General features: G+C 38.7%; 2 protein-coding genes, 2 long non-coding RNA genes and 2 other non-coding genes across 8 annotated transcripts; 5 read left to right on the top strand and 1 right to left on the bottom strand.

The window, feature by feature from the left end:
• Positions 1 to 8,911: 8,911 nt before the first annotated feature.
• LOC145137740 (ubiquitin-activating enzyme E1 1-like) lies at positions 8,912 to 13,296 on the bottom strand. 2 transcript variants are annotated; one of them, XM_079071881.1, is made up of 6 exons: positions 13,094 to 13,296; positions 12,453 to 12,712; positions 12,140 to 12,357; positions 10,372 to 12,035; positions 9,862 to 10,294; positions 8,912 to 9,732 (listed from the first exon to the last, which is right to left on the bottom strand). In XM_079071881.1, the coding sequence occupies exons 2-6, from the start codon at positions 12,595 to 12,597 to the stop codon at positions 9,136 to 9,138; spliced, it is 3,057 nt and encodes a 1,018-aa protein (XP_078928007.1). In that variant the 5' UTR covers positions 12,598 to 12,712; positions 13,094 to 13,296; the 3' UTR covers positions 8,912 to 9,135. The 2 variants fall into 2 exon arrangements, with proteins under 2 accessions (XP_078928007.1, XP_078928006.1); XM_079071880.1 differs by lacking the exon at positions 13,094 to 13,296 and having other exon boundaries at positions 12,453 to 13,029.
• Positions 13,297 to 15,522: 2,226 nt separating this feature from the next.
• LOC145140785 (uncharacterized) lies at positions 15,523 to 16,949 on the top strand. The gene is made up of 3 exons (XR_013722284.1): positions 15,523 to 15,715; positions 16,038 to 16,602; positions 16,678 to 16,949. It is a non-coding gene; the product is annotated as an uncharacterized LOC145140785 (long non-coding RNA).
• Positions 16,950 to 57,500: 40,551 nt separating this feature from the next.
• Positions 57,501 to 57,582, top strand: TRNAS-AGA (transfer RNA serine (anticodon AGA)). The gene has a single exon. It is a non-coding gene; the product is annotated as a tRNA-Ser (tRNA).
• A 14-nt stretch (positions 57,583 to 57,596) lies between these two features.
• LOC145137904 (Rab3 GTPase-activating protein catalytic protein) lies at positions 57,597 to 63,177 on the top strand. Of its 2 annotated transcripts, none has more exons than XM_079072045.1 (22): positions 57,597 to 57,764; positions 57,968 to 58,048; positions 58,550 to 58,593; positions 58,686 to 58,749; positions 58,903 to 59,017; positions 59,114 to 59,181; positions 59,266 to 59,363; positions 59,467 to 59,638; positions 59,704 to 59,926; positions 60,005 to 60,131; positions 60,216 to 60,325; positions 60,408 to 60,500; positions 60,584 to 60,715; positions 60,837 to 60,970; positions 61,048 to 61,122; positions 61,206 to 61,270; positions 61,419 to 61,524; positions 61,637 to 61,708; positions 61,785 to 61,824; positions 61,907 to 62,154; positions 62,241 to 62,418; positions 62,501 to 63,177. In XM_079072045.1, exons 2-22 carry the CDS (start codon positions 57,989 to 57,991, stop codon positions 63,016 to 63,018), a joined length of 2,742 nt encoding a protein of 913 aa, XP_078928171.1. In that variant the 5' UTR covers positions 57,597 to 57,764; positions 57,968 to 57,988; the 3' UTR covers positions 63,019 to 63,177. The 2 variants fall into 2 exon arrangements, with proteins under 2 accessions (XP_078928171.1, XP_078928170.1); XM_079072044.1 differs by having other exon boundaries at positions 57,597 to 57,838.
• A 288-nt stretch (positions 63,178 to 63,465) lies between these two features.
• On the top strand, positions 63,466 to 63,547 carry TRNAS-AGA (transfer RNA serine (anticodon AGA)). Its single transcript has one exon. It is a non-coding gene; the product is annotated as a tRNA-Ser (tRNA).
• A 579-nt stretch (positions 63,548 to 64,126) lies between these two features.
• LOC145138847 (uncharacterized) lies at positions 64,127 to 65,498 on the top strand. The gene is made up of 2 exons (XR_013721763.1): positions 64,127 to 64,648; positions 64,949 to 65,498. It is a non-coding gene; the product is annotated as an uncharacterized LOC145138847 (long non-coding RNA).
• The last annotated feature ends 6,591 nt before the right edge of the window (positions 65,499 to 72,089 follow it).

Below are 72,089 nucleotides of genomic sequence, written 5' to 3'. Positions count from 1 at the left end.
CTCGTAGTGTCCATATCTCGTTCTGAACGCAGTCTTCTCAATATCTTGATCTCTCACCTGCAGTTGATGATATCCTGACCTAAGATCGATCTTTGAGAAATAACTTGAACCTTGCAGTTGATCGAACAGGTCATCAATCCTTGGCAACGGATATCTATTCTTTATTGTTGCCTTGTTCAGCTCTCTGTAATCAATACACATTCTCATACTTCCATCTTTCTTTTTCACGAATAACACCGGAGCTCCCCAGGGTGATGAACTAGGTCTAATGAAACCTTTGTCCAATAACTCTTGAAGTTGCATCATCAGTTCCTTCATCTCTGTCGGTGCTAATCGGTAAGGTGCTTTTGCTATTGGTGTCGTTCCTGGTAACAAGTCAATACGGAATTCTACTTGTCGATCAGGCGGTAATCCGGGAAGATCTTCGGGAAATACTTCCGGATAATCACACACGACAGGAATGCTCTGTATCACCTTCTTTTCCTTCTTAGCATCGATCACGAATGCTAAATATGATGTACATCCCTTGGTCAAACATTTTCTGGCTTTCATTAGAGAAATGATTCCAGAATTTACCCTGCGTTTGTCCCCATACACCATAAACGACTCTTTCCCAGGCGGGTTTACTTTTACAATCTTCTTTTTGCACAGTATTTCCGCATCATTGGTGCTAAGCCAATCCATTCCCAACACGATGTCGAAATCGTTAAGTTCGATAGGCAATAATTCCTCGTGAAACTTATTCCCGTTCAAATCAATTAAGATGTTTTTCATATGATGGTTAACAGGTACAAACTTGCCACTAGCAACTTCGACTAATAAGGCATTATCTAGTCTATCGACAGGCAAAGCTAGCTTTCTACCAAATTCATGCGAAATAAAGGAGTAGTTGGCTCCAGAATCAAATAAAATTTGGGCAAGCAATTTGTTTACGAGAAAGGTACCTGAAGCGACATCAGCTTCTTCCTTAGCAGCTTCCAGTGTCATCTGGAAGGCTCTAGCCTTCGGCTTTGGTGGAATGTTGGGTCTTCCTGCTTCCTTCTTCTTTGGGCAGTTCCTCGAAATGTGCCCCTCCTCGTTGCACTCATAACAGACCTTCTTAGTGAATGTGCATTCATTGGCATAGTGCCCAGGCTTCCCACATTTGAAACAAGTGACCCCTCCGTCGCACTTCCCAGAGTGCTTCTTCTTGCACTTGTCACACCACTTCACTTCGCCTCCTCCACCTCCTTTCGAACTAGACTTTGAGAATTTACCCTTTTTGCTGGACCCCGAGGGTCTGTCAAACTTCCTCTTCTCACCAACCTCTGACCTTTCCAGACCTTCTCCCTGATCTGGGTCTCAACATTTCTGGCAGCCCAGATGGCGGCTTTCAACGTGGTTGCTTGCTTAACCATTGGACCATAGTCCGCTGGTAGTCCAAAGGCAAACTTATTGACCTTTGAGAGTTCTGTTGGAACTAGGTATGGGATAAGCTTCATTTTCTCCATGAAACTTGCAGCGTATTCAGCAACGCTCATCTTTCCCTTCTTCAAATTCTGAAACTCGTTATTGATTTCCAGTAGGTCCTGCTCTGAGCAGTATTGCAGTTTCAGTTGTTCCACAAAATCTTCCCAAGACATTTTACTCGCTTCTCCCTTGGGCATAGAGTCAGCTAACAGCTTCCACCAACTCAACACGCCAGATTTCAACAACGGGATAGCAAGAGCGGTCTTCTGCCTGTTGCTGCATTCGCAACTTTCAAACATTGTCTCCATTTCGGAGATCCAATCCATAATTTGCACCGGCGTCGGGCTTCCGGATAGACACGGTGGCTTAGACGCCATAAAATCCTTGTATTTACATCCTCTTCCATCATTTCCTCCATTACGATTGCCTTGTCTAACAATTTGTGGGTTGTCTTGACCAACGGTACCACTGAAGTTTCCACCTTCCGATGGCCCTCCATTCACTTCGGGCTCTTCAACTTGGATTGAAAGTTCTTCACGATTTTGTCGAAGCAGACGTCTAGTTTCTTCCATCTGATTATCCAACATCGCCTGAATCATCAATTGTACACCAGCCATCGTTACTGGCTCAGGTGCTGCAGCTACAACGGGTATTTGCTCAATTACAGGTGGTCGATTCCTGTTTTCGTTTGCGTTTCCAGCTCCACTGCGGGTTCTTGCCATTTTGATATATACCCCGAATAAGGTGAATTTAGATCTTTATTCAGGATAGACGTTTAAATCATCCTTATCTCTCCGAAACATTTACATGTTAGTTCTAATATCGTAGTCGTACGTTTAGAATCCTAAACACATAAGGTTTCCAGATCCGGTCGGCAACAGACCATAGATCCGAACAAATAACAGCATATAAGGCATAAATCATTTAGCACATAAAAGCATTTTAGGCACAATTCCTAAAATAAGCTAGTGCTCACACCTCACAATCATCGCTTAGCATTCTACGTTTAAGTCTAGAAATCCTACAAATTCCTAGTTCGCTTAAACTAATGCTCTGATACCAACTGTCACATCCCCAAAATCTCGGCCAGAAAAGACCGGTTTTATTTATGCTTTTAAAAATATTTTCAGAGTAAATCTTTTTCTTTTATTCAAAAGAGTTGCGGAATTTGTCCCAAAACAAAATATGATAAAATAAAGTTTTTCAAAGCATTTTATCAAAGATGCATAATCATTTTATAACAATATTCGGGATGTCATGTTCCGATAAACAGACCAAAAGCATAAACAAATATTACAAGCAATACAACAGTTGAATTCATATAAAGGCTCATAAACAAAACAACTTGATGATTTATCCATCTTATGCCCTTGCGCCACTTCCTGTAATACAAATAAACTGAGTGGGTCAGGCTTGGGAGCCTGGTGAGCATATAGGGTTTTCAACCCGCAATAAATAATTATATTTAATTTTTACCGACTAACAATAACCCGATTACCCATTCCCGTTATCCTCACTTTACGTCCCTAAAATAACATCTATCTAAAGGGACCTAATCTAGGAAAGTTCATCGGGACGGACATTACTGCTAAGGGGTTTCCTCAACAATAGATGTCCTAAAGGCAACCATGTGGGGGAGTAGAGTACACCGGTGAACACGTCGTTCACAACACCTACAGGTTATGAGCCTGCTAGTGTTCCACTGGACTGCCTAGAAGAGTCCGTGGTCGTCATCCATACTCCGCTAGATGACTAGATCAACAACAACATCGAGGCCTCTCATCTGTTTATCACACATCAACTATCTACCCATGTTCTACCCAACATATTAGTAGATAAAAATATATATTTTTATGCATAGTTTTAAAACCTGTAAAGCATGTTCATTTAATATATATTCCACATAACAGATAAGGCACACACATATAACACATATTTCATAGATAATATATCATATATATGAGATAGAAGAAAGTGAATATACATTCACACATATAACAACCAAATATACACATCACACATATTTTATAATAAATACTTCATAATATGCGTTAGAAGAAAGTAACTACACACTCACTTGTTCAGAAGATAACCGGACAGCACTACGACTTGTAGAAGTAGTATTCCTCGGTAGTCCTGGAAGATCTTCACAAAAAAACGAGCTTCTCGCGAGCAGAGCTTTGGCTCGAGAGTTGCACTCCTCGGGATCCTCGGGGCTTCAAAACTTGCTTCGGGGCTCGGGAATAATATCGGGGCTTCGGGATATTATTGGCACGCAAACCAAGGCAAAATTTAGAGAGAATGAATGAATATTGGTAAGGAAAATGGCTGAACTTCGGTTTCTATTTATAGTCGCTGGAACCTCGGTTTACGCAGGGCGTACTCCATGACTACGCTGGGCGTAGTCCGTACGCGGGGCGTACTCGCGAATTACGCTGGGCGTAAGCGCGCAGTACTCGAATAGTTGCCGGCTCCTTTTCCTTTTCTCCGGTGTAAAGTAGATTCCTCCGGTCGGTTGTAAAGAACGAATAATAAATAAATAGATAATTAAAAATAAATATTATTTATTTTAAAAACTTTGGAAATTCATATCTTCTTCATATGAACTCCGTTTTCGACGTTCTTTATATCCACGCGTATGCGGGAACGTAATCTACAACTTTTGTTTAGACTCCGTCGGCTAATTTTGATTTTATTTTAATTGTTTATTTTTAGTAGGTCGGGACAGGAAAACTCCGTTACAAAATTTATAACTTCTTCATCCGACGTCCGTTTTCGTCTGTCTTTTTACCGTTGCATTACTATTAACGAGATCTTCAATTCTCGTTTAGGTTGTGTCTGCTAAAAACCGCTCGATCTCAAATCGAGTATTTGGGTTGTATACCGCTAAGCTGAAACTTAGAAAAATCATAACTTCCTCATATGAAGTCAGATTTGGGCATTCTTTTTATGCACGCTTTCGGTTTAACGAACTCTACGACTTTCGTTTAGATCGCTAAGGCTAAAACTCGCTTTATCGTAAATTCACTATTTACGCTTCCCGGTATCGTGTCGGTTCCGTCGTGAAACTTCGTCGGGTCATAACTTCTTCGTTATAACTCGGATTTTGGCATTCTTTATATATTCAGAAACCTCGTCACGACCACTACCACATCCTTCATAGATATCGGGTTTATCTAACATTTCATTTTGACGCTTATTTTTATTCTTTATTAATTATACATTTATAATTAAATAATAAGCACATAAATTCACATAATTCACAAAATACTCAAATATTTCATTTTTATTACATCAAAAGAGTTACAATAGTTGACCTAGACTATTACATCGTCTAAAAATGCTTAGCCCCGAAACCCGGACGTTACAATTATGGTCTGCATTGGTGATTTAAAGTACTCCCACTGGGCGCATCCTATGTTTCCTTTTGCCACATATAGATGTGATCTATTCGCCCTTTAAGTGGTTCGAGAATGTGATTTACGACTCTAAAGTGGGGAGCATTTGGAAGATTTGTAGGGTCCATGCAAGACTGATTCTGACCATGTTGGCTGATGTTGACCAGGTATCTTTCTTTTTCCTTTTTTAGCTTAGCTCATCCCGAGTTCATTTTAGTCTTGTTCTAACATGAGGACAAGTTATTTTATTATCTTCTTTTTTTTATCTTGTTCTAAGATTGGGGTGATTCGATAGTTTATTTTATTATCTTCTTTTTTATAGTTTATTTTAGAATTTTTAGAATTTTTAGCCCTTTTTATTAGTATTGCATTGTATATTCTTTATCATTGATCGTGTCGAGTCTTTTCTATTTTACATGAGGTATTTTGCAAGGTTTTGGAGCTCGTTACGGTTGCGGATTAGCTTGGAGACGGGCTCTGTGGGCTTTAGAGGTGTCATTAGGCTCTACGGATCCATCAAAGAAGATTTGGGCTTAAAATGTTAAAGACTTGGATGAAGTGGGCTTATGAAGATGGATCTTGGATTCTTATTTTGGGCTTGGACTATCCACATTTGAAGCTTGAAGATGATTAGCCAAATTTGAATCATGTGAGGTGTTGAGGGGACCAATGGAACCTTGAGTACTGGGGTGGTGTAGTGGAGAAAAAGAGCCAATAGCATTCCAACATTTGCGAGGGTGGAGTTTCAGTCGCGCAAATCTGCGAGGGTACCCACGCAACTGCACACTTTAGGGAATTTTGGTCATTTTGCTCACAATTTTACCTTGGGGTTAGGTTTGGCATCCACACTTCGATTTTTCCACCATTAGAGCACCTTGGAGATGATTGTTGAGCGCTTGATCTACATTCTTCTCATCCTTCTGGCAATTGTTAGTTTCTTGATGCAAAAACACATTTATGATTGTTATCTTGTTGCCATGAGTGGCTAGTTTCTTTATTTTGGTTAACTTTGGCTAAAACCCTTGAATATTTGTGGGGTTTGAAGGATTCATGCTTGACTGTCATTTATCTAATGTTTATGATTCTAGTTCATATTTCTTATGCTTGTTTAATACTTTGATCATGAGCTTGGTACTTGAATGAGCAATTGTTGGTTTACTTCCTTGGTTTAGCATTGAATCATTGAATTTACTTAGAACAAGGGCTTTATGATGGTAGAAATCATATCTAGCTTATGGATCATGACTCCTTTATGGATGTGTAAGCATTGACATCCTCTAGGAATTGGGGATTCCTCTATTTTTAAGGCTAATCAACTTTCTTGGGTTCAATTGCTTCAATTGAATCCTTGATTTTGATTAAGAAGGTGGGTTATGGGCTTTCCCAACCTCCATACTACCTATGAGGAGTCTTGGTATTTCATGCTTCATGATTGCTATAACCAATTTGGGATGAATGATAAGCTTCATATTGAATTATAATGATAAACACACAAATGTTGATTGTGTTGAATTGCCTTGGTTGACCAATTATCTCCAATATTTGAGCATCTCACCATCTTGCTTAATTACAAGTTTTTTAGTTATTCAAGTCTTTTAGTTTTCAAGCAATCATAACCCCCCCCCCCTCTTTTAGTTGAATTATAGTTAGTTAGTTTTATTGATCTAATTCTATTGGGTTGCATTGTTGATTGAATACAACCATTTCCCTGATGATCGACAGCCCTTTTTACCATTATATTATGTTTTATTTGCAAACAAATTGTGTAATTTGCTTGGTGGACGTGACATCCCACCAGTTCTTGTCATTCTTGTTAAGCAAATTGTGAAATTCGTATATGTTTTATGATCTGGAATCAGTGACAAACACTTAATTTCAAATGAATCAAAATAAGTGTAATCAAAGATTAGATGGTTTTACATTGTCGAGCATATGAGGAGTATAGAGCATTGTTTGTATTAATTGCATGAACTTAAGGTCAATTAGTGATTTTATTCAAGAACTTATTTAGATTAGATCAACTAAATGAAGTTTTACTTAAAGATCATGTTTTGAGTAAAATACTTTTGTCACTTGGAGATATTAGAGCATATTAATATCTTAATTACCAACCTAGACTAAACATGAATTGATGACATATTACATCTAACAACCTAGTACTTGAATAGAATTTGAAATCGGAAATGTCTTTTAATTTTTGAATTTTATTCTCTAGTTAGTTTATTTATGAAGTTTAAATCAATGTTAACAAAGCTCCCCATTTTTACAACTAATAGAGTGCCGTGTGAAAATATGGTCAAACAATAATTATCGTATTTTAATGGTTCGACCCTACTTACTCTATACTATCTCTTAGTATATTGTAGCAATGACTTGTTATTTTTTTTTTCTCTTTTATTTGTTGGTTTGACACTCAAACACATACAAGTTCAATTAATCGAAGCTAATTTTGGTTCACATTTGCTCCCTCTTACTTGCAAAGAGATCCCTTTTGTTCTAAGTCTTACAAGACTAATATATATATATATATATATATATATATATATATATATATATATATATATATATATATATATATATATAAACTCGTTTTCTTTTCACTATCTTACTTATGTACTTATGTGGGATTGTTTAAAAGTTACTTAACCTCTTATCTAACTCTTTCAACTATCATAGTTTGGTGATTAATATCACATACAACATATATAAGTCTGTTTTAGACATTCAATATACCAACACAAATGTATAATCATTTTCCATTACGATAATGTATAAGGTTCAAGAATTGTCTTCAAAATGGGAAAATCTCATTTTCCAACAACTTTCTCGCAAATCAACCAACCTGTATCTAAAGGAAAATCCTGTATCTAAAGGAAAATCCATGTCATAATCCATCACCTCTAACCAGATGTACACCATAATATAATTGATGTCTCTCACCACTTTGTAGTACGAAGATCTATTCTAAATATTCGTTAGATGAAATCATTTTGATTGAGAAAAATGTGTTTGGAGATTTAAAGATAGCGAGGATAAAGATTATAGCATGTTTGAAGATTAAAGGATACCAAAGAGAGAAATTACATTTGAAAAAACATAGCAACTTTAGCAGCAAAACAAATTTCGTAATATAAGTTGAGATTTTTTTATATGGCCAGTCATTTCACGAAATGAAGTACCATAAAAGTATTTTATGTCAGGAAAATATGTTACATTATAAAAGTATTTCGCAATTACCTTCTTATGAAATCAATGGTCATTTTGTGGTATGAATCAAAGTGACTATGTTAAATAATTCCGTCTTTTTTTATATTTTTATGTTTATCCTTTATTGTATATTTATTGGTAGTTTATAAAAATAAGGCAGACAAGAATAAATACGGATTAAAGTATTAGTCGATGGAAATTAAGCCTTTGGTGGGAGTTGGGGAGGGTGGGTGGACTCACATGCCAAGTATTCTGACATTGACAGTTACATCACATACTTCAATTAAGCTTTGCTTGCAAAACATACTTATGGTATCATGGTCCCTCCCTTTTTCATCTCCTTTATCTATTATTTTCTCCTTTTAATTAATTTCCCAATAAGTATAATATTATATCCATTTAACCTAATTCTAATTATAGTTTCCAAATTATATCCTTTCTGTTTACTTATTTGCATCGTTACAAGTTATTGATGCTATCCATTATGATCGACAGATACATCAGTTTTTTAGTTAAATATATGTGACAATCAGCTTGTATATAAATACTTTAATACAAAAAAAAAAAAAAAAAAAAAAATGAACAAAAAATTACTTGTTTTCTAGTTAATCCACATATGAAAGGAAACAAGCGAGTAATAAAAGCAAAAGGTAAAAAACAGGAAATGTTGGTTTCTGAAAAGCATCATGTGTTCGTAGGAGTAGCTCATAAGATGACATTGGGGACCAATGCTTTCTTTACAGAATAACTCTGAATAAGTGAATAACAATATCAAAGTAACAAAGTGGGGTTGCTTATATTGGGCCGAGGAAGCCCAATTTATGGTAATGGGCCACTTGAACGTAAAACAAGAAATATTGAAAACTACAAAGCGTCGAAGAACTTTATTGCAGAAGCACGATTAACTCTTACATGGCATAGTTGATGAGTATTCGAAACAGATGTCTGTCTATTCAACAATGTCATTTTATCCCAACAAATGTATATATAAAACAACAATCATACAGATGTTACACTTACACAACCATCTTTAAATTATTTCCACAACCAAATGGGTCAACCCTAAATGTTGGTTCAGTGGTCAACGAAAGTATACAGATACCTGAGGGATATCAATGTCATTTTCCTCCTCATCTTCACACGCCACCATCAGATCCAGGTGGCGGCGATACGCCGGAATCTCCATCTTTGCTACATCTCTCGCCAGATCCACCACCTTCTTATCCATCCTGTCTTTATGCCTAGGAAACATACTGTTGTACAACAAGCAACTCCCACACGAAATGCTATAAGCATCAAGTCCCTTGTCAGCAAGCCATTTGATGAGTTCCCTTAGAGTAGGATTGCCCTTGATCGTCCACCTGTCCCACACTGTCCACATCAGGTCTTGGTGCTTCATCACCTTTGGTGGGACCGGCTCTGCCATGGAGAACAACGGGAGTGCCAGGTTGGCAAACGTGTTGCGGTAGTCTTCCACCTTGTGTCCCCCGTCGATGACTTTGTAAAGCTCGAGGCAGACTAAACCGGTCGCCATGGCGGTTGACGTGGCGATTGCTGGGATGATTCTGCCAGCTATGAATTTGGCTCGCAGTTTGTCCACTTCCGGGATGCTGTAGTTTCTTGCTCTCATGTTTGCTAGTCCAGCTATGAAGTCCATGTGGTAATTCGTGTCATCATCCTTCAAAAATTCAATCAAATTGATTAGAGTCAAACAATCAATCCATTATATTATACAAAAAGATTGGATATGGATATACATATATATATATATATATATATATATATATATATATATATATATATATACCTTTTCAAACTGAATAGGTTTCATGGTATAATCGGAAGGAAGAGACTTTCTAGCACGTTCTATATTCTTGATTAACTGATCGATAACTGCAGAATCATCCACAGATGCAGCTGATAAAGTGGTGGCATTTTCATCGGTTTCTATTCTGACACCTTGTTTTGGTTGAAAGTCCGGGACAATAACCTTTTCAACAGCTTCAGCTAATTTCTTGGGATTCTTGGCCCACTCCGGAATCGGAATCCCGAATGTCTCCGCTCGAAGAATGGCACCAGACAACACAAAATGAAGATGACTCGGGTCGGAAACAGAGAATTCCAACGGACGCGGGAATCGCTTCGGGGCGGACCAAAACGGTGCTCCGGTACTGGTTGCAGCATCTTCCGGGAATGTAAAGATCAGTTGTTTCATACGGTTACAGAAGTAATCTTCAAACCTAGAAACAGATTAATAAAGTTAAACATAATAATACAAAAAGAAAGAAATTGAATGGAATATGAGGAAGGGAATTACTTCAAACGAGCCCAAGTGATGCAATCTTGAAACGATTCGCATTTTTCCCTATCGAGACACTCAAGAACACGTTCTAGATTATCCCTAGCCTGGGCATCACCGGCATTCCTCATTCCAGATGTATATTCCCCCGGATTAGAAAGATACGCGTTAACTTCCGATGGTGTTTTCTCAAGTAATCCTTCGAATTCCGACCGAGCCCAAGTCAAACAATGGTCAATGTTATGCGGGAACGAATGCACGGTACACATAGGCGCTTGTTTCTCGGGCGGGTCCCGGGAAGCACCGTAGTTTTCGGTCAAATGAGGGATAACCATCTGCGTGTTGCATTTAGCACCGAGTGTCCCGGACTCAAGAAGCGGCTTCTGGAAATATAAGCATCTTTGATCAACATAAAGCCTAGCATTCACGTTGTCCAACGCGTTCACAACAACATTCAAATTCTCCCAGAAAGTATCATCAAACACATTCTCGGTTTCGGGTCCCACACGATTCTGTAAAGCTTCGATTTGAAGACGAGGGTTGATCAATGAAGCTGCAGAAGCAGCAACCGTTGATTTCGCTTGTCCAATGTTCCAGTCACGAAACAGAAACTGTCTGCTGAGATTGCTTTTCTCAATGACATCATCATCTGTGACTGTTAGTTTCCCTTTTGCACCACATGAAACACCCATCAAGGCTAGATTTTTCAAGAATTCGCAACCTAACGCGCCAGATCCCACAAGGAAAGATCGAGTTTCTTCTAGTTTTTTCTGGAATTTAGCTCCAAATACTGAAATTTGAGCATCGTAACGACTGTTTAAAGGTTTGTAGTCTTCGGGTTCTAAAGGCTCAGTAGGAAGTGACTCGATGGAATCAAAGTAAAAGAATTGATAAAGTGGATGGAACTTTCCGGAACACGCTTTCACAACCTCTTGCCCGACTATCCCACCAAACATGGCAGCCATTGGATTGAGAACTGCCCGGGACCCGTATGCAAAATCCCGCAAAAGTTTTGGATTTATATCTTCTAATTTTCCATCTCCCAAGCTTTCATTCATGTTGCCAGCAATATCAATCAATTTCCTTGCATCATCTTCCGACCCGGAAACCGGGAACCGACCCGATTCAGATACGAATTTATCGAGTGCTTGGAATGCTAAATGCAAAAGAGGAGGGCGATCAAATTTAGAAAAGTCACTCAATAGAAACTCCCCTGGGTTTCCAAGTGCTTCTTTTAAAGGCTTGAAATTGAGAACCTTTGACTGTTTGACTTGAGTCACAATACCACCTTTCACATATGTCCCGAAGTTAGTTGTGTCTTCTTCAAGAAAGAATGAATATGGCCTGCAGCTTTTAACTTTCCTTGGCTTTCCATCGTTAAGTTCTGTCATTCCATGAATTTCAGAGAATATAACAAGATCTCCATCTTGGAACCCGAGTCTTTCATCATCAACACATGTTATTAACGCAGGGTTATCGTTACTGATTGATGCAATGATGCCAGTATGTGGTTCTTCACCATCAACATCAACTACAGTAAACTCGGGGCCAAAATCGCAGAAAATATTACCAAAAAGCCCTCTGACTTCGGTCTTGATGAAAGCAATTGGAGGCTGATGGGTGTGGCAGTAATCATCAAACTCAATAGCTGTCTTTAAATCTATATCGGTAAAGACCACAGCCTGAAGAATCATAAAAATACCAAAATACCCTCGTTATTTTATATATTAGAACTTATGTGATAAACTGATATGTTTGCAAGTGGAATAATATCACAAATGGGTACCTGAAAGTTGGAAAGTTGTTCTTTAGTCAACTTTGTAGGCAAGGTGGAGACGAGTACAGCATTGTTGAGCTCCTGAAGCTTCTGGACAGAAGCTTGAGCTCTATTCTTGCCAACATCGTTTTCTGAAAAAAGAAAATTGCTGGACAGATCCCACAGTTCCACTGCACCTTCATCATGTAAAGTCACAGACTTGACTCCAGCAAGTATAAGATTTTTGGCTGCAATGATTGAATATCAATATGAAGACATTGGTATAGCATATCTCAAATTGAAGAAACATCAAGAAATTACAGTCTAAAACCATCAATTTTACCTATCTCAGCACCAAGTCCTTGCATCCCAGAAATCAGCACATTAGATGCAAAGAGACGCCTCATAGTCTCACGACCATAAACAGCAAGCTGTCTGCTATGGAGATCTTCATCGATCTCCTGCAAATTCCCATCTTCAAATCCCATATTACTCGCACTATTATTATCCTCTACTACCACGCTATTGCTGCTGTTGCTATTAGATTCCCCACCACCGCTGCTTTTCTTCTGATCACAATCCGCCGTCCCGGTGATGGTCGTTCTGGAATTTATTGATGAACAAGAAGAGATCAAACAACCGACCCGTGGCTTTTTATGCAAATTATCAGTTTTATTATCACTACTGCTATCGTCCTCTAGCTTTATTACTTCAGCAGGTCGCTTCTTAGGTAGCATATGAAGTAAAAAGCTGCTGAAAGCGCCACAAAACCCCATGGAAACGAAAATCAACAATACAATTTTCGAAAATACTAGATCGGGAAACAAACAAGCAGCGACTATAGCACAGAACGAACTAAACCCTAACCCTAGGTTTTTCTGGTTATTGGTCAAGTGAATCGCCATTAATTAACAAGGTATGATTCGATCCGATCGTAATTTTGAACTGCAAGCAAAGAAAGAGATATTAGGAAAGTAAACTTACCGATTGAAGGTAACTTGGAGCAGGAGATTCTCTTGTGAAACGGATGCTGTTGTTTGTTCTTTGCTTTGTAGGAGTCGTTGGCAGTCAGTTCTAGAGAATTCTCAACAGTGGAGGAGAGGAGAGAAAGGTTTCATTTTTTAACGGGTGATTGACGATTGTAGAGTTGGAGGAAGGCGGTGGAGGACAGAAGACCTTAGCTTTAGCCGTGGAACGACATAAACTAAACCGGTTTTTGTCGTCGTTTAGTGGGGTTAAGTTAAGGTTAACCCTTGATCAAGTAAAAACCATTTTTAATTTTTATTATTATGATTATTTATAAGTTATAGTATTTTTTTATTTTCTTTTAATTTGTTAACAATAGATTTGTTTTTTAATAACCATCTATAAATTGAAATTTTTGAAAATTTTATTTTATAACAAACTTTTATTTAATGTATATAAAGTTACATTATGATACTATATTTAGTATATTAGCTAATTAAATTTTTTATATTTACATAGACTTTTTGCTCACGGCGATTGCCGTTCCGTACTTCCGTTGACCTGGGCTGCCATAGTGGACCATGGACGTGTGCAATGACTTGATTGCATATGTTTGTATTGTAATCAACTTTGTTAAACGTTTTGGCAATTAAAACTAAACATATCAAATCAAAAACTATTAAGATGACTGGTTCCAAAAACATATTATCAAAAACACACTAAGTTTACGACTTGACTTTAGCCTAGTAATTTTCATATGATTATTATATTGCCTTGGTAAATTACCGATATACATTGAAAAGTTGGTGGGTTATAATGTAATCAACAAGTTCATTTGTTCATAGTAACTATTTTTATATTGAATTAAATAATTGTATTATAGAAAACTAATATATGAAACAAGATCACCAATACCATCTTGCAAAATGTTCTTTCAAACCTATTTTAAATTGCAAGTTGACTACATATGACATATCCAATAGACCGTTATATCAGTATAATGTTGCTAACTTTTCATTTGTGTCGTGTAAAGATTTGCAATTATCTCAACATTAGTGTTGTAACAATTGCTATTTTTAGGTTGAGCTTATTAAACCTTTAATTGTGAGAATGGAATCAAAAGGAACAATTTTATAATTTTAAATCCTAGTAAATGGGGTGTTAGTAGTTGATCGATATTGAGGAGTTTTTAATTATGATAGATTCTTTCCAAGGAAATATCTAAATTTGGAATAGATCGATGAACATCGTTAATTTTAGTTTTCAAGTCGTCCACATCAATAAATGTTATTTATTTTTCAAACATGTCACATCAGCTTTTATAATTACTTCTACGTTAATACAATATCACTAATCTTTCTAAAGGAGTCTCACTGCCACATCAACAATTACTTTATCTACTTTAACATATATATTAAATATTAAATATTAAATAAACATAAATGTAATTATTTATAGTTAAAATAATATTTTTAAATATAAAATAATAAAATAATAATAAATATTAAATTTATTTTACTTTATTAAAGATTTAAATATTCAAACGTTACGAAAACATGAATCACTAAACGAATATTACAATATTAATACTCATTTTCTTCGTCTCCAAATCGGTTTCAAATCTCTTCAACCAAATCCGTTTGTAGTTGATGACTTATGGATCTGTTATGGATTTTTGCATGACTCAAATATACATTTCATATGAGGGAAGACAACTCAAGAAATTTCAGGCCTAAATATATTAAAATTAACATCAATATTTGTATAATCAAATTGATGAATATAAGAATCATGTTCATCTTCTACAATCATATTGTGTGAGTAATGACACATGATTACATTATTTATCCAATTACTTCTTTGCACCTTATACGCGATGATCCACCAATAATAATAAACCTTAATTATAATACGTTGAATGCTCTTTCTACATCTTTCCTGACTGTCTCATGTTTCTCGATATGTTATTAAACGTAAAATGATGTCAGTTTTATGTACGTTATCGATTATGTTTAAATAATTGTATTTTTTTAGTTTAATATGTTTATAATCATAGTATATTTTAAATAAACAATAGTTATTAAAATTTATTAATCAAATAATAATTAAAACTAAAATTAAGGTTGATATGTTAAACATAAACCAAAACCAAAGGAACGCAAACAATTTAATAAAGATTCTATTATATATGTCATGATAATAGAAAAATGGTTAAACAAATAATAAATAAAATAACATTGTTTAATATTAAATGTTACTTTTCAAGATTTTCTTAGCGTAGGTGACATGCATTATAAACTCTAATATTTGTTAGTTTCACTGTTCTTAAGGTCTAATTAAAAAAATAGCGTTTGTACTGTGGGTGCACAGTGGGATAGAACATGGACTTGCTTCTTTCTTACTTAACCCAAATATCTAACTATTGAAAAAGGACGTGCTCTCCGGCTTCTCTCCTCTGTCACTTTACAAGCCGGAAAAGGATACTGAAATTAGAAAAAAAAAAAATCACAAGCACACCACCGGACCACCATTGCATCACCACCTCAATTTCTTGAACCCTTTGCGTCGGTCAATATGTGGCTTCGTCTGTGTTATATCCACCAAAAATAACTCCATTAAAGTCAAAATCGAGACCAAAAGGCAGGTTTTGTCTTCTATTCCTTATAACTCACATTCCTTATAACTCATAGGATTTATGAAATTATCTTCTCATCGTATGGATTTAACCTATGTTGTCCGTTTAAATTCTTGATGATCATGGGATTTGAGGCACAATTTTTTCACTCGAATGGTTTGGTTGTATATTGTGATTTATATTATAGGAAGCTCGAGCTAGGTTTATTTTCCTAGGGTATACAACCGGCAACTACAATGAATTATTTCACATGTTGAACTTCAAGTATTTCTTTCTTCCTCATCATACGTCTCTCGAAGAATCATGGATCTGAACTTGGTTTTATAGGTTTTTTATCGCAGAAATGGATATACACCACCATCGCACCACGGAGGTCTCTCCTTTTCCCTTTAACTACGTATGTGGGTATTTAACAGTGCATGTGTGTATGTGTGTGTTTGTCTTTGTGCTGACAGGTCCAATAATGGGTTGTGGATTTCATCTTCATCGTTACAACGGGTCCGACTTGGTCATTTTGCTCAAAATAATAAAGTAAAAATGGTCAATATGGCTATTTTTAATTTGTTATTTGATCATTTTGAAACTATGATATGGTGTAAATTAGCTCCAATTTATTCAAACATACTTTATGTGGCCAAAACTGGGTATAACTTTCGCATTAGGTGATAAGCAATTGATTTGTTGTAACAAGGTCTAAAACACATGTCTCGAACTCTCGATGCAATTTAATATCTAATATTAATTTTCTTTGTAGATGGATGCACTCCATGATGTTTACAAAAGAAATTGTATTGTATGGCACTATCTAAGAATGATATATAATGATAGTGTTAAGTATGTTGTCATCTCTTCCTTTGCTGAACTTCTTATTACTGACGCAATATTTAAAGAGGTAAACAACTCGACTTTTCATCATCTAAAATCTTTATAGCTTTTGTACTAATATTAAAGCAATAAAATATGGCAGGGGTAGTATTGTATGGGGAAAATGGAGGAGTGGTGTAGGTTGTGGTGTTGGTCGTGAGGGGTTTTACACAGTAAGAGAAGTGAGAGAATAAGGGGTGGTTTGGTGGTTAGATTTTAAGACTCCTAGGAGGGAATAGATTTCTTGAGAGAGGAAAAGGAGAAGTGTGCCGTGTTGTGCCTATTCAAACCCATACCACCACATTGTTCCAACGATTTGACCTTAAGAACAGTAAAATAACTATTATTAATCCCAAGTTGTACGTTTGATGTGCATCGGTGACATCAATCTCTTGAAAATTGAATGAGAATTTGACACTTAAATAGAGGTTTGTATACTATTACTATAAAATCTTAGTCAAACCATGGTCAACTCATGTTATGATTATACATCCCATTGAATACATATCCGCCAATATAGAAACTTTTAGAGAAAGTGGTCAACATATATGGTCTAGGGCTGGATGTTACGAATGTGATTATGATGATCAATGATCGGCTTTCTGAGGTGGGTTTATGTTTTCTTTTACTCGGCTGTTTTGATTTTGGTGGTGGTACTTTGATCTTTTAAGTGATGTCAAACTCCGAGGTTGGATACTTTGTTTCACATTTGAGAGTTAGTTTATTTGCAATATGTTATTACATTAAAATAAATATTTTACAATTGTAAAAATGTGGGGTGGTTCATATAAGTCCACAAAGCGCATAATAGCCTATTTGGAAGATACAGTTCTAGTAAGGAAGTTAAACCGGAGATTCTTGCATTAGTAAAGCACAATGATAATTCTTTTATTATTATCATGCAACAATATCTTATCATATAAGTAAAGAAACAAGGTAAACAGTCATTTTATAATTTTTAAACAACTATTTACCCTTATCTTTTATAAAATACTATTCAATTTCACTATTTATGTTGATGTTGATGATCATTTCTCTTGGATACATTTCATATAGGAAAGTTGTTTTAAGGACGTCCGCAATGTCTTATTACGCCAAAAAAATATTATAATACAAAATTGTTGGTTAAAATTTCGCAGCAAAGTGCGGCTTAAAAACCTTGTTATTGAACATGTGGCATTACAAATAGATTTGAAACGACCGAGGGTTGTCTTAGACCTTTGAGTTATGGGTGGCCAGGTGGGATAAAGTATTATCAATTATGTGACATCTCCATTTTTACGTCCAGAAAATACCGATTTGTTTATCCTTTATTTTGAAAATCATAGTATATTTTAAAGAAATATGTTGTGGAATTTGTTCCCAGAAAAAATGATAAATATGTTATCAAAACATTTCTGTAGAAATGTATTGTATCCTTTTAAAACGTTGGGATGTCATCGTTAATACAAAACATAAGCATAAACAGAGCTTACATTCATTTACACTAGTGATCTACATCTCCTTAATCTCTCAGTGTAATGTAGCTTCATATCGATACATGTGATACAAATAAACTGAGTGGGTCAGGTTGGGAAACCTGGTGAGTACATAGGGATTTCAATCCCACAATGTTATATCATATATATATATTTTTGAACTCACAAGTATACAATTTCACCATGTATAAACAACTCTTACCCCACCCCATCAATCCTCTCAACGACACTGTCCATAGTCTCGGATCTAAAATTTACCTTTTTACATAATCCATACTCCTGGATCTAATCCATGCTCTCGGATCAATAATTGTGTCCATTCCATACTCTCGGATTAGGGACAATTGTCTATGTCTAAATCCATACTCCCGGATTAATGACAAATAATTATGTCCTATTCATACTCTCGGACTAAGGACAACTGACTATGTCTTAATCCATGCTCCCGGATTAATGACAAATGACTGTGCCCAATCCATACTCTCGGACTAGAGATGAATGACTATGTCTAATCCATGCTCACGAATCAATGACATAATTTAAAGTTCTATTCTCTGTGTATATCTCAATCATATTCATAAGAAGATACTACCCAATATTCCTCATAATTAATTTAGGTTTACTCTTTATCCTAATTCATCATATATTATCAGGTATGCTCTTTAACACGTATTTCAGGCAACATCAAATATTTCACACATAAACATATATTTAATACTTCAATCAATACTTGTATTAAAACAATGTTCATGAAAGGGACTATGCACTCACTTGTTAAAGTGATGATTCCAAACTCGGACAGTGCTTCGCTTCTTAACAATATAATTTTCTTCGACGAAACCTAGTATTATTACCACTAGATTTTAGTCTAATATTTATTGTGACTAATTATTAGTCTTAGCATTATTATTATTATATAAGCGTTTAAACAATATTTTCCAACCACTATGTACAAACAGGGGCCAGACATCAAACACCGGAGGGCAGGACCATTTTGGCATATAACACTTTTGAAATCCAACAACCCTATGCGGTCTTTTAAACCAGATTCCCCGTACCACGAGTAGTTAAAAAGATATTATAATGACACTTATATAAGTCATAATAATAGCCTAAATATTTAGTATAAGTTCATAATAACAATACTAATTTTAAATATAAGCTATATTTAAAATAGGGTAATCATAACTTACTTACAATGGAGTTTTAGCTAGGAGTCGGGCTCTACAGGGGCAGAACTTCGCCGCTGAATCTTTCTAAGAAAGATTCTTGCAGCGCTTCGGCGCTCACCTTACTATACTAAAACTACAGAAAGAGAAGTCGAATCACGAAGGACCGAAATGCTCGGGGGATAAGAAGAGAAAGACTCTTTAATCAAGAGAATGTTGCAAGAAATATGAGAGCCTAGAGGCTCTTATTTATAGTAATTGAATTTTCAAAAATCACCCTGTAACATCCCAAAATTCAAGGCCAAAAATTTCATTGTTAAATAAGTTATTACATAAAACCATTAGTATAAAAGCATTCATAATAATGTCTCATGTCAAAACCAAAGTGATAATAATCAAATATAATATCATTAAACCATATCAGAGTGTAATCCCAAGGATCTCGTGTGCGGAAAACATAGTGTGATGCGCTGCGATCGAGCCGACTCCTTTCCTTTGAAAACAAAGCACCTGAAACCAAAACTGTAAACCGTAAGCACGAAGCTTAGTGAGTTCCCCCATCATACCACATACCACATAATACCATCGGTATCTTTCAACCGGTAACTGCCATCGGTATCTTTCAACCGGTAACTGCCATCGGTATCTTTCAACCGGTATCCGACATCGGTATCTTTCAACCGGTAATCGGGGACTATTTCGCCCCTACCACTATCACATAATAATATACCATAACCATACAGATCACATACTAACATCATAACATACTGACCACATACTAACGTATCATAAACAGACAGATAAGCATTGCATGGGTTCTGTATACCCCTTCGGTATCTTCCAACCGGTAACTGTCATCGGTATCTTTCAACCGGTATCTGCCATCGGTATCTTTCAACCGGTAACCGGGGACTATTTCACCCCATACCACTATCATATAATAACAGGATATAATCATACAGTTAGGCATATCTGGGGTACTGACCTACCCTTCGATCCTAACGACCGAGTCAGGGAAGAACTATTCCCTGCTACTACCACTGACACACATAGCATATCACATAAGCATATCTCATAAGCATATCTCATAAGCATATCACACAAGCATATCTCATAAGCATATCACATACGCATACCAAGATAATTATCACAAAGACAATTATCTACCAACTACCCCTGTTGGTGGGCCGACATTGTGGCCTTAGACCCACCCCTACTGGAAGGTAACTCACCTCGCATTGCTGAAGTCCCGAAGACTCAACCCCACACTGCTGAAGTCCCGCAGACTCAACCCTAGTTGCTGGATGACAGATTTCCGATCTGTCAATATCAAAACATTACCCAATTAATAATTGGGTTCCACTACATAACCATAAGTACATTCTTTGGGTAATTACCACATTACCCTAGCTTGGCTTATTCAAGTCCAAGGCCCAATCCATAGGCCCAAAGTCAATTAGGAATCAAGGCCCAACACATGGCCCAATTTTCCAAATTGGGCCTAGGCCTATACGTGGTCTCATTCTAAGGCCCAACATCATATAATCATTAAGGCCCAAACTATGGCCCATCTATGGCCCAATTTTCCAAATTGGGCCCAAGCCCCTTACATGGGCCTTACCCTAGGCCCATTAAATTATTCTAGTCCAATTGCTTGACTTTGGATGGCCCATTAATAACCCAATCATCAAGGTCCAATAAAGAGGCCCAACAATAAACCCAAGTGAAGTTAGGGTTTCACATAAAATGACGATTAGGGTTAAGTGTTTCTCACTTAACCCATTAAGGACTTAATCCATTAAGGACTTAATCCATTAAGTCCATCATTCTTCTAAATAAGTCATATGGTGTGATTGGGCTTAATCACACAATTCCATTATTCCAATGGCCCAAAAGTGGGTCCCAATAAATCCAAGCCCATGAATCCAATATTAGGGTTTTCTAAACCCTAATTAGGGTTTCCAACCCCATCTTAGCCCTTTAGGCCCAACTGATATGTCTTTTAATCAATTAAGGTCCACTAGACTCATTAAGGTTTCACTAGGCCCATTAGTCACATGTTTGGGCTTTTGGGTCCATTAAGCTTCATTGGGCCCATTAGGGTTCATTAAGCCCATTAAGCCTCATTGGGCCCATTAGGATTTCTTAGTCCCTTGCCCAAACATCCAAGCGAGTCCAAACACCATCGAGTTGTGATATAAGAGTTTTCTGAAGTTGGGAACTCGGCGAGTCGACGGGTTGACTCGGCGAGTAGAGTCAATCAGGAAGGTTGACTTTGGCCAGGACTTTGACTTTGACCTGTTTGACCTTCAAGGGTATTATGTTAATTTGGGTATTCATGTCAATGGATCATTGATGGCTATAGGTGTTGGAGTTTGGGGCAGTGCTTCGGGTTGTGCTTTCGTGGTTCGGTTCGGCAGTTGCAAGGTGAGTTATCCTCACTATACCCAAGGGTCTAAGGCACCAAGGCCGGCCCTTTGATTTGTTATTTGATATAGTTACTGTTGTGATATGTTAGTTGGCATCCTGGTAGATAGGATGGCTATATGATGGTATGCTCTGTTAGATCGGTATTCTGGTAGATTGGATGTGGCTATGCTTAGTGACCTGTAGTTGGTCTGACTGTCTGTATGCTGGTAGGAGATTACCTGTTATATGTGCACGTGTTGAGCAGTAGTGGAGGGTATTCCATCCCGGTAGGATGATAGGGCCCTAGTATGTTGTCTTGTAGACTGTTATATGGTTATTTGATAGGTGCACATGTTTGCTAGTAGGTGGGAAGGCGTCGGCATGATCAGTACACACTATTGGAGTTTTATACATTTTGATCTTGGGATGTGTTTTTATGGATTTGAGATGTGATACATTGAGATTTGAGAATATTTATGAATGAAATTATATTTTTAAAAGTGAAAAATTGTTTTGAAATTTACGTTGTTACAAGTTGGTATCAGAGCCTTGGTTTGAGGGATTCGGATGCACCTTCGAGCGCATTTGAACTCAAACTGAGGATTAGTGGAATTTTTCGAAATAAAACAAAATTTTTCTAAAAGAGTAAAAAGATTTTGAAAAGAGCAGAGCAGAGCAGTGTGTACGATCAGCCGGCGCCCGAACGGTGATTTCCCAAAATACCCTTATATTATGTGTTATGAGATATGAGATAATATGTTATGCATGCTAGAGTAGGCTAGGTATTCTTATTAGGACTAGAGTGGCCTGATTTGTGATGCCTTAGCCTAGGGGTTTTGCTGCTAGGAGATGATTGAGAATGAGTAGATAGAAGCGAGGAGCTTGTGAGAGATCTGCTAGAGAGTAGACTATGCATATTGAGAGTAGAGTACTTAGGATTTGGGATCCTATGAGGAGGACTTGTGGTGAATACTGATGCGGTGTGGACGGTAGTATTGGGCCCGTAATACCGAAGACACCGGATCAGTGCGCATCCCAAGTAAAATCCTTAGGGTACCAGGGATCGAGTAGGAATGGGATATCGAGTGTGTGCACACTCGAGTGAGTCTCTGATATTTTGTGTTGTATTTCAGAGAGACATCATGGTTGGGACACGCCACACACCTGAGAGCAGTGGTGTTAGTGATGAGGAGATCCGCAGGTTGATTCATGAGGAGGTGGTTGCTGCCATCCGAGCCGAGATATCAGAGATGTTTGGGTCTATCAAGACCACCCTGATCGAGACTTTTAACAAGCGTTACGCTGCTCTTACTGATGTTGTTGTTGCTGCAGCCACCGCAGCCGTCGCTGCTGCGAGGCCGCAGGGGGTAACTCGTTGCTGTACCGAGAGTTCAGCAACACGAAGCCACCAGAGTTTGACGGGACGCAGGATCCGATCGCTGCGATGAGATGGATTTCTGATATTGAGGGATGCTTCTATACGTGTTCTTGCCCGGAGCATCTGAGAGTTCGGTTCGCGCTGAACCAGCTTCGCTTGGGAGCGAAGGACTGGTGGAAGTTTGTGACAGCGCACTACTCTTCTGCAGAGCTTGTCGCGGTGACCTGGGAGAGGTTCATCGCTATGTTTTGTGATGAGTACGTTCCCTCGGTGGAAAGGGAACGTTTAGCCCAGGAGTTCTTGACCCTCAAGCAGGGTACCGAGTCTGTTACAGTGATCACCAGGATGTTCCATGAGAGGGCGATGTTCTGCCCTGAGCACGTGTCTTCCGAGCAGACACGCATGAGTCGGTATTTAAGCATTTTGAGGAGAGACATCCGCGAGTTCGTGGCGAACTCGTCGTACCGGACATTTGCCGAGCTTCAGGCAAATGCCCGGAAGAGGGAGATTGAGCTCGAGACTCAAGCCAGGGAGGAGGCGGAGTCTCAAGGGAGGGATCGGCGACCGGCACAGTCCCAGCCGGCAGCCAAGCGGGCCAAGCCTGCCGATTCGAGATCAGGGAACCAGAAGGGCCGCACTTATGGCAAGTGCGGCAAGGGTCATGAGGGGATTTGTAGACCAGGGTCTTGTTACAAGTGTGGCAAGGAGGGGCACATGGCCAAGGATTACCCCAAGGGGTTTGCAGTCTGTTTCCACTGCAACCAGACCGGACACCGGAAGGCCGAGTGTCAGCAGCTGCGGGGGTCAGCACAGGGAGCATCACAGGGATCTGCCCCTGCTATTGTACGAGCTACCGAGAGTCGGCCGATGAAGGTCGAGGCGTCGAAGGCACGAGGAAGAGCCTTCCAGTTGACAGCGGAGGAGGTCTGCGCAGCGCCCGATGTCGTGGCTGGTACGTATTCTTTCATGTATTTATTTGATATTTGAGATATTGTGCTTATATTATGATATGCGTAGGTACTTTTCTTGTGAGTTCTGTACCTGCCTTGGTGTTATTTGACTCGGGTGCGAGTCGATCTTTTGTATCTTTAGCCTTTATTCAGCACATCAGTGTCCGCCGAGAGGCGTTGAGTCGACCTCTGCGAGTTTCCATAGCTGACGAGAGAGCGGTGTATGCCACTGATGTGATTTGAGGATGTGTACTCGAGATCTTCAGAGTTGAGTTTCCGATTGATTTGGTTCCGATTGCGATGGGAGATGTCTGCGTCATCGTGGGCATGGACTGGTTGAGCAGATTTGGAGCGGTTATCAACTGTGAGCGACAGCTGGTGACCATACAAGACTCTAGTGGGGGAGTTCTTACGGTGTACAGAGAGGTTACCCGTTCTGGGTCAGCGTTTTGTTCGGCTGCTAGAGCGAGGCAGAGCCTACAGCAGGGCTGTAGTGGGTTTGTAGCTTATGTGATGGATACGAGGTTTGATGCGGAGAGGCCGAGATCGGTCAATGAGGTTCTGATAGTGCGTGAGTTCCCGGATGTTTTCCCCGAGGAGTTGTCGGGTGTGCCTCCCGAGAGGCAAGTAGAGTTCCGTATCGATTTGGTTCCGGGGGCAGCGCCTATCGCCAAGGCGCCCGATCGCCTTGCGCCACCAGAGATGCAGGAGTTATCCTCACAGCTTCAGGAGCTGTTGGGGAAGGGGTTTATTCGGCCGAGTGGCTCGCCATGGGGAGCGCCGATCCTTTTTGTAAAGAAAAAGGATGGTTCACACCGGATGTACATCGATTACCGGGAGTTGAACAAGTTAACGGTCAAGAACCGTTACCCCTTACCGAGGATCGATGATTTGTTCGATCAGTTGCAGGGAGCGTCTTGGTTCTCCAAGATCGATCTGAGGTCTGGATATCATCAGATGAGAGCGCGTGATGAGGATATCCAGAAGACAACGTTCAGGACTCGTTATGGACATTACGAGTTCGTGGTGATGCCTTTCGGGCTCACCAATGCACCGACGACGTTCATGGATCTCATGAACAGGGTGTGCAGACCGATGTTGGATCGTTCGGTGATAGTGTTCATTGATGATATACTGGTGTATTCGAGATCCAGGGAGCAGCATGAGGAGCATTTGAGAGAGATCCTTGGAGTTCTGAGATCGGAGAGGCTCTATGCCAAATTCTCCAAGTGTGATTTCTGGTTACGAGAGGTCCAGTTCCCGGGACATCTCGTTAACCAGAATGGGATATTTGTCGATCCGGCCAAGATTGAGGCGGTGATGAGTTGGGAGGTGCCGAGATCCCCCACCGATATCAGGAGTTTTCTGGGGTTGGCCGGCTATTATAGGAGATTTATTAAAGATTTCTCCAAGATTTCTGTTCCTCTCACCAGGTTGACCCGGAAGGGCGTGGCTTTTAGTTGGGGTCCAGAGCAGCAGGCCTCCTTTGAGACACTTTGCCAGAGATTATGCGAAACCCCGGTGTTAGCCCTTTCGGAGGGGATGGAGGATTTTGTAGTGTATTGTGACGCGTCGATATCAGGATTGTGTGCGGTGCTAATGCAGAGAGGGCATGTGATAGCATACGCATCGAGGCAGCTGAAGCCTCATGAGGCGAGGTATCCTACTCACGATCTGGAGTTGGGGGCTGTGGTGTTCGCCCTCAAGATCTGGCGTCACTATCTGTATGGGGTCCGGTGTACCATATACACGGATCACAAGAGCCTGAAGTATTTAATGGATCAGCCCAACCTGAATATGTGCCAGAGGAGATGGTTGGATGTGGTAAAGGATTATGAGTGTGAGATCTTGTACCACCCGGGCAAGGCTAACGTTGTAGCCGATGCCCTGAGTCGTAGGATGGAGAGTGCCCCGATACATGATGTTTGTTTGAGGTTGACGATGATGACTCCGGTGTTGGACACCATTCGAGAGGCTCAGGTTGAGGCCATGAAGCCGGAGAACCGCAAGAGAGAGCGGGTGATCGGGCAGGTGTCTGAGTTCGTTGCCAATAGCCGAGGGCTCATGACCTTTCAGGGTCAGATTTGGGTGCCATTTGTGACATCCCCTAATTTCTCTGCCAGAAAAGACCGATTTAATTTATGCTTTTTAAAGTAAAATCAGAGAAATCTTTTTAAAAGATGTTGCAGAATTGGTCTCCAATACAAAATATGATAAAAGCTTGTCAAAACCTTTCTTTAAGAAATATATAATTTCATTTCATATCAAAACCTCGGGATGTCATGTTCGGATACAGATCAAAAGCATAAACAAGACATTATAAGCCTTTTAATAGTTATTTACAACTACTGGCCTACAATCCAAAATCTCTCATCGTCCACCGACTATGCTCGGGGTCCACTACCTGTAACATAAAAAGCTGAGTGGGTCAGACTTGGGAGCCTGGTGAGCATATAGGGTTTTCAACCCACAGTAATAATAAACTTATTAAGTTCACCAATCAACAATAACCCTGATTACCCGTTCCCGTTATCCTCACTTTACGTCCCTAAACACTTATAACAAGGGACCTAACCTAAAGAATATCATCGGGATGGACACTACTGCTAAGGGGTTTCCTCAGCCATACATGTCCTAAAGGCAACCATGAGGGGGATGGAGTACAACGAATGAACACTCTAGTTCATTAACACCTACAGGTTGCGGACCTGCTAATGTTTCCCATTGGACTGTCTAGAAAGTCCGTGGACGTCATCCAAACTCCGCTAGATGACTGAATCACAAATCACATCGAGGCCTCTCATTACTTTTATTTTATCACACATCACTATCTACCCATGTTCTACCCAACATATTTGTAGATAAAAATACTTATACAGTTTAAAACTTGTATAAAACATCAACTCAACAGTCACCTCAAATAAACAATTAATATATTTGCACATAGCACGTATTATAAGGTAAATACTTCATATCTATGTGTAAAATGAAAGTGACTATACACTCACATGATTTGATGATAATCGGGCAGCAATTCGTTTCCTAAAAGGTTCGTTCCTAATAAAACCGGGAGTTTTATTCAGATCCGGGCTCTGCGAGGGTCGGGCTTCGAAACCGAAAAGATAAATTTTCCGAGCTTCTCGGGCTCTTCGTGGCGTATTCCGGGGGTTATAATCGATACCGGGGCTTTGGGGAATGTTAAGATGAAGAAAATATGAAGAAAAGGGCTAAATATGGCAAAATTCCAAATCTACCCGAGAAGGCTCGCATGACCCTTCTATTTATAGGGTCCGAAGTCAGCTTAAGGAGGAGAGGAGTCAGCATGCGAGGACACGCGGCAGCAGGGCGAGGGTGCGCAACACATGGCTCGCATGTGCGAAGTCTCGGTGGCAGCCGCTGATTGGACCGAGGTCTAGTCCGAGACTTCGGACGTGGCCTCCTTCTGCGAGACTCGGACACGAGGAATAGGACACGCGTCGGACTCCTAGTGGACCCCTTCGGATGACTCAGCAGCTCGGATGACTCAGCAGTTCGTACACGTGGCTCGCATGACTCACCAATTTCGGACACGTGGCACGATCTAAGCGAGGGTGACGTGGCAAAAACGTGACTATGTGACTTTTCTCGATTTTTGTGCAAAAACTTCTAAAATCCATAACTTGCGCATACGAGCTCCGTTTTTGACGTTCTTTATATGCACGCGTAGGTAAAATTACGCTCTACAATTTTCGTTTAGACTTCGTCGGCTAATTTTGAATTTAATTTTTAAATTATTATTTTTAACAAACCGGGACAGGAAATTCGTTAAAAATTCATAACTTCTTCATCCGACGTCCGTTTTCGTCAGACTTTTTACCGTTGTGCTACTAATAACGAGACCTTCGATTCTCGTTTAGGTCGTGTCGGCTAAAAATCACTCGATCTAAAATTCGAGTTTTTAGATGTCTACTGCTAAGCTGAAACTTCGAAAAATCATAACTTCCTCATACGAAGTCATATTTGAGCGTTCTTTTTATACCTACTCTCGGTTTAACGAACACTACGAGTTTCGTTTAGATCACTAAGGCCAAAAAGTAGTTTATCGAAAACTCACTTTTTACAACATTCGGCCCCGTGCCGGTTTGTCGCGAAACTTCGACAGGTCATAACTTCTTCGTTATAACTCGGATTTCGGCATTCTTTATATATCCGTAATCCTTGTCACGCCCACTACAAGTTTCTTAATAGATATCGGCTTTATCTAAAATTTAATTTTGACGCTCATTTTTATTCTTAATTAATTAAACCCTAATAATTAAGCATAAAACACATAAAACACATAATATTCACATAATTCCTTTTCATTTCTCCAAAATGAGTCACAAAGGTTAACCTAGACTATAATGTCAATATTAATGCCTAGCCTAGAAACACGGGCATTACACCATTTGAAGGCGGGGCACGTATCATTCTGATGGAGGAGGCGCACATATCGAGGTTCTCGATCCATCCCGGGGCCACTAAGATGTATTTGGACCTGAAGAGGGAGTATTGGTGGCCCTGTATGAAGAGGGATGTCGCGTGGTTTGTAGAGAGGTGCTTGACCTGTCTCAGGGTGAAGGTCGAGCACCAACGTCCGCATGGCAAGTTGCAGCTACTTGAGGTTCCCCAATGGAAGTGGGAACAGATTTCTATGGATTTCATCACCAAATTGCCGAGGACTCGAGGGGTGTCAATGCAATTTGGGTGATCGTCGACCGGCTGACGAAGAGTGCTCACTTTATTGCTATCAGTGAGAGCTCTTCTGCAGAGAGGTTGGCAGAGTTGTATGTGAGGGAGGTGGTATCGCGGCATGGAGTGCCGATCTCGATTGTGTCAGATCGGGATGTACGTTTCACTTCCAGGTTCTGGAAGAAGTTCCACGAGGAGTTGGGCACGAGGCTGCATTTTAGTACCGCTTACCACCCACAGACGGACGGACAGAGTGAGCGGACGATTCAGACGCTCGAGGACATGCTTCGGGCATGTGTGTTGGACTTCAGAGGGAGTTGGGATACGTATTTGCCGTTGGCTGAGTTTTCCTATAACAACAGTCACCATTCGAGCATTGGTATGCCTCCCTTCGAGTTGTTGTATGGGAGGAGGTGTCGGACACCCATCTGTTGGGGAGAGGTAGGGCAGCGAGTGATGGGCAACACTGAGATAGTGCTTCAGACGACAGAGCAGATACAGCAGGTCAGGCAGAGGTTGTTGACAGCTCAGAGTCGCCAGAAGAGTTACGCGGATAGGCGACGATCCGAGCTCGAGTTTCAGGTTGGAGACTTCGTACTGCTGAAAGTATATCCTTGGAAAGGAGTGATTCGATTCAGGAAGAGGGGCAAGCTGGGGCCCCAGTATATTAGGCCGTTCAGGGTGGCCGCAAGGGTGGGCAGGGTAGCATATCGGTTAAAGCTACCTGCGGAGTTGAGTCAGATACATGATACCTTCCACGTGTCTCAGCTGAGGAAGTGTATAGTCGATGAGTCGGCGGTGGTACCATTGGAGGATATTCAAGTGGATGCGAGCCTGAATTATGTTGAGAGGCCAGTCGCGGTGGTGGATCGGAAGATCAAGGTTTTGAGAAACAAGGAAGTGCCACTGGTTCTGGTTCAGTGGCGGCATCGAAAAGGGTCCGAGCTGACCTGGGAGCCGGAGGCGGAGATGCGGAAGCTTCATCCAGAGCTGTTTGTAGAATGAGACTTCGAGGGCGAAGTTTGATTCTAGTGGGGGAGAATTGTAACATCCGGATTCCCACGTATCTTATTTTAAGTATTTATCTTGAGTTTTAGGGAGGGACTCGGCGAGTAGGCGCTCAGACTCGCCGAGTAGGATCGCGAATTCTTGTCTAGATTAATGATCGGACTCGACGAGTCAATGCGTGGACTCGGCGAGTCTGCGCTGTAAAGTGAAACCCTAAATCTCAGGGCCTGAGCCCTATTTAAAGGCCCTTATGGCCGTCATTTGCGGCCACTACTCCGCTGTGAAAACCCTAGAGAGAAAAGAGAGCATTTTGGAGGCTAATTCTTCATCCTTTGGTGTGATCTTGCAAGAAGGAGTGAGAAAATCCAAGCTAGATCGGTTGTGGAGCTTGGATCTGTGTTGTTCACACTGAGATTCACGTTTTGAGGTACAAGTTCCTTCCCATTTCGTGTATTTGATATATTCCTTGAATCTAGGGTTTCCTTTGCACAATTTTGAGTTAGATTGTGAAGCATATGAGGTCCCTTTGGGTATAGATGATAGATCTGGACCTTGAGGGGTCCAAAAGGTCCCAAGCTTCCAGCTTTATGAGGTTTCATGTGAGCCTTGAGAGTAAAACCCCATTTTAAAGGTTATTTCTCCATTTTTGGTCTTATAAGCATTGCATGAACGTAAAGTTTGAACCTTTACGTGACTTTCGAGTGTTAGAAGGTTGGATCTACTAGTTGGTGAAGCAGATCTCACCTCAAAAGATCGTTTGAGTGTTTTCATGGGAGGAACTCGGCGAGCCCATAAGGGACTCGACGAGTCGAGTCGGGTTGCCCCGCGATTCGCGACCTGTGATAACCCGTTGAGTGTAGGGTTGACTCAGCGAGTCGAGTGAGGACCAGGGGCGAAGAGGACATGCATGTACTCGCCGAGTCACACGAGCGCACTCGACGAGTCTGGTCAAAGTTTGACCGTTGACTTTTGTTGACTTTTAGGGTTTGGTCAATGTTAGGGTCTTTGAGCCATGAGAGGGGTAAAATGGTCTTTTACCCTTCTGAGAGTACTAAGAGAGGGATTATTCTATCCTTGAGGGTTGTATTGATTAGAGTGCTTATTCCATGTGATTAGGCGGGGGCTAGACCAGATTTTACCGAGCTCGAGATTTACCGAGTTACCCGAGGTGAGTCTTCTCACTATACTTTACCTTGAGTTGTAATTAGAGTTATGTGACAGAGTATCTTGTATGCTATGTATGTGATGTGTTGCACTGCATTATTTCTATGTGATTTATGCTGTGTGTATTCCAGAGTTTACAGAGTTAGGACCGGAAGGTCCACAGAGTTAGGACCATAGGGTCCACAGAGTTAGGGCCAGTGGGCCCACAAAGTTATAGCCTCGAGTGGCTAATATGTGTTATATGTGGTATTTTGGGGAACTCACTAAGCATTTATGCTTACAGTGTTTTGTGTTATGGGTTTCAGGTACCAGTGAGGATCGCGGGAAGGCGCCGACATGATCAGTACACACTATTGGAGTTTTATACATTTTGATCTTGGGATGTGTTTTTATGGATTTGAGATGTGATACATTGAGATTTGAGAATATTTATGAATGAAATTATATTTTTAAAAGTGAAAAATTGTTTTGAAATTTACGTTGTTACACGATGGTTGTGGGCCGAGAGTATTCCATTGTTAGGTGCTATTTGTGCACCTTTTTGCACACCTTTTAGTCCCATTTCATGCATCTATTTAGCACAATTGTTCTTCCTTTTTCTTGCATTTCATCATATTCATGTTAGTCTCTAGAACAACCTTATTTGCACACTTTTATGTCTTTTTCAGGTAAACCGGAGGTTGGAACGCGCTTTGGGAAGTGCCGGGAAGCATTGGTGAAGATTTCGGGATGATCGGGCGAAGAACGAAAAAGTTGGAAAAATCAAGTTTGGAATTGGAGTCAGAGAGGTACACGGGGCGTGTTGAATTTACACTGAAAAATGGGCACGGGGCGTGTTTGACCAAAATGGGAGCTGTTGACCATGCTGAACACGGGGCGTGTCAGTTTAGTGCAAATCAACACGGGGCGTGTTGGCTGCTGAACACGACCCGTATCAGTTTAGCCTATTTTAACACGGGCCGTGTTCGACCCAAAAAACCAACTTTTGGCAGTTTTTCCTATCTTTCATATTACAGGTTGAGGGCCATTTTTAGAAACACAGAACATACCAGAGCACTTTTGGAGAGGAGAATTCGAAGGTTTTAGCAAGGTTTTGTCCGTTAATCATTTGGAAACATTTTAATTTCTTCTTTGTAAGCACTTTAGCACTTAATTTCATCTTTTAAACTTGTGATCTTGTTCTAGCCATGTGTGGCTAGAACCCTAACTTCTCCAATTTCATGTTTTGACTTTTTGGTTGTGAATCAAATCATATGCCCTGATGTTTGTGTTTAATTTCTATATAGTGAAACTGATTTTATTTCAATCGAATGTTTGATTCTAATAATGATTCTTATTGGCCATTTGAATTAGGGTTAGGTCATTCAAGTTATTCATTTTGCAAAATCCGTAATTGTTTTGTGAATTGAACTAAGTAACAAGCATTAAATTGATTTCTTATGAATGAATTTAGTGTAAATCTTTTCATACATTCTTACGCTCCCAAGCTTGTGAGGAGTATTGGGTGTTGTTGGGAACATTCACAATAAGCTTAATGCAATCTTTTAATCTAATTCTAAGAGCTTGTTTAGATTAGGTTAGCAAGGTTAGGATTAATCAAAGAGCTTGTTTTGATTGATTAATGTGGTGAATGGAAAGTGTTAGAGCTTGTTAACACTTTCAAGTACCAACTTAGATAGAACGAAACAAATGTCTTGTCATCTTTGATTCACATTGATGGATTGTCATACATGAAGTTGGAGTCCTTACAAAAACCTGAACTTAATTTATTCGTTTAGTTGTTTACTCGTGTTTTAAATTTGTTTGTTTAATCATTGCACTCTAACTCCCCTCTCTTTACTATTGGTGACCATAGTACCTTGTGCAAAGAGGTATAGACCAATTGTCCCGTGTCTCTGTGGATCGACCCTGCTTGCCTTGTACTACCTTTTAGTGCAGTATAGTGGGATTCTTTTGGAGTATATCATACCCCTTTATTTGTTGGGTCTGACACGCCTAACATCCATCCTGAGGATGATTGGACTCGTAGTATGTTGGCATTCCAACCCGACGGTTGAGGGCCTGGGGTATTCCAACCTGACGGTTGATTGGACCCATAGTATGCTGTTTATTGCTGTGTTTGTATGGTTATGTGTGTACAGGTATTTTGGGGGAACTCACTAAGCTTTCGAGCTTACGGTTTTCAGTTTATTGTTTCAGGTTCATCAGGTGATCGTTGCAAGGCAAAGGCGTGATCGTACCGCTCCTCATATTTCATGATTTTGTGATTTGGTTCTGGGGATACTCTGATGTTTAAACTATTTTGAAACAAGTTGTAATAACTTAATGGTTTTTTTTAATGGGTTAAAATGTTTTAAATTGGCTTGAATTTTATGGGTGTTACAAGTTGGTATCAGAGCCTTGGTTTGAATGAATTGGAGGAACATTCGTGTGAATCCAGTCTTAAATCAAGGAAAGATTTTCAAATGGTTCAAAATAAGTAAAGGAGGATGCAGAGGGTACGATCAGCCGGAGCCAGTAAGTAGACCCCAAAATACCATACAAGTTAATTGATTATGTGATATGATTAGAACAGCATGCTAGTACTAGGCTAGGGATCTTCAGGAATTGCATGATAGAATTGCCTGATTGCATGATGCCTTCTAGCCTAGGGTTTCCTTTATATGAGATTGACATCATTACTGTAGTTGCTTAGTGTATGCATTACGGTCATACATAATTAAGATCTTATAGCCTGAGAATGTTTGATTTGGCCTTATGTTCTGTTCTTGTTTGATTGGGAGCTTGGGGTAGGATTGGATATTCGAAAGTCTATAGGGTCCAGCGTCATGTATGGCTAGCATACACTAGTGCTGCAAGGTTGGTGGAAGTTTCATGGATGGGTGGTTTGTGTGAGGCCGGGAGGCCAGTTATGTGATATTTAGCATTCCTCTAGGAGTGAGGATTGAGCGCTAGCTATGTTTTGTATATTGTTAGGGTGTTGTGATGATACTTGAGACAAATATGGATAGGTGTGGAAGGTAGTATGGGCCCGTACTACTGAAAGCACATGACCCATACATGTAGCAAGGAAGTCACAACCCCTAGGGTTTAGAAGGGAGTTGGTCCCCGGTTATCTAGGCGGATTGTCCGATATTTTTCCTCTCCTATTTTCAGTATGGTGGTTACGAGGCGTGTCGTGACTGGATCCGGATCGGGATCAGGTCAGGGTGATTAGGGGGCCCCAGTGGCACCTGAGATTATCGGTCAGGAGGGGCCAATGTTGACAGAGGATCGGGTCAGGGAGATCATCCGCGAGGAGGTGGTCGAGATTGTCCGGGGTCAGATTCCGGAGTTGTTTCGGACTATTAAGTCCGCTATGAGGGAGTACTTCGATGATCGTTATGCAGCTCTTACTGAGACAGCTGCCGTGGCAGCTACAGCGGCTGTAACAGCGGCAGGGGGAGGAGCCGGTCGGGGCTTCCAGTATCGGGACTTCGATAATACGAAGCCCCCTACCTTTGACGGAGTTCAGGATCCAATTGTTGCGATGAGATGGTTGTCCGACGTGGAAGGATGTTTCTTCACGTGTTCGTGCCCTGCTGAGCAGAGGGTGAGGTGTGCTCTGAACCTTTTGAGGCTCGGGGCGAAGGATTGGTGGAGGTTGACTACGGGATCATATTCTGACGCGCAACGGGCTGCGGTTACTTTGGATCAGTTCCAAGACATGTTCAGTACCCGTTATGTTCCGCGGGTTGAGCGGGAGAGATTGGCTCAGGAGTTTTTGGAGCTTAGACAGGATTCAGAGTCGGTGACGGAGATCACCAGGATGTTTACGGAGAGGGCAATGTTCTGCCCTGAGTTTGCTTCGGAGCAGGCCCAGATGACCCGGTATCTGAGCATGCTCAAGAGGGACATCAGACAGTTTGTGTCCACACAGAGACGTGATACTTTGTTGGAGTTGCAGGAAGCCGCCAGGCGGCGCGAGCTAGAGATTGAGCTCCAGCTGAGGGAGCAGAGGCAGGCCCCGGTGCAGTCGCAGCCTGTGCCGAAACGGATGAGCGCGCTGATTATCGTCAGGAAAGCCAGAGAAGTCACACTTGTGGGAAGTGCAGTAAGGTACATGATGGAGTTTATCGAAAGGTTCAGAGGGCTCCAGGGCGTGCTTATCAGCTTGTGGCTGAGGAGATTGGGACAGCGCCAGAGGTGACAGTCGGTATGTCTTTTCCTTCTATATCTTGTTCATGTTATTATGAGTTGTTTGTTTCCTGCATAAGTTATTAGAGCATAGTAGTGTTGGATTAATGTCTAAGTCCATAACTATATTTGGTATGTACTTGACCCGACCCGGCATGGTCCATTTGGGTTGCACTTCACCGACACAATTTATATGGATAGTCTTTTGAGAATAGTATATTTATGATTTATATTAATATATTATAAGTTCTAATATATTAATATGGAATCATATTATTTAATTAGTATTGATCAAGAATTAATTTAGAATTAATTAAGTGATCAAAAAGAACTAATTAAATATGGACTCTTATATATATGGAATGGGCCAAGTTCATTTAGGTTGGGCTAAGCTTTCATGGATGGTCCATGGAGCTTTTAACCCATGGATCCTATGTAAATGAAAGGTCATGGGTATTAGGGTTTACATGGATGTAACCCTAATCCTCCATAATATATAAAGGGGTCCTTGGCTCACAAAATTGGAACAAGTGTGTGAAAATAAGAGTGGGCCGATTTTAGTGTGCATACATATTCTCTCAAGTTCTTCCAAGGTGTTTTGGTGATTTGTGATTCCATTTGAGGCTTCCACACTATTGGGGCTAAGCTCTTAAAGCTTGAAGACATCAAGCTACATCAAAAGGTATGTCATCTAACTAGAACTTTGTAGTATAGGTGCTTCATAATATGCTAGTTAGGATGAAACCTTGGAATAGTTAATATTTGCATGTATAATAGAGAAAACATAGATCCAAGGTTTATAGGGTTGCATGTACACCATAGGAGTGTTAGAATGCTCAAAACCCAACAGTGGTATCAGAGCCATGGGTTGTTTTCTGTTATATTGATGCAAATGTTTTATTTTCAAGTTGAAAAAAAAAGGAAAAAAAACATGACGTTTGTCAAATTTTAAGATAATTACTTGTTTTGTGAAAAACGAATTATTTGTAAAATTTGAATCATTTGTTATATGAGTTGAATTAGGTCAAATTTAGTAAAAGATAAAATGATATGATTATTTTATTAGTTTTAAAAGTTTGATCTAAATGTTTTAAGGAGTTACATATTTTGTCATAAAATTTTGGAGCTCAAAAGTTTTTTTTAAAGTTGTGATCTTAAGGGTTTTTGAAACTTCCATAAGTTATGGATATGAAAGTTTTTTTTTTTAAAAAAAAAAAATTGATTCAAAGTTTTTATGGAGTTGCAAAATTTGGTGTTAATGTTTTAAAGAATTCCATAGCTTGTTCTTAAGTTATGGAACATGGAAAGTTTCATCATAAAACACCATTAATTCTATAAGTTATGGAATCCAAAGGTTTTCAAGAATTACAAAACTTGCCCTCAAGTTTTGTAATTTGAGAAAAGTTTTTTATGAAAAAAAGAATTGAATTCTAAAACACTTGGGTTCATAACTTAAACAATTAATTAAATGGTTTTAATTTTGAGTTTAATAATTGGAATTATGATGTTTTGTTGAATAGTTCAAATTAACTCTTATGGACTTTATTAATAGTTAATTAAAGCGTTTAATTAAAAGAGTATTATTAATCCATAAATATATGGTTTGAGTTTAATTAAATTAAAAGTCTAGTTTAATTAATAGATTAAACCACCAAGTATTTTAAATGTCTAAAATACACCCTTATACTATTATAATATTAAAAGTTTAATATATTATATGTATAAGAGCAATTCGTCTTACCATTAGTAGGCCTCATTCACGAAGCCGGTCTATAAGGGGGGTATAAGGTTACTGCCTATAAAATGGCAGTTTAATGGGTGTCCACTCTCACTCAGCGCTTCCTTGACCGGTGGAGGGTCGTTAGCCGAACAGGTAGGACAAGGACTATAATTCTCCCTTCATTATAAGTATAATGATAAATACTAAGTAACTAAACACTTATAAATTCCCAATCTTAGTTACTTAGGAAAATGTGAATAAGGTGCTAATCCATGAAATTACACTTTGCACTTTGTTTAAGCTGTTAGTGGAGCGTGTGTGGTTAACCGGCACACTAACCTGGACTTAACAAGGTAGGCAAAGGGTAACTTAATGTTTATCATAGTATCGTTGGAGTGTGTGTGGTTAACCGGCACATCGATTGAGGGGTAAATATTAAGGGTACCAAGTATATTTGCATGGTTACTTCACACCTTGCTTTGTGATCCTCGGCATCCCAGTCACAAAACCTGAAGGGCACACTCGAGATTGAAACATGCCATTGAAAAGTTCAATGAATCTCAAAAGAATCTAGGAGTTTCAAAACCAATTAAAACCTAATAATATATTTCGTTTATCTTGGTGGAAATTGGTGAATCGTCATTCACCTACCTTCAACTATTTTATAACTCGGATTACGACATCCCTCTTCCAGTTATAAATAGGTTGTTGGATCCTAGCCTTAATATTTCATATTGGGTGTTATATTAAGCACTTTAAATCAACTATCTTGAATATCTCCCAAAAGATGTCGAGTTCAGACATCTATGATCTTCCCAAATCTCTTGGAACTTTACTTCCTCCACCTCCTCCAATTATTCTCCCTAACCCACAAGTTCAAGGTCACTCAAGTCCTAATGGCAAGCAAGGTCTATGTGTGATCACATCTTAGAGATGAAGTCACATATTGACAAGCCGGGAGAGTTGGGTTTTAAAGTCTTGAGAAAGTTGGATGTTCAATCACTTTCTAAGTCACATAGTGAGTTCCTTTGGGACTACTATGATACAGACTATGACATGAACCTTAATGATCATATCTATTTGCTTGGTGCCGCTGAATCAACAATGATTTGGAACGATAGTGAAGCAAATTTGATTAGAAGATCAACTTCCCAAAAACTTTATGGACAGTGACAATGGTGACACTGGAAATCCAGAAAAAGCATTCTCTTCCCAATGGAAAGGGATTGGCCATAGTCAACCCGGTTGACCAAATGGTAAAGAGAAAGGCTAAGTCTGAGATAGTCCCATTACCAAAGGGTCCATATGTTTATTTTGCCAAAGGAAGGGGCATTGATTGCAAAGCTGCCAAATTTACCTAAGGATGTTAAAGTCAATAAGTTTGACTCTACATTAGGTAGAGCCCATTATCTAACTCTGTTAAGTTCTATTCTGAGATCCTCATTACATGATGTGACTGGGTCACATGTTGATGTTTTAAGAATCAAAGAATAGAGAGAAATCTTAAAGGAAGTATATGCTGATTCTGATCGCGAAGGTGGATTTCGATCGCATCAGAATTTTGAGCAGTTGCTTAAGAAGTTATGATATATTGCTAAGGAATAGATAACAACAATTTTCCATGTGGATTGTAAGGATAAGTTTTTCCGCAAAGTTTTAAAATAAAAGAAAATTGTTTAATTTTGTTTATTTGAAGTATCCTTACAATGGCATTTGTGGAAAATTGTTGCTTATATGATTCCACTGACAGCAATATTGGAAAATGGATTTGATTCTTTCATTTGTGGTAGTGTCTAAATTTACCAAATCAGGAAAGTTCCTCATCACCCAAGTTTCAATTGGACCGAAACTTGGAATCATGCAAGTTGAATAGTATGATGAATGAGAACTTTCAAGCATTGGAAAATCAAGACTAATTACTTGTTCACATGGATGTGTGAGTCAATTGAAGGACTAAAGGGATCGAGTATACATTCTTGTGCACTGGTCATGTCCACCACAAAGCTCGTTAGGACTATTTGATTTACTAAAGTTTAGTAAATATGGTTATACTTACAAGTTTAAGTATAATTCTGAAACATTGGAAAAGTCTCAATGTATGGCAGAACGAATGGGAAGAATCAAATTAGGCAGAAAGATAAAAGTTTCTCAAATCTGAAAAGATGGGAGAGTACTTTAGTATCATGTTTGTGATCATCTTAATGATTTAGAAATCATATCACAATTAGTCCTCTAAAGGTCATCTTAGTGCATTCTTATGACTAAGAAGAGGAGTCATGAATTGTTGAAATGGTTAGATCAGGAAGATGAGTCATACTTCGTTCCAAAACAATTCTTAGAGTCATACTCCAAGATTGTAACTTGAGTGACATATCTTAAAGAAAGGTTTAAAACACTTGTCAAATGTAAGAGTAAAAGTGTCCTACTCTTGTACATTTGAAATTGGTAAGTTGTGATGTTTTGGATAAAACAAAGACCAACTAAGGTCAATTGTGTGAAGTGTTTGTCTTGATAAAGAATCCGCACTATCTCTTGAATATTTGGCAAGATAGTCTTATATGTCAAGAGGATAGTGGGAGTCTTAAAGATCCTAAAAAGAATTTCAAGAACTAATCAAGAATAAAACCTGAGGTTCTTCACTAGCACACGACTTGAGGTTTATAACCTATCGTGTTGACATATTCTGTGCCCATTCCAGTTAAAGTTGGCTTTGCATAGGAGTTCTGAAAGTTCTCAATTGGTTGCATAACAACTTGGAAGCAATGGCAGGCCCTGTACTGCCAGGTGGTAAGAAGTTAAGATGGCATAAGTTCAGTCCATATGAGTTTGGATTTGTCATTATCCTTGTCTTGTGACTATGGTTTTGACGATTCACATGGATAAGAACACATACACCATAAAATCTAAGGGTCATAAGGTTTCTCTCCGATTCATGAAAATGATGGTGAGGAAACACTTCCACCAAGTAGATTTGAAGCAGATGGCAAAAGGTCTAAACAATTGAGACTATGATTACGGCATCCCTTTTCATAGTTCTGAAATTGTTTAGACACACATGCATGCTATCTAAGGAAAGGTGTATGATTTTGATAAAGTTTTATCAAAGCATCTCGTATCAGAAATCTGAACTTTGGTAAGAAAGTCAATAAAGTATTGATTTCTAGAAGTCCAGCTGATTTCTGAGTACATGTCAAAGCTAGTGGGAGCATAAGTGTTATGCTAATAATCATCATGTAAGTGGGAGCATGATAATTATTGTTAGTGTTGCAAGTTAGCAATGTTAATTATAGAAAACAAAAGTTTCAATTCGTGAGGCTGCAGGGATTGAAAAAGTTGTTTTGCTATAATTAAGGGAGAGGATATACTTCATTTCAGTTCTAAAGGCTTAGATTGAGACCTTAATCATCTTTAGTCAAGAATATATATATATATGAATTTCATGTTGGATTGGTTCAACTTAAGGAAATTCTATATATTGCGTTCTCAAAATTCGATTATGATTACGACATCCCTGTTCATAGTCAAATCTTGAGAACATGGCAAATAAAAAATATGGTAGGAAAAGACTAGTCTAGAATCATGTCTTTGTGTGAGACATCATGAATCGTGTCCCATTTGCTTTGGGTACAGGAACGATTGCATGTGCTATAATATTCATCCTTTCTAAATTTTCCAAATGCCCGGGGGCATTAAGAGGAAAATATCTAGAATTGGATATGACTAAAGTGATTAAGCAATTGTCGAGGACAATCTAAGGCTTTACCAAAGATTGGTTGTTAAAGGACAGTTGGAAGTATAGTGTTAACTTTGGAAGGACCATATTGACCTAATCTGAAAAGAGGCAACTCTTGTTCAGAAGGGGTAGTCAAAATGGGAATATGGAGTTGTCTCCATAGGTGGAAGTTATCTGTGTAAGATTAGAAAAACTTAATGCAAGAAGCATGTTCAAAGCTATGTACTTTGAATATGAGACTTAATTTCCATGAAGTTGATCTTCATTGGAATGCCCTGTAATGACTGTTGACAAGTTTTGTGACTTTGTACACATTCATTACAAGAGGGTCAGTGCATATAAGTTTAAAATCTAAACATATTTCGATAAATGATAGGAATTTGGAATTCTTACATTTTTTCGATAACGATTTGGGAGTGTGAAAAGAGAATCATTGAAATTATGTTCAATCGATCTAGTTCACAAAGTAAGGATCATAGACAAACATAGAGTGCATACTTGGTGTATGGCAAAGCTATTGTTTAAGAAAAACATAGTGTACATGCTTGGAGCATGGGACAACTAGTGTTTTTAATTCAAGTATAAAGTTGATAAAACCGAAACAATGAATAATGAGTAATCAGTATGGTGATAAATAAAAGTGTTTATTTATATTCATAAGGTTTGATACCATATTTGATTCATTTATTCTTGTGTTTCACTTTGCATGTTTTGACTTCCAGAATAACTAAGTCGCTCTTCCTGAATGATTAAGTTATTCAAACCATCCACAGTCGGTCATATGTTAGAAGTAGATATGAATCAAGACTGTCATGGGTTGGTTTGTAGAGGTCCAAGTTGGTGGACAAAGTGGTGCTACAACACTCATGAGTGCTCATGAGTTCTGAGTATTGGATTCAACCCGCGCTCATTTGAATCACTTCATGGATTTTATCACGAGTGATCATGAGACGATAATATCTTATATTCTTCAAACCTAGAGATATGAGTTGTTACTATGAGTTGGTTATACATTGATTGCACGAAAACGCATTTGGTAACTCGATGTTATAAAACGTGCCTTTGTGTATGATTCAACAAGTAGTAGAACAAGCCATATGAGTCGAAGTTTATCCATTCCTTTTACCTTCGGGATAAAAGCGATATCTGTGGGCCCCTCGATGATTTAGCGATGACACATGTGAGTGCTTGGCCAAGCCATGACTGATTTGATTTGTTCAATCAGTCAGTCATCATAAATCGAAAATCGGGAAACAACAAATGGACAGAGAGAATGATTATAATCCATGTCTCAGTCCATATGATATCTAGAATGGAGGAATATATGATCCCTTATCTAATGGACAAGTCATTGACAAGGTCAGAGTTCGACAGTGGCTTTAAGAGCTACGATTGCCAATTAGGTTTTGAAGTCATACTCAATAATAGTTTTAGACTTATCCAAGTGGGAGACTGTTGGATTAATGTCTAAGTCCATAACTATATTTGGTATGTACTTGACCCGACTCGGCATGGTCCATTTGGGTTGCACTTCACCGACATAATTTATATGGATAGTCTTTTGAGAATAGTATATTTATGATTTATATTAATATATTATAAGTTCTAATATATTAATATGGAATCATATTATTTAATTAGTATTGATCAAGAATTAATTTAGAATTAATTAAGTGATCAAAAAGAACTAATTAAATATGGACTCTTATATATATATATATATATATATATATATATATATATATATATATATATATATATGGAATGGCCCAAGTTCATTTAGGTTGGGCTAAGCTTTCATGGATGGTCCATGGAGCTTTTAACCCATGGATCCTATGTAAATGAAAGGTCATGGGTATTAGGGTTTACATGGATGTAACCCTAATCCTCCATAATATATAAAGGGGTCCTTGGCTCACAAAATTGGAACAAGTGTGTGAAATAAGAGTGGGCCGATTTTAGTGTGCATACATATTCTCTCAAGTTCTTCCAAGGTGTTTTGGTGATTTGTGATTCCATTTGAGGCTTCCACACTATTGGGGCTAAGCTCTTAAAGATTGAAGACATCAAGCTACATCAAAAGGTATGTCATCTAACTAGAACTTTGTAGTATAGGTGCTTCATAATATGCTAGTTAGGATGAAACCTTGGAATAGTTAATATTTGCATGTATAATAGAGAAAACATAGATTCAAGGTTTATAGGGTTGCATGTACACCATAGGAGTGTTAGAATGCTCAAAACCCAACAAGTAGATGATAGTGAGAAGTTACTATTGAGAAATTATAGAGGGGTAGTATGTGGTGATGCATTCAAGAGAGAGGAAGGTCATGATCCAGAGATTCGGGATCATCAGCGGGAACTCGGATCCCTTGAAGTTCGTTGTCTCAGATTGGGACGATTGATTCGTGTACCAGCTTCACCGCTGGTAGACAGTAGTTAGTGCTCTAAGTGGGGGAGAATTGGAAATTCTCGGATGGGGCGTGGTTTGGAAGGATGTCGTCTGACGCAGATTGGATGTCGGTTACGGGAAGTGGTGCGATGAGGCGTTCCAGTTATGGTAAGAACCCTGTATGTATGGTGGATCTTTGAACGAGCAGTGGGGATACTGCTATGCTATAACAATCAGTAGGGTTGTTCCCAAGTGTCGAAAATGTTGAGGGGCATGCGAAAGACTCTTTATGGATGGTGGGTTATGCAATCAGTTTCTGAGTATATATACGTGTTATGGGATAGCGACGTGCTCCACAAGTGGATGATGTAGAGTGAGTTTCCGATATTTCGGCACCGACTGATGATGCGAAGTCATGGTTCAGGTCTCCTTGGAAGAGGAGAAGGTGAGTAACTCCAGATTGGAGATTTGGTCAGAGGAGCTAGAGATAGCGGAGTTGATAGACTCGGGAGCATTCCAGTCATGAGCTGAGGGCCGTGGAGGGCATACCAGACTCATGATGTGGGCTCAGAAGTAATCCAGACTTATGCCGAGGACCACGTAAGGGTATTCCAGTCATAGGTCGTGGGCGTAGAGATCGTGATAGTTATATTCCCCCTGTAGCGGGTTTGAGGTAGACGTATTGTTGAGATTTGGGTAAGTTGCACTCGGTTGTGTCGAATCAGAGTAGATTGAGGGAGCTGCAAGGTTGGATCCTTGGGCTTCAAGTATGGTTGTAGGCATGAGTTATGTGAGTAGTGGTATTCCAATCTAGGGTATTCCATCATGAGGATGACCGGACCCTATGATTGATTGGACCTAGTGTGTTTGGTATTCCAACCCGAGGGTTGATTGGGCCAAACATGCGTGGGAATGTGAGGGTATACCATCCTTGGGATGACGGGACCCGTTATAGGCGTACCTGGTATTCCAGCCCGAGGCTGATTGGGCTAGGTACGAATGGTTATGTGATATAGCTGGCTGATTCATGGGAATTTCTAGAAGCTGAAGGATGCAGTATCCTGTCAGCACGAGGGAGAATGGATTCAAGAAGAGGGTGGATTGGGTTCTCACATTGCGAGTTACTCGGGCTATCACTAGTTGGAAAGGGAAGGGTAGTTTGACACTGTGGGAGGACCCAGTGAGTCATGGTGGTACCTAGTAGTTGCAAGTCACGGAAGTGTGTTCCTGTCAGGAAGGAATAGTATCATCGGGTGATACTTGGTTATTATGTGTTGTCCTCAAGAAGAAAAGGCCGATGGTCGGCTTGGAGTATTGGCAAGGATGCCACGCGAGTAGGAGCTATGTTAAAGGGGGTGTAGTGGTCGGGTCTAGGAGGACATGAGTTAATTGGGAAATCGGAGTCTGCAGTGCGAGTGGGTTGTTCGGAAGCGTATACTGCAGTAGGCTTCGAGGACGAAGCCTAATTTAAGTGGGGGAGAGTTGTAACATCCCAAATTTCAGAAGTATGATTAAGGGTTTAAAGTGTAATTTTGAAGAAGGGACTCGACGTGTAGGTGTGCTTACTCGCCGAGTCGGAGCGGGTTTTGGGTCGCGAATTAAGTGACCAACTCGCCGAGTCGGAAGCTGGACTCGACGAGTTGGTGCTGGAATGATAAAAACCCTAATCTTAGGGTTTGCACCCTATTTAAAGGACTTTATGTCCTTCTCTCAGCCTCATTATTGCCCCTGAGAACTAGAAAACCCTAAGCTCGTGTGTGTGAGGCCTTTGGAGGGAGATTAAAGCTTTGGAAGTTGTCTCCAGTGGAAGAAACTTAAAGATCAAAAGGGCTTGCATCAAGAGAGTGGTGTATATCCAGAATCTACTGCAGTTTGGGCACATCTTGGAGGTAATAAGCTGTTACCTTGCCGTTGTTGCTTCTAGACCTATTCTTGAATGAGATTTGGGGCCATTTTGTTATGATTGAGATCTATTTCGGGCTTGGAGTTTAGATCTGAGGTTGCTACTTCAACTCTAGACTTGTGTTGGTCCAGAAAGTCATAAAGCATCAGTCATTGAGTTGTTGGTGAAGCCCCTTTGTCTTAAACCTTAGCCCTAGAGTGATTTGGGCTTATAACTCCTTGTTTCCACGTAAAGTTTGCAACTTTACGTGAGAGTCATGCCCTAGAAGAGCGGATCTACAGTTTGGAGCCCCTGTATGACTCGGAAAGTCTCTGCATGAATAATGGACTAAAGAGACTCGGCGAGTCTGTTCTTGGACTCGGCGAGTCTATTGAAGATAGGCATGGACTCGACAAGTTGGAGGAACAACTCGGCAAGTCTGTTGAAGATTGTCGTGGACTCGGTGAGTCTGTTCTTGGACCCGGCGAGTCAGAACGCAAAACCCCAACCTCTTCTGGTTAAGACTCAGAACAGTGAGTTGAGTGGACTTAGTGAGTTGGTCATGATAGGACTCAGAGATCGTTAAACTCAACGAGTCATGGGGTGACTCGGCGAGTCGAGTTGTGATATAAGAGTTTTCTGAAGTTGGGAACTCGGCGAGTCGACGGGTTGACTCGGCGAGTAGAGTCAATCAGGAAGGTTGACTTTGGCCAGGACTTTGACTTTGACCTGTTTGACCTTCAAGGGTATTATGTTAATTTGGGTATTCATGTCAATGGATCATTGATGGCTATAGGTGTTGGAGTTTGGGGCAGTGCTTCGGGTTGTGCTTTCGTGGTTCGGTTCGGCAGTTGCAAGGTGAGTTATCCTCACTATACCCAAGGGTCTAAGGCACCAAGGCCGGCCCTTTGATTTGTTATTTGAGATAGTTACTACTGTGATATGTTAGTTGGCATCTTGGTAGATAAGATGGCTATATGATGGTATGCTCTGTTAGATCGGTATTCTGGTAGATTGGATGTGGCTATGCTTAGTGACCTGTAGTTGGTCTGACTGTATGTATGCTGGTAGGAGATTACCTGTTATATGTGCACGTGTTGAGCAGTAGTGGAGGGTATTCCATCCCGGTAGGATGATAGGGCCCTAGTATGTTGTCTTGTAGACTGTTATATGGTTATTTGATAGGTGCACATGTTTGCTAGTAGGTGGGCATTCCAACCCGATGGTTGAGGGCCAGGAGTATTCCATCCCGGTAGGATGATTGGACTCATAGTAGGTGGGCATTCCAACCTGATGGTTGAGGGCCTGGGGTATTCCATCCCGAAGGATGATTGGACCCGTAGTAGTTATTGTATGTATAGTAGGTGGGCATTCCAACCCGATGGTTGAGGGCCAGGAGTATTCCATCCCGGTAGGATGATTGGACTCATAGTAGGTGGGCATTCCAACCTGATGGTTGAGGGCCTGGGGTATTCCATCCCGAGGGATGATTGGACCCATAGTAGTTATTGTATGTATAGGTGTGTGGCCATTCCAACCCGAGGGTTGTGGGCCGAGAGTATTCCATCATGAGGATGATTGGACTCGTAGTATGTTGGCATTCCAACCCGACGGTTGAGGGCCTGGGGTATTCCAACCTGACGGTTGATTGGACCCATAGTATGTTGTTTATTGCTGTGTTTGTATGGTTATGTGTGTACGGGTATTTTGGGGGAACTCACTAAGATTTCGAGCTTACGGTTTTCAGTTTATTGTTTCAGGTTCATCAGGTGATCGTGGCAAGGCAAAGGCGTGATCGTACCGCTCCTCATATTTCATGATTTTATGATTTGGTTCTGGGGATACTCTGATGTTTAAACTATTTTGAAACAAGCTGTAATAACTTAATGGTTTTTTTTGAATGGGTTAAAATGTTTTAAATTGGCTTGAATTTTATGGGTGTTACAATATATATGTTTTGGCGCACTTATTTTTACGATTTACGAACGATTCGACTGATTTTTCCTATTTTATTATATTATAATAATCATTAAACATATAGTATTTAAATAATTCTTCTTTATTACATCAAACAGGTTACAATTGTGGACCCTAAATATTACTTTGGTTAAGATTATTTATCCTAGATAATCTTTTATAAAAAAAGATCATTTTTAACGCTTATTATATTTTAGTTGACTAGCCCGAATCTGCGTGGGTTACAAATTATGTTTTTTTTTTGTGAATTAGGCCGTAATTATTTTATTGGGATTATTTATTGTATTATGTTTGCAACAAGTATTGGCTCTTATTTGGCTCATCTATATAAGAGTTGGTCTTATTTTAGTATTTAACTCATTAAGGTCGACTATTATGTGTAAGACTTTAGTAACACTTATGATGATGTAACGCCCGTAGATTCGGGCTATAGTCAATTTAGAGATAATAAGCGTTAAGAATGACTTTTTGTAACGCTTGGTTCCGGTATGAATTTATTCCTCTAAATTATTATTTTTCTTGTTGGACTCGACGAGTTGAAAGCTTCAACTCGGCATGTTGAGTGGACTTTGGCCGCAGGGAATTAATGAACCAACTCGGCGAGTTGAGGTGCCTCAACTCGGCGAGTTGGCGGCTGGGAAGGAAACCATAGTTTTTAGGGTGTTTCACCCTATTTAAAGGTCTTAAGTCTCTTGGTTGGCCTCCTTACCAGCCTCCTCTGTCCAAAAAAACCTAAAAGTGTATATCATCATCCTTGTGAGTGTGTGAGCTTATGGAGGCATACACGTACGTGCAACGTACATGGCCAGACTCAAAACCCTAATTTATAGGGTTCAAGCCTTATATAATGTCATTAAGTCCTATATGTTAGCATCCTTATCAGCCTCTATTGTCCAGAAACCCTAATATCGAACCCTTTATCGTCTTGGTGTATTTTTGACCTTGTGGAGTGCATTTTTGGTAGTTTGGTGCCTTGGAAGGAAGAAGAATAAGTTGGTGAAGGAGAGTTGTTGGAGTTTGAGCTTAAAGATCCGAGTTATCATCATCATGTGGCACTCATTTGAGGTATAAAGCTCAGAACTTGCTTTGTTAATGCTTAGATCTCCTTTGTTTGAGTTTTTGGACCTTTTTGGTCCCATAGATGAGATCTTGTGGATTATTGTCATTTCTGAAGCTTAGAGTTGGTACTCTTGGTGTTCTTTTGATCCTATAGTCATAAAGTTGTTGGATTAGGTGTCTAAGCACATAACTATAATTGGTATGTACTTGAATTGATAGCAGTACAGTCCTTTTGGGTTGCCCTCAACCTAGCAACTGGACAAGGAAATTATGAAAGGAGAGATATTAATTTATAAGATTAATGAATTAATATAAATGATTTATTAATATGTTAAAAGATTAATATATTAATTAGAAATCATTATGTTTAAGTAATTGTTAGCCAGAAATTAATCAGAATTGATTTTGGGGTTAAAAGAATTAATTATAAAGTGCAGGGACTAGTTTGCAATTAACTGATAGTTGAAGGGAAGGATCCAGAACTCCCTTGGAAGGGGGTGGACGAAAACCCTAGGGGAAACCCTAGAGAATTCGTCCAAGGGGTCCAAGATAAGGCCTTGGGTCTTGCTTAGGCCCTAAGCAAAGGATAACTAGGGTTTTCCCTAAACCCTAGTTCCCTCAACTATTTAAGGAGCCTCCTGGCTCACATTTTAGGGTACTCATTCTTTGGAAGAATACCTTGGCCGAAATTGCATACTCCCTCCCCTCTCTCTTCTTCTACTTTCCTTCTTGCTAGTTCTTGGGTGTGATTCCATTAGAGGCATTACACTTGTGGTGCTAAAGCTTCCAAGAAGATCAAGATCAAGATAAAGAGGATTATCAATTGTTTGCTATAACAATTGAAAGGTATGTAACTCCTAAACCCTAGTTTACTATTTTCGAAAATAGCCTCTCTCCTCTAGGGTTCTTGTTTTGCAATTCAAAGTTGTATGTTCAATAGTTAAAACATAGATCCAAAGTAGGTTGCATGTGAACTTAGGAATTGTTTTCTAGTTTATTTGTTGTACCTAAATCCCATCAGTGGTATCAGAGACTGGTTGTTTTAAATTGAATTGCTACAATTGTTGAATTGCAAATTAGGGTTTATAACTATTAAACCCTAAAGGCCAAATTTTCGATTTCTAGGGTTTTGGATCAAAGGGTTTTTTTTTCGAAAACCCTAGCCTCCAAAGAACCCTAATCGAAATTAGGGTTAGGGTTTTGAAAACCCTAGCCTACTCCCTTGTGAATTTCGAAATATGCTAGAGGATAACTAGGGTTTCTTGTTTTGGATAATTGTTACTTAATTAGATTAATTGGATAATTATCCTTACCCTATTTTTTGAAATTTAGAGGGATAAGGATTAGGATTAAATTAATGGATTAATTTAATTAGATAATCCTTACAAGATTTAATAATTTGATTAATAGTTAATTAAAAGATAAATATTAAATCTAGTTAATTGGTTTATTTAAATTTAAATTTAATAGCTTAAATTTCGAAATTTATAAACCCTTGAAGTTTTAAAATGTTTTAAAACACACCTTATATATATTATAATTAAAAGTTTAATATTATATATGTATAAGAATATGGTCAGTCAAATCGCTATTATGCCTCATTCACGAAGCTAATCTATAAGGGGGGTATAAGGAAACTGCCTATAAAATGGTAGTTGAATGGGTGTCCACTCTCACCCACCGCTTCCTTGGTTAGTGGATGGTCGTTAGCAGAACGGATTTGATAGGACAACTACTTCTCATTAAAGGTATAATGATATTAAAGAAAGTACTAGAACATTATTTTCAAAATCCCAACTCTAGTTACTTTAGGAAATATGTGAAAAGTATGCTAATCCATGAAATTGCACATTATGCTTTATTGGTCGTTAGTGGAGCGTGTGTGGTTAACCAGCACACTAAAAGGCACTAATAAAGAGTAGTAATGGGTATCTCACAATTGTCATTTTGATGGAGCGTGTGTGGTTTACCAGCACATCAATAGTTAATGATAAAGACAATGAGGTTACCAAGCACATTTGCATGGTTATTCACATCTTGTCTGTGATCCTCGGCATCCCAGTCACAAATAGAAGAGCATAATCTGAGATTAAAACATGCCATTGAATAGTTTCAATGTATCTCAAAAGAATTAGGAATTTCACTTCGTTTGTTTCGTCTAATGGTGGAATTGGTGAATCGTCATTCACCTACCTTTATGAAATTTGCACTTGGATCTCGGCATCCAATTTCTGAGTTGTGAATCTTCATAGTTGGATCCTAACCTTGATATTATATCTTTGGGTTATTTTATTAAGGTATCTTGAAATCTAACTAAAACTTTCTTTCTTTTCAGATGTCTACTCCTGGAAACACTTCTGCTTCGTCCTCCTCCAACCAAAACTTCTCTTTGCTCAATATCTGCTCCAAAGTCGTTATGGATGGCTCTAACTATAACGATTGGATGCGTAACATCAAGATCGCGCTTCGTTTTGAGAACAAAGAATATGTTCTTGAAAAGGAGCTCAAAGAGCTTGATGAGTCTGAAGCTACTCCTGAAGAATATGCTGCCTACAAGAAACATTACGATGATGCTACCAAAGTGGCATGCATCATGGTGGCAACTATGTCCCCAGAATTGCAGAGGTACTATGAGGACTACTGGCCTTTTGAGATGAACAAGGACCTTATGGAAAAGTACCATAAGCGAGCTCGTCAAGAAAAGTTTGAAGTAGTCAAGTCACTCATGGCTTGCAAGATGAAAGAAGGGGAGTCGGTTGTGTCACATGTGCAAAGAATGCAACGCTACATAGAGCGTTTGGTCAAGCTCAATATTCACTTTGATGAGGAATTGGCCATTGACATGGTTTTGAACTCACTTCCTGAATGTTATGGTCAGTTTATTCTAACTTACCATTTGAACAATACTGAGCAGACCTTGGCCCAATTGCACAACTTATTGCAGACAGCTGAGGTAGGGATGAAGGGTAAAAGTATACCCTCCACACCTACGAGTGCCCCTGTTTTGGCTATTGGACAGGGAAAGGGGAAAAAGAGGAAAGGTCCTCCCAAGCAAAACTGGAAGAGCAAGGCTCAAGCTGGGTCATCTAGTAATGGCCCAAAGGCTAAGCCCAATGGTTCCACTCCCCATGTTTCTGATCCAAAAGAGGCAGTTTGCTTTTACTGCAACCAAAAGGGGCATTGGAAGAGATCTTGCCCACAATATCTGCAAGATATCAAGGATGGCAAAGTGAAGCCATCTTCGGCAGGTATTTACACTATTTCTACTAATAACTCATTATCTTCTCGTTCATGGGTCCTTGATACAGGATGTGGTTTTCATATCTGTTCTGATTTGCAGGGACTAAAGGAAAGTGAGGAGATAGAGCGAGGAAGGATAAACTTGATCATGGGAAACATAAAGTCTTCACCAGTAACCAAGATCGGAGTTTATCAGCTTCTGCTTAGTAATGATGTTAGATTAGATTTAATAAAATGTTGCTATTCGTCTGAGATGACGAGAAACATTATTTCATTTCATGCATTGTTCAGACAAGGTTTTACATATTCTTTTAATGATTTGAATGGTTCAATTTCTGTTTATAAGAATGGTGTTTTTATGTTTGAAGCTTTGCCTTGTAATGGTGTGTATGAAACAGTGACCTGTGTTGATAGCCTACGAAATAATGTACTTAATATTGACTTGTCTAATAGTGTAGACAAGGCATGCTTGTGGCATTGTCGTCTTGGACACATTAACAAGAAACGCATAGCCCAACTCCAAAAGGATGGAGTGTTGGAATCATTTGACCTAAAATCAGATGATATGTGTGAATCTTGTCTTTTGGGAAAGATGACAAAATCACCATTCACAGGGTCTTGTGAAAGAGGTGAAGGTCTGTTGGATCTCATACACACAGATGTGTGTGGGCCATTCAGATCAACTACAAGAGATGCTAATCGATTCTATGTGACTTTCACTGACGATTATAGCAGATATGGATATATCTACTTGATCAAGCATAAGTCAGAAACTTTTGAAAAGTTCAAAGAGTTTAAGCATGAAGTCGAAAATCAATTGGGCAGAAAGATAAAGATACTTAGATCCGATAGAGGCGAGGAGTATCTTAGTATCGAGTTTAACGACTATCTGAAAGAATGTGGGATAGTCTCACAATTGACTCCTCCTAGGACACCACAGTTAAATGGTGTAGCTGAGAGGCGTAATCGAACCTTGTTAGACATGGTTCGTTCTATGATGAGTCGGGCTTCGCTTCCCATTCACTTCTGGGGGTATGCCTTAGAGACAGCCGCCCACATCCTCAATCTTGTCCCTACAAAGAAGGTTGCCAAAACACCTCACGAAATGTGGACATGGAAAGTTCCCTCGTTAGCACACATTAAAGTCTGGGGTTGTGAAGCTTTTGTAAGACGAGAGACTCACGAAAAGCTAGCAGCTAGAAGTGAGAAATGTGTTTTCATTGGTTACCCAAAGCAGTCTTTTGGATATTTGTTCTACAGACCTAGTGAGAACGTGGTCTTTGTAGCACGAAGAGGAGTCTTTCTTGAAAGAGAGCTCATATTCAAAGAGGACAGTGGGAGCACTATTGACCTTGAAGAAATTCAAGAGTCAGCCAATGAAGGAACCTTAGATGACACTAGCACTCAACCAGAGGAAACAGTTCCTGTTGAACCAATCGATAACTCATTACCTCTTAGAAGATCCACTAGGGTGAGTGTGCCACCTGAGTTGTATGGTTTTCATATTACTTCAGATGGTGACACATTCATAAGTGACAGAACACTGGTAAACTTAGATGAACCAGTCACTTATAAGGAAGCAATGGCAGGCCCAGAGGCTTCCAAGTGGAAAGAGGCAATGAACAGCGAGATTAAGTCCATGTATGACAACCAAGTTTGGAATTTGGTTGATAGTGCACCAGGTCGTAAGACAGTTGGGTGCAAATGGATCTTCAAGAAGAAGACATACATGGATGGAAATGTGCACACATTCAAGGCTCGACTGGTTGCAAAAGGTTTCACTCAAACCCCAGGGGTTGACTATGATGAGACCTTCTCACCAGTAGCTAAGATTAAATCTATTAGGATATTGCTCGCCATAGCTGCCTTTCATGATTATGAAATCTGGAAGATGGATGTCAAAACTGCTTTCCTTAATGGGAAGTTGGCTGAAGATGTTTACATGAGTCAGCCAGAGGGTTTTGTTGATGCAAAGTTCCCCAATAGAGTGTGCAAGCTTGAGAAATCCATTTATGGATTGAAACAAGCATCTCGCAGTTGGAATCTTTGCTTCCATGAGAAAGTCAAAGAGTTTGGTTTCTCTAGAAGTGAAGATGAGTTTTGTGTGTATATCAAGGCTAGTGGGAGTATAGTAACTTTTCTGGTGTTGTATGTCGATGACATATTACTCATTGGTAACGACGTTCCGACCTTGAAAGAGGTTAAGTCTTGGCTTGGAAAGTGTTTTGCCATGAAAGACCTTGGAGAAGCTGCATATATTCTTGGGATTAGAATATTGAGAGATAGAAAGAAGAGACTAATTGGACTTAGTCAGAGCACATACTTGGATAAGGTACTAAAGAGGTTTAGTATGGAAAATTCCAAGAAGGGAGAGCTACCTATCCAGAGCAATACCAAATTGAGTAAGACTCAATGCCCGAGTATAGATGTTGAAATAGATGACATGAGTCGTGTACCTTATGCTTCCGCTGTCGGATCGATCATGTACGCTATGACATGTACTCTCCCTGATGTGGCATTTGCTTTGAGCATGGTCAGTCGCTATCAGGGAAACCCAGGTAGAGCTCATTGGATAGCAGTTAAGAATATACTCAAGTATTTGCGAAGGACAAAGGACTGGGTTCTTGTGCTTGGTGGCAGTGATACTTTGAGAGTAGATGGTTACAGTGATTCCAGCTTTCAGACGGATAAAGATAACTTCCGTTCTCAGTCGGGCTGGGTATTTTTACTGAATGGAGGAGCAGTTACTTGGAAGAGTTCCAAGCAAAATACGGTGGCTGATTCTACTTGTGAATCAGAGTACATAGCAGCAAGTGAAGCGTCGAAAGAAGCAGCTTGGTTGAGGAACTTCATCGGGGATCTCGGAGTTGTTCCAACCATCCAGGAGCCTATGGAACTGTTCTGCGATAATGAAGGAGCGGTTGCCTTGACAAAGGAACCGAGAGATCATGGTAAGGCCAGACATATCGACAGAAAGTACCATTTCATTAGACATAGAGTTGAAGAAGGCCATCTTATAGTAAAGAGGGTGTCATCTGAAGATAACCCAGCAGATCCCCTCAAAAAGGGTCTGAGTAGGGCTAAGCATATTCAGCATGCTCGAAGCATAGGACTGAAAGATGATATTAGTTTTAGTAGTTAGATTAGTTTTTGAAACTTGTAACAAAGTAAATGTAATTGACTTTTGGTGATTAAATAATAAAGTATTATTTATAAGTTTGGCTACTACCTTTTGTCAATTATTTATTATTGTGTTTCATATTTTGCATGTTTTACTTCCTGAATAATGAGATTATTCAAACTCCACAGTCGCTCGTACTCTTGGAAGTAAGTAGTGAATTAAGACTGTCATGAATTGGATTGCAGATTGTCTAAGGATAGACATGGCAATAGAATTGCTGCAACGTTCATGAGTACTCAGAAATTGAGATTTGAGTATTGGATATACCCTCGCTCAGAGTATTACTTCATGGAATTCATCACGAGTAATACTGAGACGATAATATCTTGTAATCTTGAAACGAAGATATATGAGTTGTGATTTACAAGTCGGTCATGCATTGGTGATACGAAAATGCATCAGTAACTTGGTGTTATAAAACGTATTGTCATGCATAATTTGATGAGTAAAAGATACAAGCATATGAGTCAACGTTTATTCGTTCCTTTTGCCCTAACCGGAAAAGCGATATCTGTGGGCCCCTCGATGATTTGGTGTTGACTTATGTGCTGGGCCCAGCCAGGACTAAATTGATGTGTTCGATTAGAAGTCCTACATCATCACAAATCAGGAATCGGGAAACATAGATTCTGGACAAACAGATTGATTACATTCCATGTCTTTTGTCTGGGGATATCAAGCAGATCGAAGGGTTATATGATCACTTATCTTAGGACACGTAACTGACTGGGTCAGAGTTCGGTAGCAGCTTTTTGGAAGCTACAATTTGCTGGTCAAATTTAGAAGGCATACTAGCAATTATAGTTACAGACTTATCCAAGTGGGAGACTGTTGGATTAGGTGTCTAAGCCCATAACTATAATTGGTATGTACTTGAATTGATAGCAGCACAGTCCTTTTGGGTTGCCCTCAACCTAGCAACTGGACAAGGAAATTATGAAAGGAGAGATATTAATTTATAAGATTAATGAATTAATATAAATGATTTATTAATATGTTAAAAGATTAATATATTAATTAGAAATCATTATGTTTAATTAATTGTTAGCCAGAAATTAATCAGAATTGATTTTGGGGTTAAAAGAATTAATTATAAAGTGCAGGGACTAGTTTGCAATTAACTGATAGTTGAAGGGAAGGATCCAGAACTCCCTTGGAAGGGGGTGGACGAAAACCCTAGGGGAAACCCTAGAGAATTCGTCCAAGGGGTCCAAGATAAGGCCTTGGGTCTTGCTTAGGCCCTAAGCAAAGGATAACTAGGGTTTTCCCTAAACCCTAGTTCCCTCAACTATTTAAGGAGCCTCCTGGCTCACATTTTAGGATACTCATTCTTTGGAAGAATACCTTGGCCGAAATTGCATACTCCCTCCCCTCTCTCTTCTTCTACTTTCCTTCTTGCTAGTTCTTGGGTGTGATTCCATTAGAGGCATTACACTTGTGGTGCTAAAGCTTCCAAGAAGATCAAGATCAAGATAAAGAGGATTATCAATTGTTTGCTATAACAATTGAAAGGTATGTAACTCCTAAACCCTAGTTTACTATTTTCGAAAATAGCCTCTCTCCTCTAGGGTTCTTGTTTTGCAATTCAAAGTTGTATGTTCAATAGTTAAAACATAGATCCAAAGTAGGTTGCATGTGAACTTAGGAATTGTTTTCTAGTTTATTTGTTGTACCTAAATCCCATCAAAAGTTACCATATTTGAAGCTTTGAACCATCCATGCACGTGGTTGAGTTCATTTTATGGAAGTAGTGTGTGATATTTCGAGATTGGGTTCATTTGGGGCATGCAAAGCCACCAAGTTCACAACTTTATGGTTTAAGATACTTCATATGACTCAGATCTGTGATTTGGACCCTTAGGCTTAAGGGTTTAAGAGTGTATTGGAAATATGGCTTAATGAGTGAGTACGTTGGGCGTACAAGCTCGTACACGCAACGTACAAGCCATGCAGCCTGTACGCTTAGCATACAGTTGAGTACGCCCCGTGTATTCAATGAATTGGGCTTTGCGTCTTTTGGGCTACTTCCATGGACATTGATGTTTTGGGCCTTAGTGGGTCATCTGAAATCGAACCTTTGGGCTAGGGGAGCATTATTGGGCCTTGAGCTAAGGCCCATGTAAAGGAGTTGGGCCCAACTGGAATTTGGGCCATATTTTGGGCCGTGTTGGATTGTGTAACTTTTGGGCCCATTGGATTGTGGTAATGGACTCCATTCTTGGACCGAGTTAGGTTAGGGGTAAAATGGTATTTTTACCCCAAGTAGAGATTTTTGGTTATGTTGTAGATCCCAAATGTTAATTAGTTTTATGTGGCAATTGATAGCTCGGGAAGTTGTAGGACCAGCAGTCAGGGATCATTCGTATCATTCAGCTTTGCGAGGTGAGTTTCCTCACTGGGTTTAGCGGGTCTAAGGCACCAAGGCCGACCCTTGATTGGTTATGTCGATATACTTGTTGTCTGTGTGATACTTGTATGTGTTTGCATATGTATGTTTATTGGACGGGATCCGTTATGCGAGTGTGGGCGGGGCCCGTATCTCATTGGGCGGGGCCCGTTATATGATATGTTTGGTATGTGGTATCTTGGGGAACTCACTAAGCTTTGTGCTTACAATTTTTAGTTTACGTTTCAGGTACTTCCGGTTCCAAGGGGAAGAGCTCGGGTTGACTGCATCGCGCACACACCACATGGATTCTGTTTATGATACATACTCTGATTTTCATGATATTTGACATATATATTTGTTTGGGATGTATGAACAATGTTTGGAATATTGTTTTTACTTAAATCAAAAATGAAATTTTTTGGTCATAATTTTTGGATGTTTCAAGGTCATTCTACAAAACTCTGTTTACATGCATATCTATTCAATATTGTTCAAGAAAATCAAAATATATTAGCAAAAACACTATATAACTCTAAAACACCTCATGGGACAAAACATGTCAATTTGAGAGTTCCAAAACAAAATTAAAAGAAAAAGGTATTTTTCATCAAATATTCCAAGGGCTTAGCCATATGAGAGGATTTCTATAAACCTTAAACTTTGATCAAATTTTCTTTAAGACCGGAGACCATAAACAACTAAATATATTAGTCTTTGATCATGTAAAAGGAAAAAAAAAGATTTCGATCAAGAAATTAGTTATCATCAAACAAAAAATAAAAGAAAACTAGTAAGTAAAGCAAGCAACCTACTATTTATTACGAAAATTGGACAAAATAGATTGTTATTTTACACCATGCATCCGTCAAAGTAATTTGATAATCTATTTTGTTGAAAAACGTCACATCAATGTGAGCGTGCCGGAGTGGTTATCGGGCATGACTAGAAATCATGTGGGCTTTGCCCGCGCAGGTTCGAATCCTGCCGCTCACGATTATTTTTATTTTTTACAGACAATTTGGGTGTCGACCAAAACCCAAAACGGACGTTAATTTTGCCGTCAAACACCAGATCTCGTCTCTCTTCCCGTTGATCGTTTTCATCATCATCAACTATCTCTAGTGGGAGTTTATTCGTAATTTACTACTTATTGGAGTTGAATCGTAATTCACTAGGTTTTTCATCCATTCATATTACTGGTTTTACATGTTGAATTGCTAATCTACTAATCCATGCGTTTTTTAATTAGGTCAGTTTCTATTGTCTATTTATGCTCACCTCGTTGTTTTGATATCTTGGTCGTTAGTATGTGATTTGGGATTTGTTTGATTTTAATTTTAACACAATCTTGTTTGATGTCGTTGTGTAATTACAACAGGACGTTGATCTTAGGCATTTAATGGCATCATCGAGCAAGAAAAAGCATGAGAAGGAAGACGACATCGAAGAAGAAGAAGAGGTACACTTCGACTCTGGTGACTAAACTTGCCAATTATACTAAAAAATTCTCGGATTGTGAAGTTCTGAGAATCAAAATCAAGGGTTACGTTATGCACTGTTAATTGCTACATATAGAAGAAGAATGTCCGTAGTAAATAGCTAACAAAATCAGATTTTCTTTTGGAAAATATCTGTTTGACATAAAGAATCAAAGCATAGTTATCTGTTGTTTCTTATTGGAAATAAGGAAAGGGATAATGAAGTATGTCAGTGATGTTTTATAAGAACCATATAAGCAACTTTGATGTTTTATATCAAATTTTATTGATGGGAAGTATTCAAATTCATGCTCAAAGGATTACAAATTTGGTTAGTTTATGTTTGATATATTAGGCTGGATAGTTATCTGTGCATTCTTATTAATATTTGAAGCAAAGTAAGAAAGTGTATTATAAAGAACATTTTCAGAGAGTCCTTCCAAGTAGAAATAACTTTTCCTTGATTGTTTATTACCATGCAGTTTGAACATTTTGATGACTTTACCCTAGCCTCTTCATGGGAAAGGTATCAACATATATCTCTCTTAATACTTCAATGCATATTCATTTCTCAATTTAAGTTGAAGAATTAAATTTTACCAAATTTGTTATATATAGGTTTATTTCTGAAATTGAGGCTGTTTGTCGACAATGGTTATCAAGTGGTCCCAAAAACTTGTTGGTATGTTTGATCTTACTCCAGTATGCATATTTGTTTTACTAATGGATGGAAACATTATACCAGTATTCGATACAAAGTTTAATTATTTGTTAATTGCACCTTGGAAAGAAAATCATACACCATTGATATATCTTTTGTACATTCTTTCTATAGGAAAAAGGAGCTGTTTCATTGGGAGAGCTAAAGAATTTGTATAAAGTGAAATCAGAGCTGAAATATGCTATGAAAAACTATTGCATGGAGTACTACTTTGAAATTAGTAATGCTGGTATACTTTAAACACCTCTCCAGGTTTCACTTTCAGTTTCACCACACACTCTTTTTGCAAATATCATCATATTCATTGTTGCATTATATCAATCAGGAAAGGCTGTAGATTGGAATTCCAGTTTACATGAGCTGCAATTGTCTTTTGGTGTGAAAGAATTCATGGTATCTTTAGCTCATCATCTTAATGTTCATATCATACTGTTAAATAATTAAATATAAAGGCACTTATGTTTCAACTGTAAACAGGTAATCGCACCCCAAAGTGCCAGTGGTGTTATTCTTGATTCACCAGAGGCTAGCAAGCTTCTAAGTGCAGTTGCTATAGCCTTCTCAAATTGTTCCAGGTGGGATTCACTTATTCCTTTTTTTTTTCTTTGAAATAACTCAATTTGGTTTTGATCACATTACATTTGGATTCTGATTGTATGAACAATGGAACAATTTTAGTTTGTGGCCAGCATTTGTCCCAGTGCATGATCCTTCTAGAAAAGCTTATATTGGTATCCAAAATATGGGGACAGTATTTACTCGAAGATTTGAAGGAGATCTTATTTCCACTCAAGTTCCTGTAAAACTCATGCATTTGGAGGGATTATATGAGCTGTTTGTATCTAAATTTGTGAGTCACCTCCCTCATTCTGTTTTCTTTAAAGAGTATTCTCTAACTGAATCATAATGCCGTAGGCCTTTTCATCATCAGACCTTTCAACACATTTCTTCAAAGTCCATTTCACCATGAAATTAACATACAAGACTCTTCCTTATGATGAAGACAATGAAGTGCTAAATTCTGAGTCTGAGATTACTGAATCCGGAGGTGATAATGGAGGTGATAATAGAAACAAACTACAATGGGATGATGATTGTCCTTGGAGCGAGTGGTACACTGCAGAAGACCCTGTAAAAGGTAAAATAATATATTTGTGTATCATGGGGAAATGTAACTATTTTTTTTGTTACTGATAATTGCATAGAATGTGTGCAGCTTTTGAACTGGTTGCTATGTGGGGAGAGAAAATGGTGGAAAGCTCCATGGAGATGGCTGAACTTGAAAATGCTTCTATTCATGATGCTCAAAATTGGTTCATTGTTCCCGAATTCTCTTCTTATCTGTAAGGAATGGAATTGGAATTATGTTGTTAAATTTAGTTTCAACATATGTATGAATTATGAAATGACACAATTCTGTCTTATAGCACTGGTGATTATACTGGAAACATGGTTGGATTTGCTTCACAACTTCGCCTTCTGATTGATGCATTAGCCATGTCCTTGGATGTTAAATTCATGGAAGATTTCGTGTCAGGTCTGATACTTCTCTTTCTCTTTGTGTGTGTGTGTGTGTGTGTGTGTGTGTTTCCTGAATCCTGACTTTTCTGTTATGACAGTTGAAACATCAGGATCTGACAAATTGAGGTCATCTGCAGTAATTCCTCCACCAACAGTTCTTGATCGTGTGCTTAAAGATCTTTGTCATGATGGTAAATAGTAAATACATGTTGTAGAAAGAAAATGAAAAGATTAAACGTAAAAATTAATATAAAATGTTTTGATTACATTACAGGACCTGAACTCATTTCACCTGAAGGTGAAGGGAGACACAAGAGTTCTAGACTTATTAAGGGGGCTCCTTTGGAAACCCTGTTTGCTCAATTTTGTTTACACTCATTATGGTTTGGAGACTGCAACATACGTGGTATGGATTGGACTATTATAGATAGTAAATATAATAATTTTGAAAATGTAAACTAGTGAATCAAATATTTTTTATTAGTACTAAAAAAGTTTGTTGTTATTTTATCATTTATGTTGTTCAGCCATTTCTGTACTATGGATAGAGTTTATTAGAGAAGTCCGTTGGTGTTGGGAAGAGTCCCAACCATTGCCACGAATGCCAACCAAAGCTGCAATTGATCTATCAACCTGTTTAGTTCACCAAAAGTTGCAAATGGTAATTCTTTTGTTCTAATCTTTTTATATGGTTATGTTTATAATTTATAATTTATTTTTACAATATTTGCTTCACAGCTTGCAATATGTATTGAGAAAAAACGTCAACAAGATAGTACCAGTGACAACAGTAGTGATACTCCTAGTGTTGAGGTGGGTTGACATTTTTTTTTGTTTGTAAGCTAAGAGATTATGATTTATATTTTGTGTTAATGGTTTATTTGTCCGAAGTGCAGGCTAATGAAGACTTCTCTTATCCATCAGGAGCAAAAGAAGAAGGTTTAGTGAAGGAAAGTGACAGGTGAAATAAGCAAGTGAGAGCTCCTTGGTTTTTTTTATTTATTGAACATTAATGTAGCATTATTGGTATATGAAGTTCTTTTCATTTGTTGCATGTTACTTCCCATCATTTTTTTTTTTTTTACCTTTTCTTGTTATGTATTTTGTAGCACCCCAACTTCTATGACATCTGGTAAGAGGAGGGGATCAGCAGGTGTTGTGGAATCCTTGATGCTTTTGAAATCACATGACAACATGCATGCTCCATTTACTCAGGTTCATCTGATTTTCACATGCTATATTTCTTTTATTATTATCTCCACAATGTATAAACAAATTAACAGTTTTTTTTTTTTTTTTTTTTTTTTTTTTTTTTTTTTAATCGTAGGATCCACCAATTATGACAGAAGACATGCATGAAGAAAGGCTCCATGCAGTTGAAGTCTTGGGCGATTCTTTTGTAAGTTGTCACATCACATATAGGATATTATATAAAATAAATTTCCTTGCTGAAAATTGTGTTTAATTTTTGTCAGAGCTTCTCTGGGCAGTTGGAGAAGGACATCTTATCTTCAGGTACATAAAATGGTGTTTTTAGCTCTGATGATTTCCCTAACTTTTTTGTTGATGATTTTATTAAAAAAAAATCTTGAACCAGATATGTCAGCATTTAAAGCTGCAAATCCAGATGCTGTTTTTGAAGATTTCATTCGATGGCATTCTCCAAAAGATTGGGAAGATGATAAGAGTTGTGGGCCCTCAGGAGACAAATGGCCACCTCAAGGAAAACTTTCAGACAGAATGTCAGAATCCGGGAATTCATGGCGCAAAATTTGGAACGATGCCCCTCCTCTACCAGCTTCAGAACAAAAGCCATTTATGGACCCAAATAGAGAAGGAGAAAAGGTACTACATTATACATTTTTTTTATTTTTCCACATTTACCCTCCATGATCAATGAAACTAACTAACATCATCCAATATCTATAAAGATACTTCATTATCTGGAAACAGTAAGACCGCATCAGTTACTGGAGCAAATGGTGTGTACTGCTTTCAGAGCTGCAGCTGACACTCTTAACCAGACTAGCTTTGGTGGGTTAAAGAACATGACAATAAAAATCGACCAATTATACTTCACCATTGCTTCTGCATTGAAGCCTTTGCAAGGTATGTGTAATGTCTCATTTACAATTTTTAGACACAAGGGTAAAATAGTCATTTTATTTTATCCGACTTATTGCATTGGCAGCGAACAAGCTACCGGGTGATATGGAAATAATCCAAGATGTAAAACGGCTCTGTGTTGTATTCGAACACGTGGAGAAGCTGCTAACACTCGCGGCTTCCCTTCATCGCAAATTCCTAAACGCGCCTCGACTTTCACAAACCATTTTCAATGAATTTTACAATTTATATGCACCAAAAATGGGAAAAGTAGGGTTGGTTTCTCATGAAGTGAGAAAGAAGCAAGAAGTGAGGGGGAATGAGAGAGATGTTGTAACGGGTATGTTTGTGCAGCCTTCTGCTAACCAGTCATGGAGGAAGGTGTTGAGCATGGGGAATTTGTTGAATGGGCACGAACCCATGTTAAGGGAGATTGTGTTCTCCTTGCGTGATAGAGTGGATAGTAGCTACTATGCTCCACGTGGCAGTGGGAGTGGGAATCAATGGAGTCACCAACAGGGGGAGATTGAGACTCATAGGATGTATATTTGTGGGACTTCAAATGATCTAAGGGTTGCTCTTTCTGTTACTTCTTGTGATTGAGATTCATTAGTCTTTCTTCATTTTGAAAAGTTTTCATTAATGCCATGCTCGTCAAGTAGACATGACTCTTCTTCTTCTTCTTCTTCTTCTTTTTGTAAGGTTTATTTTATATATTGTGGTTAACTTTGAAATGAACAAAGATTTAAATGTTGCCCATTACTCTCTTTAAAGACTAATAAGAAAGCAAATGAATATAAGATGGTTTTAACCAATATAAGGTAAAAAAACAAATGTAACGTGGCTGATTTAAACCCATATCGTTTGGTCATGTTGTAAAGCGACGGATTAAACATAGCAAAATAGCCCAAGAATGGATATGGACCTAGCATACCATATTGACTCGTTTAAACTCGTTTACAAGTATATATCACGTTTTTCCGTAACCTGTTGTCTATAATTTTATAATATACAGTTTAGTAATCATTAAATGAGATAATCATCATCAATGTGAGCGTGCCGGAGTGGTTATCGGGCATGACTAGAAATCATGTGGGCTTTGCCCGCGCAGGTTCGAATCCTGCCGCTCACGATTTTTTTCTCCTACATTCACTATTTTAAACATTTTCGTTTAGTTAAAATTTGCGTTCTTTTATGCGATGCACTTTACGTTATTGAGGGTTAAATATCTTAATTATTTCATTTTGAGATGTCTTTGAAAATAACACTAATTTTCATGATTATTTTTTTTATGAAAAAAATATATAATTTGTTTGGGCTAGAGTTATTATTATTATTATTATTGATATCGTAAAACCAGTTACCATTCTTTTATAATTACCAGTGTTGTAAAAATTGGTCTGGGCAGCCGATTAATCGGCTGCCTAGGCATTTGACGGCCTTTAACCGCCTACAAATAGGTGTTAGAAGGTTTATTAATCAGTCTTGGTCAATATCAGTCGAAGCCGGTCCAATTCAGTCCAAATCAGACTAAATCAGACCAACTCGAACACCAATTCAATTCAGACCAAGTCATTCCAATCCACTCTAAAGTGGTCGGCCCAATGGAGCCAACAAGCCAAAGCACATATGTTTTACTTTTCCAATGGGATTGTCACTCCTTTTTATAGAATACATCTGCCTATTATTTTTCCCCACCAACAATGTGGGATGTGGGACTATTCTTTACAAAACTCATATTTTCTTCTTTTCTTCTTCTTTGTTCACGTAACAGGTGGTTTAACTCCTCTTTTCTTCTTTTCTTCTTTGCTTCTTCTTAGTTCACATAACATGTGGTTGAAGGTTTAAGCTTTGGTTTTCAATGGTGGTTTCGACTGGTGGTTTAACTCCTCCATTACTGCTAGGGTTCCTTCCGATTTTGCCATTCCATCGCATTCAGTCTAACTTTCGTTTTTAAAATTCACTATGTCGTCTCAAGAAACGAATGGAAGAGTGAAGTGAACGCCGACGCCATCTGCTCCTCCTCCGACGCCATCTTCTTCTTCCATTCACGTCGTCTCGGTATGCTTCAAAGCACATCTGTCTTGTTCTATCACACATCTTCTTCTGCTTCCAAGCACATCATTGCCTTTTGAAGCTTCCAAGCACATGGATAACGGTAGAAAGACATCGTCTTTAAGGTGGGAAATCCTTCGTCGAGCCCTAATTCATTTTAGTTCGTTCACTAGTTCAGGTAAGATCCGACTCTGGCACACAATTTGACCTACAAATGAGATATAAGTTGATTCTAAGTTATGAATTTGACCAAGCATGTTAAGAAAGATCCAATTGATGATTATAGATTACTTTTATGTTTAAAATTTAACTTGATTCCTGTTGCATTTCTCTCTGTTCGTATAATGGTATTGTGTACGTTATTCAAACGTCGATGATTTCTTATGCTTATTGAATGTTTAAATCTCAAACGTGAGTTAGAAAATTGATGATAGCGATTACATAAAAGCTCGTAATCTCTTATGAAAATGTTGTGCAGGTGATAGCGAATCAAGGTGCACACCAGCTGTTTGATATTTTGTCTTAGTGAAATTTGATTCACATTTGTTGGAGGATGCAACGTTCAAGATTGTGTTTTCTATATTTGATATGTGGAAAACGGCATTTATTTGTTTGAAAGCATTAGCATTAGCATTCAACCAAACATGTTCATCATGAGTGCATCAGTGCAGTGCATTTCTACAGGCCAACAAGCTTGCTAGTTAAGGCTGAAGCTGTTTTAAATTGCATCAATAGTTTGGGCATCTCTTTTCTCAACACTCTTCAAATTGGATCCAAGATAAACCATGCAGATTGATTGATTGGTTCATTTTCGAAATATGTTGTTTTGAATTTGTAATTGTAAAATGTAAATTGTAATGCGGTTTCTTCATGAATACTATATCCACCTTTTGCAATTAGAAATGTAAGTGTAAGATTGAGTTAACAAGTTTGCACCAAGTCTTTAGATGTGATGTATTAAGGATCAAAGGGGTTTTTTGTAATCATAATTTCATGTTATAATGTTATCTTTACTAAATTTTTAATAATTTTTAATTTATAATGTTATATACTTAGGATTAATGTTATATTTATTAATTTTTTTAATAATTAATGGTCCTCGATTAATCATCCGATTAATCCCCGCCTAGCCGATTAATCCCTTGACCCAGTCCACCGCCAAGTCTACGTTGACTGTTTTTTGCACCCTTGATAATTACAAATAATCATCATGCTTTAAGTTTGTACACCATAATTAGTTACACGCTTTTTCAATTGGGTTTTTAGCACTGTACACAACAATTTTTGACCAATTTGCATATTTAGTCACTCATGTTTTTTTTGTGCTCAATTGGTCCTTAACGTTAGTAAATACCGGCTAATTACACCCTTATTCACACGGTAAAAGGAACAACCGGTTGTATTTTTACGTGTCATTTACATTAAATAAGATATCTACCTTACCTTATCCACGTATGAATTCGAAGTCAAAATAATCACATTTATTCACACACCGCTACACTCTTCTTCTTCGTTCTTCATTTTTCTCATCGCTTAGTGAACAAGAACAAAAAAAACTAGGGTTCCAACACGTTTTCTCCGATCGAAGTAAGTGATCAGGCAACCAACCGACAATGTCAACCTCAAACGCCAAACCCTAATGGACTCTACCATATAGTGGAGCTCAACTTCAAAGGTATTTTTCTTCGAAATCCTTTCTCGTATAACCATGGTATCAAATTCACATTCAATGATCATGATTTTTTCTGGAATGGCATACTCTGAGTGTATCACCTTTCTCGAATGGGTCATGCAAGAAAGTATAAACAAGTTATACTACTGTGAGCCAGGTAAGCCCTTATTATATGGGATAACTGCTATTCGTAACGATGGAGATTATGCTAGTTTCATTTTTGATGCTTATGGAGCCGATGGTTTAACTTCCCTATATGTGGACCATGATGGTCAAGGAATAGAGGAATGGTTTGGCTCTGAGATAGAAGAGGAAGAAGATGGTGACGATTCATGCATTGATGGTGGTGAAAATGAAGACGAAATTGATAACCTTAGAGATATGGAGGTGGACTTTAATGAGGATGTGGTCACTATGAACAGAACAAAGGGTGATGAGTTTATTTCTGAATTATGTTGTGAAGAGGAAGAAGGAAATGATAACAACATAGTTGATGATGCTGATGCGGTGAAGAGGAGGCAAATGTAACTCAACAACATTCAATTTTTAATGAGTCAACTCCATGGAAAAAATAGTACCCAATACTTGGTATGATATTCAAAGATCCAACTCAATTAAAATCTATGTTATGCAACTATGTTGTTGCCAATGGTTACCAACTTTGTTTGAGAAAAATGATAGGAAAAGATTGTTGATTAAGTGTTGCAGGGTGAGTGCACATTCAGGTTGTGGGCATCTTGGATGAGTGATGAATCAAGCTTCCAAATTAAGTCTTTAAAGACAGATCACAAATATGCAGGGAACTACAAGTTAGGGTCCATAGTCACTTATTCTTGGATAAGGAGTCATTATACAAGAGAGTTCTTACTTAGACAAAAGATGAGTGCCAGAAAGCTTAGAAAAGTTGTGTCACAAAAGTTTGTTATTCATGTAAGTGTTGGTCAATGCAGGAGAGCTAAGAAATATACACTTCAACTAATAGATGATACCCTAGTTGAACATTATGCTAAGTTGTGGTCATATGCAGAAGAGATTAGGAGATCAAATCCAGGTAGCACTGTGAAGATTGATGTAAATCATATGTCAGATGGGAAGAACTACTTTAGTAAGTTCTATGTTTGCTTTGATGCATTAAAAATGGGTGGAAGGAGGGATGCAGGAAGATAATAGGTTTAGATGGTTGTTTCCTTAAAGGTAAATGCAAATAGGAGTTGTTATGTGCTGTTGGAAGGGATGCAAACAATGCGATTTTTCCCATTGCATGGTCAGTAGTCTGTGTGGAGAATAAGGAAAATTGGAAGTGGTTTTTGGATCTACTAATTGATGACTTGGTACTTAATTTAGGCTATGGATACAGTGTAATATCAGATCAACACAAGGTAATTTACCTATTTGTAATTAATTTCCCTTTCTAGTTGCATCCTTATTCACTATAATTTCTATTTTTTTAACAGGGTTTGATTGAGGTTGTAAAAGAACTCCTTCCATATGTAGAGCATAGGTAGTGCGCCAAGCATATTAGCCAAAGCTAAGGAAAAGGTACAGTGGTGTCCAATATGAAACATATTCTGGAAGGCTTGTAAAGCAACCATAGAGGTAGATTTTAAGGTTGCCATGAAAGAACTTGAACTGTTAGACCCAAATGATCATCAGTATCTGATGGACAAAAACCCGAAGACATGGTCAAGAGCCTACTTCGTACCAGGAAGATGCTGAATGTTTAGAAAGTTTTAATGTTGTGATAGTTGATGCTAGGAAGAAGCCAATCATCACCATGTTGCAGGAGTTGAGGATGTATATGACGGAGAGGGTGTTCAACATGAAAGCCAAGGGTCAAGGATGGGGAAACCAAATTTGTCCAACAGTTAGAGAATTACTGAATGATATTGATAAATTCCAAATACATTACTAAGTGTTACCTAGTGGATTAAACCGGTTTGAAGTAAGAGGAACTAGAGATGCTTATGAAGTAGATCTTGAAAGTAGAAATTGCTCGTGTAGGCTATGAAAGCTTAATGGAATAGGGATGTAGAGTCATATATGGACAAAATGTTTCGTAACATCACTTACATGAAGGCATACAAGTTTAGGTTAGCACCTATGAGTGAAAGTAACTTGTGGCATGCAAGTGAGTACACCCCACCTTTACTTCCTGTTCGTAGAACTATGCATGGGAGACCTGCAACTAAAAGGAAAAGGGATGCAACAGAAAACCAGTCAAGTAACAAATCAAAGAAGAGTAACCAAACACAAGAGAATGGTAAGGAGCAGTTGAGGGTATCCAAGGTTGGAAAGAAAAAAAATGTAGTCTTTGTAAGATTGAAGGACACAACAAAAGAGGTTTCACTCTTGCAAAATAGTTAAATTAGTATTTAGATGGTTAAGTCTTTATAATTTTTCTATTTCATAATATTGTTTCATATTGGTCAATCAGGGTGGTGCTGAAGTCAATGAAGGTGATGCAGTGAATGAGGGTGATCAAGCAGTCAATAAGGGTGGAGAAGCAATCAATGAGGGTAGAGAAGATGTCAATGTTAGTGAGGTGTATCTGCAACAAGACTATGATAAGGTGGAACTCACTCCTTTGGTGTTTGATGCATCGAGAAATAGAGAACCTAGTGAGGTGCATGTGCAACAATAGGAGCCTATGGAAAGACCAGTTGCAGCCCTTTTGAAGAAAATCAGAAGGAAGAAATCTGAAAGGATTATCAAGCTGAAGCTGGGCAAGAGAGTTGGTGGTGAAGATGCACCTAGGAATTTAATAGCTAAAGATCTTACTCTAGATTAGGTTAAAATATTGGTTTATGTCATATGAACTTGGTATGTATTATGAAATTATGTTTTTTGGTGTACTTTAAATTGGAAGTGATGTGAAGGAACCCTGATGTTAAGTATGGTTGTTTGTATGAAACTATATTGGTTTATGTGATGTGGAATGTGTATTAAGTAAGTTGGTTGTTATTTTGAGTTTTTTGTTGTGTTATTTGTAAGTTGCATGCATGGCAAGGACTTGTGTGGTTAAACTACATGGCAAGGACATATATGTCCATATATGGCCAATTTTAAATTTACATGGATTATGTCCTTATATACCAAGTGTGGTCCATATGTCCTTCTTCTGGCACAAAAGGGACCCTACACAGAAATCAAATCACTTTTAAATAGACCAAGTGTGGTCTATATGCCCAAAAATGTGGTTCCTACAGTTAAATCTTCAAAGGAGCACATACATATCATTAAGTACAAAAAGGTATCTACCAAACTTGGATCTTTCATTCCATTCATTGAGTTTACAAAAGTCCATACAATATTACCCATCTAGTGCCATCCCAATACAATTGTTCCAAAATTTCCAACAACTATATCTACCATACATTCCAAATACACACCCTGATCAAACAAGAATTTATCTAAAAACCTTCCCATATATAACAACTAGGATCTAACCCTAAACCGGTTCATCCAAAAACAAAACAACTTTCTACTTTCCTGGGCATCTACCCATGAACTATCCAAAAAATCAGTTGGAATTTTACACCATCAACCATAACTACATTGTTTGATTAGGCACACTTCAAGGACACTTCAACCACATCCCAATGACTAAAATGAACAAAACAAATATCACACACTTAGCAGTTCCAAGGTAAGTCTTCGTTATTGAGTTTTTCTTCATCAACTCCATCACTTGTCTCTCAAACACTTCCTTCTTTGCTTCCATAGTTTGCTGCATCTGTATCACCTTCTTTTAAGCCTTCGAAACTTCACTGAAGTCTTCCTTTTTGAGCACCTCAAACCTCAACTTACGAAGGGAAGACGACAATTAGGGTTACGATTAAGGAAAAGGTGTACATCACTTGTAGTACCCCTCCTCCATTTCATCGTTTTTCCACATAAAAAAGCTTACATTTTGGACCTTCAGCTGACTAATTAAAAGGGAAGACGACAATTAGGGTTACGATTAAGGAAAAGGTGTACATTTCCAACTCAAGATACTAAATATGGTGTAAGTAACCATAAGGAATACTCACCAAGAAGTTTTTGCACTTCCAAAACCTTCGAGCTATGTTGTCGTCCGTCCAAGAAGTCCGTTCGATGCTTATTCCGTCTTTATAGTCACAAGGTAGACATGCTTCATCATCAGGATGGTTTCCGACATGCAGGAGGTTGATCGATCGACTGGAGGAGGCAGACATTGCTCTGGTTATATCGATTGAGTAGAGGTTTTCGGGGTGACCTAATTTGGGGTAAGAATGTATCCTATTTGGTTTGAATGAGTGTTCCATTTAAGGAAGGTTTCCACCATATACAATGACATGGTCAAATGGTATTCCACATAAGCAAAAACACGTCAGCAATGACCCGTAAACCGAATACATTTTCTCCCACTCCCTTAATTAGCCGATATTTACTAACGTTAAGGACCAATTGAGCACAAAAAAACATGAATGACTAAATGTGCAAATTGGCCAAACATTGTTGTGCTATAGTGCCAAAAACCCTTTTCAATTATATGACAGATAGCTTATATAAGATGTTGTTAGGAAGTTGAGATTTTGGTTAGTATTAGATAGAGATAATTTACAACCAATCTTTTAAAGAATGCAATCATTTCTTATTGTTTTTGTAATGTCCAAAATTTCAAACCATATTTTTCTTTTGAAAAGCATAGATAAAAGTATAAAACATTCCAAAACGTTTTTATAAAAGATTAAGGGGTAACAGTTGTTTAAACAACGTCAATTGTAACAAATTGTCATAACAACGGAAGTCTAAGTAACTCATTAGCAATGCTCATGCAATACAATCAAGTTGAGCCCTTCAATCAAACAGTAAAAGGATTTGAAAAATATTTAATCCACAACTGTAAGCATAAATATGAGTTTCTCAAAATACCACATACTACAATACACATACAATGCATAGAAACAAGGCTCTCGGATATAGTGTCGATCCCCCATACAAACAAAGGCTCTAGGCTCCAATGTCGTTTCACCCGATGACTAATGGATCCAGTACCAGTCTAGTCATCAACAATGCGTATATAAGCTCATAGATCCAATGTTGTTCGTCCATTAACCCTGAGTATCTAGGCTCATAGCTCTAGTGTTTTTTGCCCTCGACTCCCCACATAATATGTCGACATATCATACAATCAAACAATCAGAAAAAATCGCACAAACAACATGCAAAAGACTTTACAAGCTTACTTGCCTAGTCACCATACCACAACATCACAACATCCTATCATTCAAAAGATATATGATATAACACATAGTATAATGAGATAACTCACATGAACCTGAAAACTAACGAATCACTCCTAAACGCTCAAACATGTGAGAAGCAATCTCACGAACCACCTAGACAACAAATAGTTGCCAAACCTTAGTCAACATTTAATTCCTCAAAGTTTGACCAAAAAGTCAAACTTGGTCAAAAGCCAACAGTCAACTTGGTCAAAGTCAACGGTCAACGCGTCGTGACCCACACCTTGGTCGCGTCGCGAACACTAGAAAACAAAACAATCGCGACACGCGCTATGACACCCTAATGGTCGCGTTGGTAATTTAATCACCTTTTCATTAAGCTCTTAAACACTTAAGTCCAGAACCTAAAACTCCATATTTGATTCTTTTAAAGGACTTAATGGATGAAGTTTCCAACTTTATCTATTTCTCACCCAAACCAAAGCTCAAAACTCAAACCCTAACTCTCAAATCTACAAAGATGGCTTGAATCCTTTGCATGACAACAAAGGAGTTCAAATAAGCTCTTTTTTGATCCTACTGAGGTCCAAAATTCATCCAATAACAAGTATATGGTCCTGGAGTTCACCAAACTCTAATAACTTCAATGAAAAGAACCAACATGGACAAAAATATGTTCCTATACCTAGATCTATGCATGAAAATGAGTAAAGCAAGGAACTTTCTAACTTACAAAG

Source organism: Lactuca virosa, chromosome 9 (genome assembly GCF_052849685.1).
Source record: "Lactuca virosa cultivar CGN04683 chromosome 9, Lactuca_virosa_CGN04683_v6, whole genome shotgun sequence".
NCBI classification, from domain to species: Eukaryota; Viridiplantae; Streptophyta; class Magnoliopsida; order Asterales; family Asteraceae; genus Lactuca; species Lactuca virosa.
The sequence above is the reverse complement of the archived record's forward strand: the minus strand, read 5'-3'. Positions and strand labels throughout refer to the sequence as shown.

What these genes read in the sequence shown, in the direction of transcription:
- LOC145137740 (XM_079071880.1), bottom strand. Translation starts at nt 13,014, where the DNA reads ATGGCGATTCACTTGACCAATAACCAGAAAAACCTAGGGTTAGGGTTT. An exon ending in ATCACTTGGGCTCGTTTGAA is followed by an intron (nt 10,295 to 10,371) that starts GTAATTCCCTTC and finishes ATCTGTTTCTAG; the next exon opens with GTTTGAAGATTACTTCTGTA. An exon ending in AACCTATTCAGTTTGAAAAG is followed by an intron (nt 9,733 to 9,861) that starts GTATATATATAT and finishes GAATTTTTGAAG; the next exon opens with GATGATGACACGAATTACCA.
- LOC145137904 (XM_079072045.1), top strand. Translation starts at nt 57,989, where the DNA reads ATGGCATCATCGAGCAAGAAAAAGCATGAGAAGGAAGACGACATCGAA. An exon ending in GCCTTCTCAAATTGTTCCAG is followed by an intron (nt 59,364 to 59,466) that starts GTGGGATTCACT and finishes GAACAATTTTAG; the next exon opens with TTTGTGGCCAGCATTTGTCC. An exon ending in TGGAGACTGCAACATACGTG is followed by an intron (nt 60,716 to 60,836) that starts GTATGGATTGGA and finishes TATGTTGTTCAG; the next exon opens with CCATTTCTGTACTATGGATA.